The following is a 72,089-nucleotide window of genomic DNA, read 5'->3' on the forward strand; positions in this document are numbered from 1 at the left end:
CTCCAGCAAAGTTGCTCCTGGGAAACATCCCTCAGCCATTCCCTTACTGCAATGAGCTGGTCTCCTACTCCTCTGCAATGCTCTTCCTGGACAGGTGCATCCTCAGCAATGAGACGGTTCTGCTGAGGGCCACGGCTCTGAGGGAGCAGCCAGTCCTGCCCAATGGTTGTCCTCCGTCACCAGTCCTGCAGCTCCCACGGAGGCACTGGGAGCCTTGGACACTCTTGCCACAAGTAGCCCAAGCGTGGACATCTTCCTCATCCTGCTCCTCCACTGCTGACGTCAGGGAATTCCCTGGTGCTCCCAACATCTGCCTTTCCTGCTCGAGGATCGTGTCTGGCAGCTCTCTGAGCCTCTTTGCCTTTGGCAGCGCCACAGCATCCTAGGAGTCATATACTGGCAACTGGCACCTCCAGGACACTTGCTGCTCCTAGGATGCTTTCCTCTGGGAAAATCTTCTTGGACACGTCCTTGCTCCAGTTTTTACTCCTAGTCCTTTCGTGGCCATCTGCATTCTCAGCCACAAGCAGCTTCTGATGATCGACATGGCTCTGGGAGAGCAGGGACTCCTGTCTGTGGACAAAGAAAACAAAGACAACTTGTAAGAAGAAAACCTGGAGCTTCTAGTTAGAAAAAAAAGGACTATTCAATCAAGGCAGGGCCAAGGGAGGAAACTTTCTAAAATGGAACAAGCAGCAGAAGCACGGTAGTTTTGCAGAAGAAATTCCCCTCCCAGCACTTGGCTTAAGGAAAAAGCCTGATGTTTCTATGAGAGACTTGAGTTCATGTCTACTATTGGGTACCAGACATCTGAACATTTAGACTATTGGCTTTCCAGGCTCACGCTATTCAAACCGGAAAGTGAAACTACTCTAACAGTAGGGATGATTGCAAGAAATGTTTCTGTTTACACCACGACTGCCGACCATGCATCATTCTTACCTTGCACCTGTCCAAAGGCCTTCCTCCGTCTGCGCTCCGGCAACTCTCACCCAGGCAAGGGCAAGGATGGAGGCTCTTGCCACAAGTAGCCCAAGCGTGGACATCTTCCTCATCCTGCTCCGCCACTGCTGACATCAGGGAATTCCCTGGAGCTCCCAACATCTGCCTTTCCTGCTCGAGGATCGTGTCTGGCAGCTCTCTGAGCCTCTTCATCTTTGGCTGCGCCACAGCATCCTAGGAGTCATATACTGGCAACTGGCACCTCCAGGACACTTGCTGCTCCTAGGATGCTTTTCTCTGGGAAAATCTTCTTGCATACGACCTTGCTCCAGATTTTACTTCTAGGTCTTTCGTGGCCATGTGCATCCGCGGCCACGAGCAGCTTCTGATGATCAACAGGGCTCTGGGAGAGCAGGGACTCCTGTCTGTGGACAAAGAAAACAAAGACAACTTGTAAGAAGAAAACCTGGAGCTTCTAGATAGAAGACAAAGGACTATTCAATCAAGGCAGGGCCAAAGCAGGAAACTTTCTAAAATGGAACAAGCAGAAGAAGCAGAGCAGTTTTGCAGAAGAAATTCCCCTCCCAGCACTTGGCTTAATGAAAAAGCCTGATGTTGCTATGAGAGACTTGAGTTCATGTCTACTATTGGGGAGCAGACGTCTGAACATTTAGAGTATTGGCGCTCCAGGCTCACGCTATTCAAACCGGAAAGTGAAACTATTCTAACAGAAGGGATGATTGCAAGAAATGTTTCTGTTTACACCACAACTGCCGACCATCCATCATTCTTACCTTGCACCTGTCCAAAGGCCTTCCTCCATCTGCGCTCTGGCAACTCTCACCCAGGGTCGGGCAGGGATGGAGGCTCGTGCCACAAGTAGCCCAAGCGCGGACATCTTCCTCATCCTGATCTTCCACTGCTGACATCTAGGAATTCCCTGGAGCTGCAAACACTTGCCTTTGCTGCTCAAGGATCTTCTCTAGCACCATGCCAAATGCCTTCTCCTATGGCAGCGCTGCAGCATCCTGCGAGCCACGGACTGGAACTGGCACCTCCAGCAAAGTTGCTCCTGGGAAACATCCCTCAGCCATTCCCTTACTGCAATGAGCTGGACTCCTACTCCTCTGCAATGCTCTTCCTGGACAGGTGCATCCTCAGCAACGAGACGGTTCTGCTGAGAGCCGCGGCTCTGAGGGAGCAGCCAGTCCTGCCAAAAGGCCTTCCTCCGTCTCCAGTCCCGCAGCTCCCACGGAGGCACTGGGAGCCTTGGACACTCTTGCCACAAGTAGCCCAAGCGTGGACATCTTCCTCATCCTGCTCCTCCACTGCTGACGTCAGGGAATTCCCTGGTGCTCCCAACATCTGCCTTTCCTGCTCGAGGATCGTGTCTGGCAGCTCTCTGAGCCTCTTTGCCTTTGGCAGCGCCACAGCATCCTAGGAGTCATATACTGGCAACTGGCACCTCCAGGACACTTGCTGCTCCTAGGATGCTTTTCTCTGGGAAAATCTTCTTGCATACAACCTTGCTCCAGATTTTACTTCTAGGTCTTTCGTGGCCATGTGCATCCGCAGCCACAAGCAGCTTCTGATGATCGACATGGCTCTGGGAGAGCAGGGACTCCTGTCTGTGGACAAAGAAAACAAAGACAACTTGTAAGAAGAAAACCTGGAGCTTCTAGATAGAAGAGAAAGGACTATTCAATCAAGGCAGGGCCAAAGCAGGAAACTTTCTAAAATGGAACAAGCAGCAGAAGCACAGTAGTTTTGCAGAAGAAATTCCCCTCCCAGCACTTGGCTTAAGGAAAAAGTCTGATGTTTCTATGAGAGACTTGAGTTCATGTCTACTATTGGATAGCAGACATCTGAACATTTAGACTACTGGCTTTCCAGGCTCACGCAATTCAAACCGGAATGTCAAACTATTTCAAAAGCTAGAGATGCTTGGAAGAAATGTTTCTGTATTCACCACAACTGGGGACCATGCATCATTCTTACCTTGCACCTGTCCAAAGGCCTTCCTCCGTCTCCAGTCCTGCCGCTCTCACGGAGGCACTGGGAGCCTCGGACACTCTTGCCACAAGTAGCCCAAGCGTGGACATCTTCCTCATCCTGCTCCTCCACTTCTGACGTCAAGGAATTCCCTGGAGCTCCCAACATCTGCCTTTCCAGCTGGAGGATCATGTCTGGCAGCTCTCTGAGCCTCTTCAACTTTGGCAGCGCCACAGCATCCTAGGAGTCATATACTGGCAACTGGCACCTCCAGGACACTTGCTGCTCCTAGGATGCTTTTCTCTGGGAAAATCTTCTTGCATACAACCTTGCTCCAGTTTTTACTTCTAGGCCTTTCGTGGCCATCTGCATTCTCAGCCACAAGCAGGTTCTGATGATCAACAGGGCTCTGGGAGAGCAGGGACTCCTGTCTGTGGACAAAGAAAACAAAGACAACTTGTAAGAAGAAAACCTGGAGCTTCTAGATAGAAGACAAAGGACTATTCAATCAAGGCAGGGCCAAGGGAGGAAACTTTCTAAAATGGAACAAGCAGCAGAAGCACAGTACTTTTGCAGAAGAAATTCCCTTCCCAGCACTTGGCTTAAGGAAAAAACCTCATGTTTCTATGAGAGACTTGAGTTCATGTCTACTACTGGGTACCAGACATCTGAACATTTAGACTATTGGCTTTCCAGGCTCACGCTATTCAAACCTGAAAGTGAAACTACTCTAACAGTAAGGATGATTGCAAGAAATGTTTCTGTTTACACCACGACTGCCGACCATGCATCATTCTTACCTTGCACCTGTCCAAAGGCCTTCCTCCATCTGCGCTCCAGCAACTCTCACTCAGGCAAGGGCAGGGATGGAGGCTCTTGCCACAAGTAGCCCAAGCGTGGACATCTTCCTCATCCTGCTACTCCACTGCTGACGTCAGGGTATTCCCTGGAGCTGCAAACACCTGCCTTTGCTGCTCGAGGATCTTCTCTAGCACCATGCAAAACCCCTTCTCCTATGGCAGTGCTGCAGCATCCTGCGAGCCACGGACTGGAACTGGCACCTCCAGCAAAGTTGCTCCTGGGAAACATCCCTCAGCCATTCCCTTACTGCAATGAGCTGGACTCCTACTCCTCTGCAATGCTCTTTCTGGACAGGTGCATCCTCAGCAATGAGACAGTTCTGCTGAGAGCCACAGCTCTGAGGAAGCAGCCAGTCCTGCCCAATGGTTGTCCTCTGTCACCAGTCCTGCAGCTCCCACGGAGGCACTGGGAGCCTTGGACACTCTTGCCACAAGTAGCCCAAGCGTGGACATCTTCCTCATCCTGCTCCTCCACTGCTGACATCAGGGAATTCCCTGGAGCTCCCAACATCTGCCTTTCCTGCTCGAGGATCGTGTCTGGCAGCTCTCTGAGCCTCTTACACTTTGGAAGCGCAACAGCATCCTAGGAGTCATATACTGGCAACTGGCACCTCCAGGACACTTGCTGCTCCTAGGATGCTTTTCTCTGGGAAAATCTTCTTGCACACAACCTTGCTGCAGATTTTACTTCTAGGCCTTTTGTGGCCATCTGCATCCGCAGCCACAAGCAGCTTCTGATGATCGACATGGCTCTGGGAGAGCAGGGACTCCTGTCTGTGGACAAAGAAAACAAAGACAACTTGTAAGAAGAAAACCTGGAGCTTCTAGTTAGAAGAGAAAGGACTATTCAATCAAGGCAGAGCCAAGGGAGGAAACTTTCTAAAATGGAACAAGCAGCAGAAGCACAGCAGTATTGCAGAAGAAATTCCCCTCCCAGCACTTGGCTTAAGGAAAACGCCTGTGATGTTTCATGTTTCTGTGAGAGACATGAGTTCATGTCTACTATTGGGTACCAGACATCTGAACATTTAGACTATTGGCTTTCCAGGCTCACGCTATTCAAACCGGAAAGTGAAACTACTCTAACAGTAAGGATGATTGCAAGAAATGTTTCTGTTTACACCACGACTGCCGACCATGCATCATTCTTACCTTGCACCTGTCCAAAGGCCTTCCTCCGTCTGCGCTCCGGCAACTCTCACCCAGGCAAGGGCAGGGATAGAGGCTCTTGCCACAAGTAGCCCAAGCATGGACATCTTCCTCATCCTGCTACTCTACTGCTGACGTCAGGGTATTCCCTGGAGCTGCAAACACCTGCCTTTGCTGCTCGAGGACCTTCTCTAGCATCATGCCAAACCCCTTCTCCTATGGCAGTGCTGCAGCATCCTGCGAGCCATGGACTGGAACTGGCACCTTCAGCATAGTTGCTCCTGGGAAACATCATTCAGCCATTCCCTTACTGCAATGAGCTGGACTCCTACTCCTTTGCAAGGCTCTTCCTGGACAGGTGCATCCTCAGCAATGAGACGGTTCTGCTGAGAGCCATGGCTCTGAGGGAGGAGCCAGTCCTGTCCAAAGGCCTTCCTCTGACTCCACTCCTGCAGCTCTCACGGAGGCACTGGGAGCCTCGGACACTCTTGCCACAAGTAGCCCAAGCGTGGACATCTTCCTCATCCTGCTCCTCCACTGCTGACGTCAGGGAATTCCCTGGAGCTCCTAAAATCTGCCTTTCCTGCTCGAGGATCGTGTCTGGCAGCTCTCTGAGCCTCTTCGCCTTTGGCAGCGCCACAGCATCCTGAGAGTCATATACTGGAAACTGGCAGCTACATGACACTTGCCGCTCCTAGGATGCTTTTCTCTGGGAAAATCTTCTTGGACAAGACATTGCTCCAGTTTTTACTTCTAGGCCTTTCGTGGCCATCTGCATTCTCAGCCACAAGCAGGTTCTGATGATCGACATGGCTCTGGGAGAGCAGGGACTCCTGTCTGTGGACAAAGAAAACAAAGACAACTTGTAAGAAGAAAACCTGGAGCTTCTAGTTAGAAGACAAAGGACTATTCAAACAAGGCAGGGCCAAAGCAGGAAACTTTCTAAAATGGAACAAGCAGCAGAAGCACAGCAGTATTGCAGAAGAAATTCCCCTCCCAGCACTTGGCTTAAGGAAAACGCCTGATGTTTCTGTGAGAGACATGAGTTCATGTCTACTATTGGGTACCAGACATCTGAACATTTAGACTATTGGCTTTCCAGGCTCACGCTATTCAAACCGGAAAGTGAAACTATTCTAACAGAAGGGATGATTGCAAGAAATGTTTCTGTTTACACCACGACTGCCGACCATGCATCATTCTTACCTTGCACCTGTCCAAAGGCCTTCCTCCATCTGCGCTCCGGCAACTCTCACCCAGGCAAGGGCAGGGATGGAGGCTCTTGCCACAAGTAGCCCAAGCGTGGACATCTTCCTCATCCTGCTACTCCACTGCTGACGTCAGGGTATTCCCTGGAGCTGCAAACACCTGCCTTTGCTGCTCGAGGACCTTCTCTAGCACCATGCAAAACCCCTTCTCCTATGGCAGTGCTGCAGCATCCTGCGAGCCACGGACTGGAACTGGCACCTCCAGCAAAGTTGCTCCTGGGAAACATCCCTCAGCCATTCCCTTACTGCAATGAGCTGGACTCCTACTCCTCTGCAATGCTCTTCCTGGACAGGTGCATCCTCAGCAATGAGACGGTTCTGCTGAGGGCCACGGCTCTGAGGGAGCAGCCAGTCCTGCCCAATGGTTGTCCTCCGTCACCAGTCCTGCAGCTCCCACGGAGGCACTGGGAGCCTTGGACACTCTTGCCACAAGTAGCCCAAGCGTGGACATCTTCCTCATCCTGCTCCTCCACTGCTGACGTCAGGGAATTCCCTGGTGCTCCCAACATCTGCCTTTCCTGCTCGAGGATCGTGTCTGGCAGCTCTCTGAGCCTCTTTGCCTTTGGCAGCGCCACAGCATCCTAGGAGTCATATACTGGCAACTGGCACCTCCAGGACACTTGCTGCTCCTAGGATGCTTTCCTCTGGGAAAATCTTCTTGGACACGTCCTTGCTCCAGTTTTTACTCCTAGTCCTTTCGTGGCCATCTGCATTCTCAGCCACAAGCAGCTTCTGATGATCGACATGGCTCTGGGAGAGCAGGGACTCCTGTCTGTGGACAAAGAAAACAAAGACAACTTGTAAGAAGAAAACCTGGAGCTTCTAGTTAGAAAAAAAAGGACTATTCAATCAAGGCAGGGCCAAGGGAGGAAACTTTCTAAAATGGAACAAGCAGCAGAAGCACGGTAGTTTTGCAGAAGAAATTCCCCTCCCAGCACTTGGCTTAAGGAAAAAGCCTGATGTTTCTATGAGAGACTTGAGTTCATGTCTACTATTGGGTACCAGACATCTGAACATTTAGACTATTGGCTTTCCAGGCTCACGCTATTCAAACCGGAAAGTGAAACTACTCTAACAGTAGGGATGATTGCAAGAAATGTTTCTGTTTACACCACGACTGCCGACCATGCATCATTCTTACCTTGCACCTGTCCAAAGGCCTTCCTCCGTCTGCGCTCCGGCAACTCTCACCCAGGCAAGGGCAAGGATGGAGGCTCTTGCCACAAGTAGCCCAAGCGTGGACATCTTCCTCATCCTGCTCCGCCACTGCTGACATCAGGGAATTCCCTGGAGCTCCCAACATCTGCCTTTCCTGCTCGAGGATCGTGTCTGGCAGCTCTCTGAGCCTCTTCATCTTTGGCTGCGCCACAGCATCCTAGGAGTCATATACTGGCAACTGGCACCTCCAGGACACTTGCTGCTCCTAGGATGCTTTTCTCTGGGAAAATCTTCTTGCATACGACCTTGCTCCAGATTTTACTTCTAGGTCTTTCGTGGCCATGTGCATCCGCGGCCACGAGCAGCTTCTGATGATCAACAGGGCTCTGGGAGAGCAGGGACTCCTGTCTGTGGACAAAGAAAACAAAGACAACTTGTAAGAAGAAAACCTGGAGCTTCTAGATAGAAGACAAAGGACTATTCAATCAAGGCAGGGCCAAAGCAGGAAACTTTCTAAAATGGAACAAGCAGAAGAAGCAGAGCAGTTTTGCAGAAGAAATTCCCCTCCCAGCACTTGGCTTAATGAAAAAGCCTGATGTTGCTATGAGAGACTTGAGTTCATGTCTACTATTGGGGAGCAGACGTCTGAACATTTAGAGTATTGGCGCTCCAGGCTCACGCTATTCAAACCGGAAAGTGAAACTATTCTAACAGAAGGGATGATTGCAAGAAATGTTTCTGTTTACACCACAACTGCCGACCATCCATCATTCTTACCTTGCACCTGTCCAAAGGCCTTCCTCCATCTGCGCTCTGGCAACTCTCACCCAGGGTCGGGCAGGGATGGAGGCTCGTGCCACAAGTAGCCCAAGCGCGGACATCTTCCTCATCCTGATCTTCCACTGCTGACATCTAGGAATTCCCTGGAGCTGCAAACACTTGCCTTTGCTGCTCAAGGATCTTCTCTAGCACCATGCCAAATGCCTTCTCCTATGGCAGCGCTGCAGCATCCTGCGAGCCACGGACTGGAACTGGCACCTCCAGCAAAGTTGCTCCTGGGAAACATCCCTCAGCCATTCCCTTACTGCAATGAGCTGGACTCCTACTCCTCTGCAATGCTCTTCCTGGACAGGTGCATCCTCAGCAACGAGACGGTTCTGCTGAGAGCCGCGGCTCTGAGGGAGCAGCCAGTCCTGCCAAAAGGCCTTCCTCCGTCTCCAGTCCCGCAGCTCCCACGGAGGCACTGGGAGCCTTGGACACTCTTGCCACAAGTAGCCCAAGCGTGGACATCTTCCTCATCCTGCTCCTCCACTGCTGACGTCAGGGAATTCCCTGGTGCTCCCAACATCTGCCTTTCCTGCTCGAGGATCGTGTCTGGCAGCTCTCTGAGCCTCTTTGCCTTTGGCAGCGCCACAGCATCCTAGGAGTCATATACTGGCAACTGGCACCTCCAGGACACTTGCTGCTCCTAGGATGCTTTTCTCTGGGAAAATCTTCTTGCATACAACCTTGCTCCAGATTTTACTTCTAGGTCTTTCGTGGCCATGTGCATCCGCAGCCACAAGCAGCTTCTGATGATCGACATGGCTCTGGGAGAGCAGGGACTCCTGTCTGTGGACAAAGAAAACAAAGACAACTTGTAAGAAGAAAACCTGGAGCTTCTAGATAGAAGAGAAAGGACAATTCAATCAAGGCAGGGCCAAAGCAGGAAACTTTCTAAAATGGAACAAGCAGCAGAAGCACAGTAGTTTTGCAGAAGAAATTCCCCTCCCAGCACTTGGCTTAAGGAAAAAGTCTGATGTTTCTATGAGAGACTTGAGTTCATGTCTACTATTGGATAGCAGACATCTGAACATTTAGACTACTGGCTTTCCAGGCTCACGCAATTCAAACCGGAATGTCAAACTATTTCAAAAGCTAGAGATGCTTGGAAGAAATGTTTCTGTATTCACCACAACTGGGGACCATGCATCATTCTTACCTTGCACCTGTCCAAAGGCCTTCCTCCGTCTCCAGTCCTGCCGCTCTCACGGAGGCACTGGGAGCCTCGGACACTCTTGCCACAAGTAGCCCAAGCGTGGACATCTTCCTCATCCTGCTCCTCCACTGCTGACGTCAAGGAATTCCCTGGAGCTCCCAACATCTGCCTTTCCAGCTGGAGGATCATGTCTGGCAGCTCTCTGAGCCTCTTCAACTTTGGCAGCGCCACAGCATCCTAGGAGTCATATACTGGCAACTGGCACCTCCAGGACACTTGCTGCTCCTAGGATGCTTTTCTCTGGGAAAATCTTCTTGCATACAACCTTGCTCCAGTTTTTACTTCTAGGCCTTTCGTGGCCATCTGCATTCTCAGCCACAAGCAGGTTCTGATGATCAACAGGGCTCTGGGAGAGCAGGGACTCCTGTCTGTGGACAAAGAAAACAAAGACAACTTGTAAGAAGAAAACCTGGAGCTTCTAGATAGAAGACAAAGGACTATTCAATCAAGGCAGGGCCAAGGGAGGAAACTTTCTAAAATGGAACAAGCAGCAGAAGCACAGTACTTTTGCAGAAGAAATTCCCTTCCCAGCACTTGGCTTAAGGAAAAAACCTCATGTTTCTATGAGAGACTTGAGTTCATGTCTACTACTGGGTACCAGACATCTGAACATTTAGACTATTGGCTTTCCAGGCTCACGCTATTCAAACCTGAAAGTGAAACTACTCTAACAGTAAGGATGATTGCAAGAAATGTTTCTGTTTACACCACGACTGCCGACCATGCATCATTCTTACCTTGCACCTGTCCAAAGGCCTTCCTCCATCTGCGCTCCAGCAACTCTCACTCAGGCAAGGGCAGGGATGGAGGCTCTTGCCACAAGTAGCCCAAGCGTGGACATCTTCCTCATCCTGCTACTCCACTGCTGACGTCAGGGTATTCCCTGGAGCTGCAAACACCTGCCTTTGCTGCTCGAGGATCTTCTCTAGCACCATGCAAAACCCCTTCTCCTATGGCAGTGCTGCAGCATCCTGCGAGCCACGGACTGGAACTGGCACCTCCAGCAAAGTTGCTCCTGGGAAACATCCCTCAGCCATTCCCTTACTGCAATGAGCTGGACTCCTACTCCTCTGCAATGCTCTTTCTGGACAGGTGCATCCTCAGCAATGAGACAGTTCTGCTGAGAGCCACAGCTCTGAGGAAGCAGCCAGTCCTGCCCAATGGTTGTCCTCTGTCACCAGTCCTGCAGCTCCCACGGAGGCACTGGGAGCCTTGGACACTCTTGCCACAAGTAGCCCAAGCGTGGACATCTTCCTCATCCTGCTCCTCCACTGCTGACATCAGGGAATTCCCTGGAGCTCCCAACATCTGCCTTTCCTGCTCGAGGATCGTGTCTGGCAGCTCTCTGAGCCTCTTACACTTTGGAAGCGCAACAGCATCCTAGGAGTCATATACTGGCAACTGGCACCTCCAGGACACTTGCTGCTCCTAGGATGCTTTTCTCTGGGAAAATCTTCTTGCACACAACCTTGCTGCAGATTTTACTTCTAGGCCTTTTGTGGCCATCTGCATCCGCAGCCACAAGCAGCTTCTGATGATCGACATGGCTCTGGGAGAGCAGGGACTCCTGTCTGTGGACAAAGAAAACAAAGACAACTTGTAAGAAGAAAACCTGGAGCTTCTAGTTAGAAGAGAAAGGACTATTCAATCAAGGCAGAGCCAAGGGAGGAAACTTTCTAAAATGGAACAAGCAGCAGAAGCACAGCAGTATTGCAGAAGAAATTCCCCTCCCAGCACTTGGCTTAAGGAAAACGCCTGTGATGTTTCATGTTTCTGTGAGAGACATGAGTTCATGTCTACTATTGGGTACCAGACATCTGAACATTTAGACTATTGGCTTTCCAGGCTCACGCTATTCAAACCGGAAAGTGAAACTACTCTAACAGTAAGGATGATTGCAAGAAATGTTTCTGTTTACACCACGACTGCCGACCATGCATCATTCTTACCTTGCACCTGTCCAAAGGCCTTCCTCCGTCTGCGCTCCGGCAACTCTCACCCAGGCAAGGGCAGGGATAGAGGCTCTTGCCACAAGTAGCCCAAGCATGGACATCTTCCTCATCCTGCTACTCTACTGCTGACGTCAGGGTATTCCCTGGAGCTGCAAACACCTGCCTTTGCTGCTCGAGGACCTTCTCTAGCATCATGCCAAACCCCTTCTCCTATGGCAGTGCTGCAGCATCCTGCGAGCCATGGACTGGAACTGGCACCTTCAGCATAGTTGCTCCTGGGAAACATCATTCAGCCATTCCCTTACTGCAATGAGCTGGACTCCTACTCCTTTGCAAGGCTCTTCCTGGACAGGTGCATCCTCAGCAATGAGACGGTTCTGCTGAGAGCCATGGCTCTGAGGGAGGAGCCAGTCCTGTCCAAAGGCCTTCCTCTGACTCCACTCCTGCAGCTCTCACGGAGGCACTGGGAGCCTCGGACACTCTTGCCACAAGTAGCCCAAGCGTGGACATCTTCCTCATCCTGCTCCTCCACTGCTGACGTCAGGGAATTCCCTGGAGCTCCTAAAATCTGCCTTTCCTGCTCGAGGATCGTGTCTGGCAGCTCTCTGAGCCTCTTCGCCTTTGGCAGCGCCACAGCATCCTGAGAGTCATATACTGGAAACTGGCAGCTACATGACACTTGCCGCTCCTAGGATGCTTTTCTCTGGGAAAATCTTCTTGGACAAGACATTGCTCCAGTTTTTACTTCTAGGCCTTTCGTGGCCATCTGCATTCTCAGCCACAAGCAGGTTCTGATGATCGACATGGCTCTGGGAGAGCAGGGACTCCTGTCTGTGGACAAAGAAAACAAAGACAACTTGTAAGAAGAAAACCTGGAGCTTCTAGTTAGAAGACAAAGGACTATTCAAACAAGGCAGGGCCAAAGCAGGAAACTTTCTAAAATGGAACAAGCAGCAGAAGCACAGCAGTATTGCAGAAGAAATTCCCCTCCCAGCACTTGGCTTAAGGAAAACGCCTGATGTTTCTGTGAGAGACATGAGTTCATGTCTACTATTGGGTACCAGACATCTGAACATTTAGACTATTGGCTTTCCAGGCTCACGCTATTCAAACCGGAAAGTGAAACTATTCTAACAGAAGGGATGATTGCAAGAAATGTTTCTGTTTACACCACGACTGCCGACCATCCATCATTCTTACCTTGCACCTGTCCAAAGGCCTTCCTCCATCTGCGCTCCGGCAACTCTCACCCAGGCAAGGGCAGGGATGGAGGCTCTTGCCACAAGTAGCCCAAGCGTGGACATCTTCCTCATCCTGCTACTCCACTGCTGACGTCAGGGTATTCCCTGGAGCTGCAAACACCTGCCTTTGCTGCTCGAGGACCTTCTCTAGCACCATGCAAAACCCCTTCTCCTATGGCAGTGCTGCAGCATCCTGCGAGCCACGGACTGGAACTGGCACCTCCAGCAAAAATGCTCCTGGGAAACATCCCTCAGCCATTCCCTTACTGCAATGAGCTGGACTCCTACTCCTCTGCAATGCTCTTCCTGGACAGGTGCATCCTCAGCAATGAGACGGTTCTGCTGAGAGCCACGGCTCTGAGGGAGCAGCCAGTCCTGCCCAATGGTTGTCCTCCGTCACCAGTCCTGCAGCTCCCACGGAGGCACTGGGAGCCTTGGACACTCTTGCCACAAGTAGCCCAAGCGTGGACATCTTCCTCATCCTGCTCCTCCACTGCTGACGTCAGGGAATTCCCTGGTGCTCCCAACATCTGCCTTTCCTGCTCAAGGATCGTGTCTGGCAGCTCTCTGAGCCTCTTTGCCTTTGGCAGCGCCACAGCATCCTAGGAGTCATATACTGGCAACTGGCACCTCCAGGACACTTGCTGCTCCTAGGATGCTTTCCTCTGGGAAAATCTTCTTGGACACGTCCTTGCTCCAGTTTTTACTCCTAGTCCTTTCGTGGCCATCTGCATTCTCAGCCACAAGCAGCTTCTGATGATCGACATGGCTCTGGGAGAGCAGGGACTCCTGTCTGTGGACAAAGAAAACAAAGACAACTTGTAAGAAGAAAACCTGGAGCTTCTAGTTAGAAAAAAAAGGACTATTCAATCAAGGCAGGGCCAAGGGAGGAAACTTTCTAAAATGGAACAAGCAGCAGAAGCACAGTAGTTTTGCAGAAGAAATTCCCCTCCCAGCACTTGGCTTAAGGAAAAAGCCTGATGTTTCTATGAGAGACTTGAGTTCATGTCTACTATTGGGTACCAGACATCTGAACATTTAGACTATTGGCTTTCCAGGCTCACGCTATTCAAACCGGAAAGTGAAACTACTCTAACAGTAGGGATGATTGCAAGAAATGTTTCTGTTTACACCACGACTGCCGACCATGCATCATTCTTACCTTGCACCTGTCCAAAGGCCTTCCTCCGTCTGCGCTCCGGCAACTCTCACCCAGGCAAGGGCAAGGATGGAGGCTCTTGCCACAAGTAGCCCAAGCGTGGACATCTTCCTCATCCTGCTCCGCCACTGCTGACATCAGGGAATTCCCTGGAGCTCCCAACATCTGCCTTTCCTGCTCGAGGATCGTGTCTGGCAGCTCTCTGAGCCTCTTCATCTTTGGCTGCGCCACAGCATCCTAGGAGTCATATACTGGCAACTGGCACCTCCAGGACACTTGCTGCTCCTAGGATGCTTTTCTCTGGGAAAATCTTCTTGCATACGACCTTGCTCCAGATTTTACTTCTAGGTCTTTCGTGGCCATGTGCATCCGCGGCCACGAGCAGCTTCTGATGATCAACAGGGCTCTGGGAGAGCAGGGACTCCTGTCTGTGGACAAAGAAAACAAAGACAACTTGTAAGAAGAAAACCTGGAGCTTCTAGATAGAAGAGAAAGGACTATTCAATCAAGGCAGGGCCAAAGCAGGAAACTTTCTAAAATGGAACAAGCAGAAGAAGCAGAGCAGTTTTGCAGAAGAAATTCCCCTCCCAGCACTTGGCTTAATGAAAAAGCCTGATGTTGCTATGAGAGACTTGAGTTCATGTCTACTATTGGGGAGCAGACGTCTGAACATTTAGAGTATTGGCGCTCCAGGCTCACGCTATTCAAACCGGAAAGTGAAACTATTCTAACAGAAGGGATGATTGCAAGAAATGTTTCTGTTTACACCACAACTGCCGACCATCCATCATTCTTACCTTGCACCTGTCCAAAGGCCTTCCTCCATCTGCGCTCTGGCAACTCTCACCCAGGGTCGGGCAGGGATGGAGGCTCGTGCCACAAGTAGCCCAAGCGCGGACATCTTCCTCATCCTGATCTTCCACTGCTGACATCTAGGAATTCCCTGGAGCTGCAAACACTTGCCTTTGCTGCTCAAGGATCTTCTCTAGCACCATGCCAAATGCCTTCTCCTATGGCAGCGCTGCAGCATCCTGCGACTCACGGACTGGAACTGGCACCTCCAGCAAAGTTGCTCCTGGGAAACATCCCTCAGCCATTCCCTTACTGCAATGAGCTGGACTCCTACTCCTCTGCAATGCTCTTCCTGGACAGGTGCATCCTCAGCAACGAGACGGTTCTGCTGAGAGCCGCGGCTCTGAGGGAGCAGCCAGTCCTGCCAAAAGGCCTTCCTCCGTCTCCAGTCCCGCAGCTCCCACGGAGGCACTGGGAGCCTTGGACACTCTTGCCACAAGTAGCCCAAGCGTGGACATCTTCCTCATCCTGCTCCTCCACTGCTGACGTCAGGGAATTCCCTGGAGCTGCAAACACCTGCCTTTGCTGCTGGAGGATCATGTCTGGCAGCTCTCTGAGCCTCTTCATCTTTGGCTGCGCCACAGCATCCTAGGAGTCATATACTGGCAACTGGCACCTCCAGGACACTTGCTGCTCCTAGGATGCTTTTCTCTGGGAAAATCTTCTTGCATACGACCTTGCTCCAGATTTTACTTCTAGGTCTTTCGTGGCCATGTGCATCCGCAGCCACAAGCAGCTTCTGATGATCGACATGGCTCTGGGAGAGCAGGGACTCCTGTCTGTGGACAAAGAAAACAAAGACAACTTGTAAGAAGAAAACCTGGAGCTTCTAGTTAGAAGAGAAAGGACTATTCAATCAAGGCAGAGCCAAGGGAGGAAACTTTCTAAAATGGAACAAGCAGCAGAAGCACAGCAGTATTGCAGAAGAAATTCCCCTCCCAGCACTTGGCTTAAGGAAAACGCCTGATGTTTCTGTGAGAGACATGAGTTCATGTCTACTATTGGGTACCAGACATCTGAACATTTAGACTATTGGCTTTCCAGGCTCACGCTATTCAAACCGGAAAGTGAAACTACTCTAACAGTAAGGATGATTGCAAGAAATGTTTCTGTTTACACCACGACTGCCGACCATGCATCATTCTTACCTTGCACCTGTCCAAAGGCCTTCCTCCGTCTGCGCTCCGGCAACTCTCACCCAGGCAAGGGCAGGGATAGAGGCTCTTGCCACAAGTAGCCCAAGCATGGACATCTTCCTCATCCTGCTACTCTACTGCTGACGTCAGGGTATTCCCTGGAGCTGCAAACACCTGCCTTTGCTGCTCGAGGACCTTCTCTAGCATCATGCCAAACCCCTTCTCCTATGGCAGTGCTGCAGCATCCTGCGAGCCATGGACTGGAACTGGCACCTTCAGCATAGTTGCTCCTGGGAAACATCATTCAGCCATTCCCTTACTGCAATGAGCTGGACTCCTACTCCTTTGCAAGGCTCTTCCTGGACAGGTGCATCCTCAGCAATGAGACGGTTCTGCTGAGAGCCATGGCTCTGAGGGAGGAGCCAGTCCTGTCCAAAGGCCTTCCTCTGACTCCACTCCTGCAGCTCTCACGGAGGCACTGGGAGCCTCGGACACTCTTGCCACAAGTAGCCCAAGCGTGGACATCTTCCTCATCCTGCTCCTCCACTGCTGACGTCAGGGAATTCCCTGGAGCTCCTAAAATCTGCCTTTCCTGCTCGAGGATCGTGTCTGGCAGCTCTCTGAGCCTCTTCGCCTTTGGCAGCGCCACAGCATCCTGAGAGTCATATACTGGAAACTGGCAGCTACATGACACTTGCCGCTCCGAGGATGCTTTTCTCTGGGAAAATCTTCTTGGACACGACATTGCTCCAGTTTTTACTTCTAGGCCTTTCGTGGCCATCTGCATTCTCAGCCACAAGCAGGTTCTGATGATCGACATGGCTCTGGGAGAGCAGGGACTCCTGTCTGTGGACAAAGAAAACAAAGACAACTTGTAAGAAGAAAACCTGGAGCTTCTAGTTAGAAGAGAAAGGACTATTCAAACAAGGCAGGGCCAAAGCAGGAAACTTTCTAAAATGGAACAAGCAGCAGAAGCAGAGCAGATTTGCAGAAGAAATTCCCCTCCCAGCACTTGGCTTAAGGAAAACGCCTGATGTTTCTGTGAGAGACATGAGTTCATGTCTACTATTGGGTACCAGACATCTGAACATTTAGACTATTGGCTTTCCAGGCTCACGCTATTCAAACCGGAAAGTGAAACTATTCTAACAGAAGGGATGATTGCAAGAAATGTTTCTGTTTACACCACGACTGCCGACCATCCATCATTCTTACCTTGCACCTGTCCAAAGGCCTTCCTCCATCTGCGCTCCGGCAACTCTCACCCAGGCAAGGGCAGGGATGGAGGCTCTTGCCACAAGTAGCCCAAGCGTGGACATCTTCCTCATCCTGCTACTCCACTGCTGACGTCAGGGTATTCCCTGGAGCTGCAAACACCTGCCTTTGCTGCTCGAGGACCTTCTCTAGCACCATGCAAAACCCCTTCTCCTATGGCAGTGCTGCAGCATCCTGCGAGCCACGGACTGGAACTGGCACCTCCAGCAAAGTTGCTCCTGGGAAACATCCCTCAGCCATTCCCTTACTGCAATGAGCTGGACTCCTACTCCTCTGCAATGCTCTTCCTGGACAGGTGCATCCTCAGCAATGAGACGGTTCTGCTGAGAGCCACGGCTCTGAGGGAGCAGCCAGTCCTGCCCAATGGTTGTCCTCCGTCACCAGTCCTGCAGCTCCCACGGAGGCACTGGGAGCCTTGGACACTCTTGCCACAAGTAGCCCAAGCGTGGACATCTTCCTCATCCTGCTCCTCCACTGCTGACGTCAGGGAATTCCCTGGTGCTCCCAACATCTGCCTTTCCTGCTCGAGGATCGTGTCTGGCAGCTCTCTGAGCCTCTTTGCCTTTGGCAGCGCCACAGCATCCTAGGAGTCATATACTGGCAACTGGCACCTCCAGGACACTTGCTGCTCCTAGGATGCTTTCCTCTGGGAAAATCTTCTTGGACACGTCCTTGCTCCAGTTTTTACTCCTAGTCCTTTCGTGGCCATCTGCATTCTCAGCCACAAGCAGCTTCTGATGATCGACATGGCTCTGGGAGAGCAGGGACTCCTGTCTGTGGACAAAGAAAACAAAGACAACTTGTAAGAAGAAAACCTGGAGCTTCTAGTTAGAAAAAAAAGGACTATTCAATCAAGGCAGGGCCAAGGGAGGAAACTTTCTAAAATGGAACAAGCAGCAGAAGCACGGTAGTTTTGCAGAAGAAATTCCCCTCCCAGCACTTGGCTTAAGGAAAAAGCCTGATGTTTCTATGAGAGACTTGAGTTCATGTCTACTATTGGGTACCAGACATCTGAACATTTAGACTATTGGCTTTCCATGCTCACGCTATTCAAACCGGAAAGTGAAACTACTCTAACAGTAGGGATGATTGCAAGAAATGTTTCTGTTTACACCACGACTGCCGACCATGCATCATTCTTACCTTGCACCTGTCCAAAGGCCTTCCTCCGTCTGCGCTCCGGCAACTCTCACCCAGGCAAGGGCAAGGATGGAGGCTCTTGCCACAAGTAGCCCAAGCGTGGACATCTTCCTCATCCTGCTCCGCCACTGCTGACATCAGGGAATTCCCTGGAGCTCCCAACATCTGCCTTTCCTGCTCGAGGATCGTGTCTGGCAGCTCTCTGAGCCTCTTCATCTTTGGCTGCGCCACAGCATCCTAGGAGTCATATACTGGCAACTGGCACCTCCAGGACACTTGCTGCTCCTAGGATGCTTTTCTCTGGGAAAATCTTCTTGCATACGACCTTGCTCCAGATTTTACTTCTAGGTCTTTCGTGGCCATGTGCATCCGCGGCCACGAGCAGCTTCTGATGATCAACAGGGCTCTGGGAGAGCAGGGACTCCTGTCTGTGGACAAAGAAAACAAAGACAACTTGTAAGAAGAAAACCTGGAGCTTCTAGATAGAAGACAAAGGACTATTCAATCAAGGCAGGGCCAAAGCAGGAAACTTTCTAAAATGGAACAAGCAGAAGAAGCAGAGCAGTTTTGCAGAAGAAATTCCCCTCCCAGCACTTGGCTTAATGAAAAAGCCTGATGTTGCTATGAGAGACATGAGTTCATGTCTACTATTGGGGAGCAGACGTCTGAACATTTAGAGTATTGGCGCTCCAGGCTCACGCTATTCAAACCGGAAAGTGAAACTATTCTAACAGAAGGGATGATTGCAAGAAATGTTTCTGTTTACACCACAACTGCCGACCATCCATCATTCTTACCTTGCACCTGTCCAAAGGCCTTCCTCCATCTGCGCTCTGGCAACTCTCACCCAGGGTCAGGCAGGGATGGAGGCTCGTGCCACAAGTAGCCCAAGCGCGGACATCTTCCTCATCCTGATCTTCCACTGCTGACATCTAGGAATTCCCTGGAGCTGCAAACACTTGCCTTTGCTGCTCAAGGATCTTCTCTAGCACCATGCCAAATGCCTTCTCCTATGGCAGCGCTGCAGCATCCTGCGACTCACGGACTGGAACTGGCACCTCCAGCAAAGTTGCTCCTGGGAAACATCCCTCAGCCATTCCCTTACTGCAATGAGCTGGACTCCTACTCCTCTGCAATGCTCTTCCTGGACAGGTGCATCCTCAGCAACGAGACGGTTCTGCTGAGAGCCGCGGCTCTGAGGGAGCAGCCAGTCCTGCCAAAAGGCCTTCCTCCGTCTCCAGTCCCGCAGCTCCCACGGAGGCACTGGGAGCCTTGGACACTCTTGCCACAAGTAGCCCAAGCGTGGACATCTTCCTCATCCTGCTCCTCCACTGCTGACGTCAGGGAATTCCCTGGAGCTGCAAACACCTGCCTTTGCTGCTGGAGGATCATGTCTGGCAGCTCTCTGAGCCTCTTCATCTTTGGCTGCGCCACAGCATCCTAGGAGTCATATACTGGCAACTGGCACCTCCAGGACACTTGCTGCTCCTAGGATGCTTTTCTCTGGGAAAATCTTCTTGCATACGACCTTGCTCCAGATTTTACTTCTAGGTCTTTCGTGGCCATGTGCATCCACAGCCACAAGCAGCTTCTGATGATCGACATGGCTCTGGGAGAGCAGGGACTCCTGTCTGTGGACAAAGAAAACAAAGACAACTTGTAAGAAGAAAACCTGGAGCTTCTAGATAGAAGAGAAAGGACTATTCAATCAAGGCAGGGCCAAAGCAGGAAACTTTCTAAAATGGAACAAGCAGCAGAAGCACAGTAGTTTTGCAGAAGAAATTCCCCTCCCAGCACTTGGCTTAAGGAAAAAGTCTGATGTTTCTATGAGAGACTTGAGTTCATGTCTACTATTGGATAGCAGACATCTGAACATTTAGACTACTGGCTTTCCAGGCTCACGCAATTCAAACCGGAATGTCAAACTATTTCAAAAGCTAGAGATGCTTGGAAGAAATGTTTCTGTACTCACCACAACTGGGGACCATGCATCATTCTTACCTTGCACCTGTCCAAAGGCCTTCCTCCGTCTCCAGTCCTGCCGCTCTCACGGAGGCACTGGGAGCCTCGGACACTCTTGCCACAAGTAGCCCAAGCGGGGACATCTTCCTCATCCTGCTCCTCCACTGCTGACGTCAAGGAATTCCCTGGAGCTCCCAACATCTGCCTTTCCAGCTGGAGGATCATGTCTGGCAGCTCTCTGAGCCTCTTCAACTTTGGCAGCGCCACAGCATCCTAGGAGTCATATACTGGCAACTGGCACCTCCAGGACACTTGCTGCTCCTAGGATGCTTTTCTCTGGGAAAATCTTCTTGCATACAACCTTGCTCCAGTTTTTACTTCTAGGCCTTTCGTGGCCATCTGCATTCTCAGCCACAAGCAGGTTCTGATGATCAACAGGGCTCTGGGAGAGCAGGGACTCCTGTCTGTGGACAAAGAAAACAAAGACAACTTGTAAGAAGAAAACCTGGAGCTTCTAGATAGAAGACAAAGGACTATTCAATCAAGGCAGGGCCAAGGGAGGAAACTTTCTAAAATGGAACAAGCAGCAGAAGCACAGTACTTTTGCAGAAGAAATTCCCTTCCCAGCACTTGGCTTAAGGAAAAAACATCATGTTTCTATGAGAGACTTGAGTTCATGTCTACTACTGGGTACCAGACATCTGAACATTTAGACTATTGGCTTTCCAGGCTCACGCTATTCAAACCTGAAAGTGAAACTACTCTAACAGTAAGGATGATTGCAAGAAATGTTTCTGTTTACACCACGACTGCCGACCATGCATCATTCTTACCTTGCACCTGTCCAAAGGCCTTCCTCCATCTGCGCTCCAGCAACTCTCACTCAGGCAAGGGCAGGGATGGAGGCTCTTGCCACAAGTAGCCCAAGCGTGGACATCTTCCTCATCCTGCTACTCCACTGCTGACGTCAGGGTATTCCCTGGAGCTGCAAACACCTGCCTTTGCGGCTCGAGGACCTTCTCTAGCACCATGCCAAACCCCTTCTCCTATGGCAGTGCTGCAGCATCCTGCGAGCCATGGACTGGAACTGGCACCTTCAGCATAGTTGCTCCTGGGAAACATCCCTCAGCCATTCCCTTACTGCAATAAGCTGGACTCCTACTCCTCTGCAATGCTCTTCCTGGACAGGTGCATCCTCAGCAATGAGACAGTTCTGCTGAGAGCCACAGCTCTGAGGAAGCAGCCAGTCCTGCCCAATGGTTGTCCTCTGTCACCAGTCCTGCAGCTCCCACGGAGGCACTGGGAGCCTTGGACACTCTTGCCACAAGTAGCCCAAGCGTGGACATCTTCCTCATCCTGCTCCTCCACTGCTGACGTCAGGGAATTCCCTGGTGCTCCCAACATCTGCCTTTCCTGCTGGAGGATCGTGTCTGGCAGATCTCTGAGCCTCTTTGCCTTTGGCAGCGCCAGAGCATCCTAGGAGTCATATACTGGCAACTGGCACCTCCAGGACACTTGCTGCTCCTAGGATGCTTTCCTCTAGGAAAAACTTCTTGCACACGTCCTTGCTCCAGTTTTTACTCCTAGGCCATCTGCATTCTCAGCCACAAGAAGCTTCTGATGATCGACATGGCTCTGGGAGAGCAGGGACTCCTGTCTGTGGACAAAGAAAACAAAGACAACTTGTAAGATTAAAAGCTGGAGCTTCTAGTTAGAAGAGAAAGGACAATTCAATCAAGGCAGGGCCAAAGCAGGAAACTTTCTAAAATGGAACAAGCAGCAGAAGCACAGTAGTTTTGCAGAAGAAATTCCCCTCCCCGCACTTGGCTTAAGGAAAAAGCCTGATGTTTCTATGAGAGACTTGAGTTCATGTCTACTATTGGATAGCAGACATCTGAACATTTAGACTACTGGCTTTCCAGGCTCACGCAATTCAAACCGGAATGTCAAACTATTTCAAAAGCTAGAGATGCTTCGAAGAAATGTTTCTGTATTCACCACAACTGGGGACCATGCATCATTCTTACCTTGCACCTGTCCAAAGGCCTTCCTCCGTCTCCAGTCCTGCCGCTCTCACGGAGGCACTGGGAGCCTTGGACACTCTTGCCACAAGTAGCCCAAGCGTGGACATCTTCCTCATCCTGCTCCTCCACTGCTGACGTCAGGGAATTCCCTGGAGCTCCAAACATCTGCCTTTCCAGCTGGAGGATCATGTCTGGCAGCTCTCTGAGCCTCTTCACCTTTGGCAGCGCCACAGCATCCTAGGAGTCATATACTGGCAACTGGCACCTCCAGGACACTTGCTGCTCCTAGGATGCTTTTCTCTGGGAAAATCTTCTTGCACACGACATTGCTGCCGATTTTACTTCTAGGCCTTTCGTGGCCATCTGCATCCTCAGCCACAAGCAGGTTCTGATGATCAACAGGGCTCTGGGAGAGCAGGGACTCCTGTCTGTGGACAAAGAAAACAAAGACAACTTGTAAGAAGAAAACCTGGAGCTTCTAGTTAGAAGACAAAGGACTATTCAATCAAGGCAGGGCCAAAGCAGGAAACTTTCTAAAATGGAACAAGCAGCAGAAGCAGAGCAGTTTTGCAGAAGAAATTCCCCTCCCAGCACTTGGCTTAAGGAAAAAGCCTGATGTTTCTATGAGAGACTTGAGTTCATGTCTACTATTGGGTACCAGACATCTGAACATTTAGACTATTGGCTTTCCAGGCTCACACTATTCAAACCGGAAAGTGAAACTACTCTAAAAGCTAGAGGCGATTCCAAGAAATGTTTCTGCTCACACCACGACTGCCGACCATGCATCATTCTTACCTTGCACCTGTCCAAAGGCCTTCCTCCGTCTGCGCTCTGGCAACTCTCACCCAAGCTCGGGCAGGGATGGAGGTTCTTGCCACAAGTAGCCCAAGCCTGGAGATATTCCTCATCCTGATCTTCCACTGCTGACATCTAGGAATTCCCTGGAGCTGCAAACACTTGCCTTTGCTGCTCGAGGATCTTCTCTAGCACCATGCCAAATGCCTTCTCCTATGGCAGTGCTGCAGCATCCTGCGAGCCATGGACTGGAACTGGCACCTTCAGCATAGTTGCTCCTGGGAAACATCCTTCAGCCATTCCCTTACTGCAATGAGCTGGACTCCTACACCTTTGCAAGGCTCTTCCTGGATAGGTGCATCCTCAGCAATGAGACGGTTCTGCTGAGAGCCACGGCTCTGAGGGAGCAGCCAGTCCTGCCCAAAGGCCTTCCTCCGTCACCAGTCCTGCAGCTCCCACGGAGGCACTGGGAGCCCTGGACACTCTTGCCACAAGTAGCCCAAGCGTCGAGATCTTCCTCATCCTGCTCCTCCACTGCTGACATCAGGGAATTCCCTGGAGCTCCCAACATCTGCCTTTCCTGCTCGAGGATCGTGTCTGGCAGCTCTCTGAGCCTCTTACACTTTGGAAGCGCAACAGCATCCTAGGAGTCATATACTGGCAACTGGCACCTCCAGGACACTTGCTGCTCCTAGGATGCTTTTCTCTGGGAAAATCTTCTTGCACACAACCTTGCTGCAGATTTTACTTCTAGGCCTTTTGTGGCCATCTGCATCCGCAGCCACAAGCAGCTTCTGATGATCGACATGGCTCTGGGAGAGCAGGGACTCCTGTCTGTGGACAAAGAAAACAAAGACAACTTGTAAGAAGAAAACCTGGAGCTTCTAGTTAGAAGAGAAAGGACTATTCAATCAAGGCAGAGCCAAGGGAGGAAACTTTCTAAAATGGAACAAGCAGCAGAAGCACAGCAGTATTGCAGAAGAAATTCCCCTCCCAGCACTTGGCTTAAGGAAAACGCCTGATGTTTCTGTGAGAGACATGAGTTCATGTCTACTATTGGGTACCAGACATCTGAACATTTAGACTATTGGCTTTCCAGGCTCACGCTATTCAAACCGGAAAGTGAAACTACTCTAACAGTAAGGATGATTGCAAGAAATGTTTCTCTTTACACCACGACTGCCGACCATGCATCATTCTTACCTTGCACCTGTCCAAAGGCCTTCCTCCGTCTGCGCTCCGGCAACTCTCACCCAGGCAAGGGCAGGGATGGAGGCTCTTGCCACAAGTAGCCCAAGCATGGACATCTTCCTCATCCTGCTACTCTACTGCTGACGTCAGGGTATTCCCTGGAGCTGCAAACACCTGCCTTTGCTGCTCGAGGACCTTCTCTAGCATCATGCCAAACCCCTTCTCCTATGGCAGTGCTGCAGCATCCTGCGAGCCATGGACTGGAACTGGCACCTTCAGCATAGTTGCTCCTGGGAAACATCATTCAGCCATTCCCTTACTGCAATGAGCTGGACTCCTACTCCTTTGCAAGGCTCTTCCTGGAAAGGTGCATCCTCAGCAATGAGACGGTTCTGCTGAGAGCCACGGCTCTGAGGGAGCAGCCAGTCCTGCCCAATGGTTGTCCTCCGTCACCAGTCCTGCAGCTCCCACGGAGGCACTGGGAGCCTTGGACACTCTTGCCACAAGTAGCCCAAGCGTGGACATCTTCCTCATCCTGCTCCTCCACTGCTGACGTCAGGGAATTCCCTGGTGCTCCCAACATCTGCGTTTCCTGCTCGAGGATCGTGTCTGGCAGCTCTCTGAGCCTCTTTGCCTTTGGCAGCGCCACAGCATCCTGAGAGTCATATACTGGCAACTGGCACCTCCAGGACACTTGCTGCTCCTAGGATGCTTTCCTCTGGGAAAATCTTCTTGGACACGTCCTTGCTCCAGTTTTTACTCCTAGTCCTTTCGTGGCCATCTGCATTCTCAGCCACAAGCAGCTTCTGATGATCGACATGGCTCTGGGAGAGCAGGGACTCCTGTCTGTGGACAAAGAAAACAAAGACAACTTGTAAGAAGAAAACCTGGAGCTTCTAGTTAGAAAAAAAAGGACTATTCAATCAAGGCAGGGCCAAGGGAGGAAACTTTCTAAAATGGAACAAGCAGCAGAAGCACGGTAGTTTTGCAGAAGAAATTCCCCTCCCAGCACTTGGCTTAAGGAAAAAGCCTGATGTTTCTATGAGAGACTTGAGTTCATGTCTACTATTGGGTACCAGACATCTGAACATTTAGACTATTGGCTTTCCATGCTCACGCTATTCAAACCGGAAAGTGAAACTACTCTAACAGTAGGGATGATTGCAAGAAATGTTTCTGTTTACACCACGACTGCCGACCATGCATCATTCTTACCTTGCACCTGTCCAAAGGCCTTCCTCCGTCTCCGCTCCGGCAACTCTCACCCAGGCAAGGGCAAGGATGGAGGCTCTTGCCACAAGTAGCCCAAGCGTGGACATCTTCCTCATCCTGCTCCGCCACTGCTGACATCAGGGAATTCCCTGGAGCTCCCAACATCTGCCTTTCCTGCTCGAGGATCGTGTCTGGCAGCTCTCTGAGCCTCTTCATCTTTGGCTGCGCCACAGCATCCTAGGAGTCATATACTGGCAACTGGCACCTCCAGGACACTTGCTGCTCCTAGGATGCTTTTCTCTGGGAAAATCTTCTTGCATACGACCTTGCTCCAGATTTTACTTCTAGGTCTTTCGTGGCCATGTGCATCCGCGGCCACGAGCAGCTTCTGATGATCAACAGGGCTCTGGGAGAGCAGGGACTCCTGTCTGTGGACAAAGAAAACAAAGACAACTTGTAAGATTAAAAGCTGGAGCTTCTAGTTAGAAGAGAAAGGACAATTCAATCAAGGCAGGGCCAAAGCAGGAAACTTTCTAAAATGGAACAAGCAGCAGAAGCACAGTAGTTTTGCAGAAGAAATTCCCCTCCCCGCACTTGGCTTAAGGAAAAAGCCTGATGTTTCTATGAGAGACTTGAGTTCATGTCTACTATTGGATAGCAGACATCTGAACATTTAGACTACTGGCTTTCCAGGCTCACGCAATTCAAACCGGAATGTCAAACTATTTCAAAAGCTAGAGATGCTTCGAAGAAATGTTTCTGTATTCACCACAACTGGGGACCATGCATCATTCTTACCTTGCACCTGTCCAAAGGCCTTCCTCCGTCTCCAGTCCTGCCGCTCTCACGGAGGCACTGGGAGCCTTGGACACTCTTGCCACAAGTAGCCCAAGCGTGGACATCTTCCTCATCCTGCTCCTCCACTGCTGACGTCAGGGAATTCCCTGGAGCTCCAAACATCTGCCTTTCCAGCTGGAGGATCATGTCTGGCAGCTCTCTGAGCCTCTTCACCTTTGGCAGCGCCACAGCATCCTAGGAGTCATATACTGGCAACTGGCACCTCCAGGACACTTGCTGCTCCTAGGATGCTTTTCTCTGGGAAAATCTTCTTGCACACGACATTGCTGCCGATTTTACTTCTAGGCCTTTCGTGGCCATCTGCATCCTCAGCCACAAGCAGGTTCTGATGATCAACAGGGCTCTGGGAGAGCAGGGACTCCTGTCTGTGGACAAAGAAAACAAAGACAACTTGTAAGAAGAAAACCTGGAGCTTCTAGTTAGAAGACAAAGGACTATTCAATCAAGGCAGGGCCAAAGCAGGAAACTTTCTAAAATGGAACAAGCAGCAGAAGCAGAGCAGTTTTGCAGAAGAAATTCCCCTCCCAGCACTTGGCTTAAGGAAAAAGCCTGATGTTTCTATGAGAGACTTGAGTTCATGTCTACTATTGGGTACCAGACATCTGAACATTTAGACTATTGGCTTTCCAGGCTCACACTATTCAAACCGGAAAGTGAAACTACTCTAAAAGCTAGAGGCGATTCCAAGAAATGTTTCTGCTCACACCACGACTGCCGACCATGCATCATTCTTACCTTGCACCTGTCCAAAGGCCTTCCTCCGTCTGCGCTCTGGCAACTCTCACCCAAGCTCGGGCAGGGATGGAGGTTCTTGCCACAAGTAGCCCAAGCCTGGAGATATTCCTCATCCTGATCTTCCACTGCTGACATCTAGGAATTCCCTGGAGCTGCAAACACTTGCCTTTGCTGCTCGAGGATCTTCTCTAGCACCATGCCAAATGCCTTCTCCTATGGCAGTGCTGCAGCATCCTGCGAGCCATGGACTGGAACTGGCACCTTCAGCATAGTTGCTCCTGGGAAACATCCTTCAGCCATTCCCTTACTGCAATGAGCTGGACTCCTACACCTTTGCAAGGCTCTTCCTGGATAGGTGCATCCTCAGCAATGAGACGGTTCTGCTGAGAGCCACGGCTCTGAGGGAGCAGCCAGTCCTGCCCAAAGGCCTTCCTCCGTCACCAGTCCTGCAGCTCCCACGGAGGCACTGGGAGCCCTGGACACTCTTGCCACAAGTAGCCCAAGCGTCGAGATCTTCCTCATCCTGCTCCTCCACTGCTGACATCAGGGAATTCCCTGGAGCTCCCAACATCTGCCTTTCCTGCTCGAGGATCGTGTCTGGCAGCTCTCTGAGCCTCTTACACTTTGGAAGCGCAACAGCATCCTAGGAGTCATATACTGGCAACTGGCACCTCCAGGACACTTGCTGCTCCTAGGATGCTTTTCTCTGGGAAAATCTTCTTGCACACAACCTTGCTGCAGATTTTACTTCTAGGCCTTTTGTGGCCATCTGCATCCGCAGCCACAAGCAGCTTCTGATGATCGACATGGCTCTGGGAGAGCAGGGACTCCTGTCTGTGGACAAAGAAAACAAAGACAACTTGTAAGAAGAAAACCTGGAGCTTCTAGTTAGAAGAGAAAGGACTATTCAATCAAGGCAGAGCCAAGGGAGGAAACTTTCTAAAATGGAACAAGCAGCAGAAGCACAGCAGTATTGCAGAAGAAATTCCCCTCCCAGCACTTGGCTTAAGGAAAACGCCTGATGTTTCTGTGAGAGACATGAGTTCATGTCTACTATTGGGTACCAGACATCTGAACATTTAGACTATTGGCTTTCCAGGCTCACGCTATTCAAACCGGAAAGTGAAACTACTCTAACAGTAAGGATGATTGCAAGAAATGTTTCTCTTTACACCACGACTGCCGACCATGCATCATTCTTACCTTGCACCTGTCCAAAGGCCTTCCTCCGTCTGCGCTCCGGCAACTCTCACCCAGGCAAGGGCAGGGATGGAGGCTCTTGCCACAAGTAGCCCAAGCATGGACATCTTCCTCATCCTGCTACTCTACTGCTGACGTCAGGGTATTCCCTGGAGCTGCAAACACCTGCCTTTGCTGCTCGAGGACCTTCTCTAGCATCATGCCAAACCCCTTCTCCTATGGCAGTGCTGCAGCATCCTGCGAGCCATGGACTGGAACTGGCACCTTCAGCATAGTTGCTCCTGGGAAACATCATTCAGCCATTCCCTTACTGCAATGAGCTGGACTCCTACTCCTTTGCAAGGCTCTTCCTGGAAAGGTGCATCCTCAGCAATGAGACGGTTCTGCTGAGAGCCACGGCTCTGAGGGAGCAGCCAGTCCTGCCCAATGGTTGTCCTCCGTCACCAGTCCTGCAGCTCCCACGGAGGCACTGGGAGCCTTGGACACTCTTGCCACAAGTAGCCCAAGCGTGGACATCTTCCTCATCCTGCTCCTCCACTGCTGACGTCAGGGAATTCCCTGGTGCTCCCAACATCTGCGTTTCCTGCTCGAGGATCGTGTCTGGCAGCTCTCTGAGCCTCTTTGCCTTTGGCAGCGCCACAGCATCCTGAGAGTCATATACTGGCAACTGGCACCTCCAGGACACTTGCTGCTCCTAGGATGCTTTCCTCTGGGAAAATCTTCTTGGACACGTCCTTGCTCCAGTTTTTACTCCTAGTCCTTTCGTGGCCATCTGCATTCTCAGCCACAAGCAGCTTCTGATGATCGACATGGCTCTGGGAGAGCAGGGACTCCTGTCTGTGGACAAAGAAAACAAAGACAACTTGTAAGAAGAAAACCTGGAGCTTCTAGTTAGAAAAAAAAGGACTATTCAATCAAGGCAGGGCCAAGGGAGGAAACTTTCTAAAATGGAACAAGCAGCAGAAGCACGGTAGTTTTGCAGAAGAAATTCCCCTCCCAGCACTTGGCTTAAGGAAAAAGCCTGATGTTTCTATGAGAGACTTGAGTTCATGTCTACTATTGGGTACCAGACATCTGAACATTTAGACTATTGGCTTTCCATGCTCACGCTATTCAAACCGGAAAGTGAAACTACTCTAACAGTAGGGATGATTGCAAGAAATGTTTCTGTTTACACCACGACTGCCGACCATGCATCATTCTTACCTTGCACCTGTCCAAAGGCCTTCCTCCGTCTCCGCTCCGGCAACTCTCACCCAGGCAAGGGCAAGGATGGAGGCTCTTGCCACAAGTAGCCCAAGCGTGGACATCTTCCTCATCCTGCTCCGCCACTGCTGACATCAGGGAATTCCCTGGAGCTCCCAACATCTGCCTTTCCTGCTCGAGGATCGTGTCTGGCAGCTCTCTGAGCCTCTTCATCTTTGGCTGCGCCACAGCATCCTAGGAGTCATATACTGGCAACTGGCACCTCCAGGACACTTGCTGCTCCTAGGATGCTTTTCTCTGGGAAAATCTTCTTGCATACGACCTTGCTCCAGATTTTACTTCTAGGTCTTTCGTGGCCATGTGCATCCGCGGCCACGAGCAGCTTCTGATGATCAACAGGGCTCTGGGAGAGCAGGGACTCCTGTCTGTGGACAAAGAAAACAAAGACAACTTGTAAGAAGAAAACCTGGAGCTTCTAGATAGAAGAGAAAGGACTATTCAATCAAGGCAGGGCCAAAGCAGGAAACTTTCTAAAATGGAACAAGCAGAAGAAGCAGAGCAGTTTTGCAGAAGAAATTCCCCTCCCAGCACTTGGCTTAATGAAAAAGCCTGATGTTGCTATGAGAGACTTGAGTTCATGTCTACTATTGGGGAGCAGACGTCTGAACATTTAGAGTATTGGCGCTCCAGGCTCACGCTATTCAAACCGGAAAGTGAAACTATTCTAACAGAAGGGATGATTGCAAGAAATGTTTCTGTTTACACCACAACTGCCGACCATCCATCATTCTTACCTTGCACCTGTCCAAAGGCCTTCCTCCATCTGCGCTCTGGCAACTCTCACCCAGGGTCGGGCAAGGATGGAGGCTCTTGCCACAAGTAGCCCAAGCGCGGACATCTTCCTCATCCTGATCTTCCACTGCTGACATCTAGGAATTCCCTGGAGCTGCAAACACTTGCCTTTGCTGCTCAAGGATCTTCTCTAGCACCATGCCAAATGCCTTCTCCTATGGCAGCGCTGCAGCATCCTGCGACTCACGGACTGGAACTGGCACCTCCAGCAAAGTTGCTCCTGGGAAACATCCCTCAGCCATTCCCTTACTGCAATGAGCTGGACTCCTACTCCTCTGCAATGCTCTTCCTGGACAGGTGCATCCTCAGCAACGAGACGGTTCTGCTGAGAGCCGCGGCTCTGAGGGAGCAGCCAGTCCTGCCCAAAGGCCTTCCTCCGTCTCCAGTCCCGCAGCTCCCACGGAGGCACTGGGAGCCTTGGACACTCTTGCCACAAGTAGCCCAAGCGTGGACATCTTCCTCATCCTGCTCCTCCACTGCTGACGTCAGGGAATTCCCTGGAGCTGCAAACACCTGCCTTTGCTGCTGGAGGATCATGTCTGGCAGCTCTCTGAGCCTCTTCATCTTTGGCTGCGCCACAGCATCCTAGGAGTCATATACTGGCAACTGGCACCTCCAGGACACTTGCTGCTCCTAGGATGCTTTTCTCTGGGAAAATCTTCTTGCATACGACCTTGCTCCAGATTTTACTTCTAGGTCTTTCGTGGCCATGTGCATCCGCAGCCACAAGCAGCTTCTGATGATCGACATGGCTCTGGGAGAGCAGGGACTCCTGTCTGTGGACAAAGAAAACAAAGACAACTTGTAAGAAGAAAACCTGGAGCTTCTAGATAGAAGAGAAAGGACTATTCAATCAAGGCAGGGCCAAAGCAGGAAACTTTCTAAAATGGAACAAGCAGCAGAAGCACAGTAGTTTTGCAGAAGAAATTCCCCTCCCAGCACTTGGCTTAAGGAAAAAGTCTGATGTTTCTATGAGAGACTTGAGTTCATGTCTACTATTGGATAGCAGACATCTGAACATTTAGACTACTGGCTTTCCAGGCTCACGCAATTCAAACCGGAATGTCAAACTATTTCAAAAGCTAGAGATGCTTGGAAGAAATGTTTCTGTACTCACCACAACTGGGGACCATGCATCATTCTTACCTTGCACCTGTCCAAAGGCCTTCCTCCGTCTCCAGTCCTGCCGCTCTCACGGAGGCACTGGGAGCCTCGGACACTCTTGCCACAAGTAGCCCAAGCGGGGACATCTTCCTCATCCTGCTCCTCCACTGCTGACGTCAAGGAATTCCCTGGAGCTCCCAACATCTGCCTTTCCAGCTGGAGGATCATGTCTGGCAGCTCTCTGAGCCTCTTCAACTTTGGCAGCGCCACAGCATCCTAGGAGTCATATACTGGCAACTGGCACCTCCAGGACACTTGCTGCTCCTAGGATGCTTTTCTCTGGGAAAATCTTCTTGCATACAACCTTGCTCCAGTTTTTACTTCTAGGCCTTTCGTGGCCATCTGCATTCTCAGCCACAAGCAGGTTCTGATGATCAACAGGGCTCTGGGAGAGCAGGGACTCCTGTCTGTGGACAAAGAAAACAAAGACAACTTGTAAGAAGAAAACCTGGAGCTTCTAGATAGAAGACAAAGGACTATTCAATCAAGGCAGGGCCAAGGGAGGAAACTTTCTAAAATGGAACAAGCAGCAGAAGCACAGTACTTTTGCAGAAGAAATTCCCTTCCCAGCACTTGGCTTAAGGAAAAAACCTCATGTTTCTATGAGAGACTTGAGTTCATGTCTACTACTGGGTACCAGACATCTGAACATTTAGACTATTGGCTTTCCAGGCTCACGCTATTCAAACCTGAAAGTGAAACTACTCTAACAGTAAGGATGATTGCAAGAAATGTTTCTGTTTACACCACGACTGCCGACCATGCATCATTCTTACCTTGCACCTGTCCAAAGGCCTTCCTCCATCTGCGCTCCAGCAACTCTCACTCAGGCAAGGGCAGGGATGGAGGCTCTTGCCACAAGTAGCCCAAGCGTGGACATCTTCCTCATCCTGCTACTCCACTGCTGACGTCAGGGTATTCCCTGGAGCTGCAAACACCTGCCTTTGCTGCTCGAGGATCTTCTCTAGCACCATGCAAAACCCCTTCTCCTATGGCAGTGCTGCAGCATCCTGCGAGCCACGGACTGGAACTGGCACCTCCAGCAAAGTTGCTCCTGGGAAACATCCCTCAGCCATTCCCTTACTGCAATGAGCTGGACTCCTACTCCTCTGCAATGCTCTTCCTGGACAGGTGCATCCTCAGCAATGAGACAGTTCTGCTGAGAGCCACAGCTCTGAGGAAGCAGCCAGTCCTGCCCAATGGTTGTCCTCTGTCACCAGTCCTGCAGCTCCCACGGAGGCACTGGGAGCCTTGGACACTCTTGCCACAAGTAGCCCAAGCGTGGACATCTTCCTCATCCTGCTCCTCCACTGCTGACGTCAGGGAATTCCCTGGTGCTCCCAACATCTGCCTTTCCTGCTGGAGGATCGTGTCTGGCAGATCTCTGAGCCTCTTTGCCTTTGGCAGCGCCAGAGCATCCTAGGAGTCATATACTGGCAACTGGCACCTCCAGGACACTTGCTGCTCCTAGGATGCTTTCCTCTAGGAAAAACTTCTTGCACACGTCCTTGCTCCAGTTTTTACTCCTAGGCCATCTGCATTCTCAGCCACAAGAAGCTTCTGATGATCGACATGGCTCTGGGAGAGCAGGGACTCCTGTCTGTGGACAAAGAAAACAAAGACAACTTGTAAGAAGAAAACCTGGAGCTTCTAGTTAGAAGAGAAAGGACAATTCAATCAAGGCAGGGCCAAAGCAGGAAACTTTCTAAAATGGAACAAGCAGCAGAAGCACAGTAGTTTTGCAGAAGAAATTCCCCTCCCCGCACTTGGCTTAAGGAAAAAGCCTGATGTTTCTATGAGAGACTTGAGTTCATGTCTACTATTGGATAGCAGACATCTGAACATTTAGACTACTGGCTTTCCAGGCTCACGCAATTCAAACCGGAATGTCAAACTATTTCAAAAGCTAGAGATGCTTCGAAGAAATGTTTCTGTATTCACCACAACTGGGGACCATGCATCATTCTTACCTTGCACCTGTCCAAAGGCCTTCCTCCGTCTCCAGTCCTGCCGCTCTCACGGAGGCACTGGGAGCCTTGGACACTCTTGCCACAAGTAGCCCAAGCGTGGACATCTTCCTCATCCTGCTCCTCCACTGCTGACGTCAGGGAATTCCCTGGAGCTCCAAACATCTGCCTTTCCAGCTGGAGGATCATGTCTGGCAGCTCTCTGAGCCTCTTCACCTTTGGCAGCGCCACAGCATCCTAGGAGTCATATACTGGCAACTGGCACCTCCAGGACACTTGCTGCTCCTAGGATGCTTTTCTCTGGGAAAATCTTCTTGCACACGACATTGCTGCCGATTTTACTTCTAGGCCTTTCGTGGCCATCTGCATCCTCAGCCACAAGCAGGTTCTGATGATCAACAGGGCTCTGGGAGAGCAGGGACTCCTGTCTGTGGACAAAGAAAACAAAGACAACTTGTAAGAAGAAAACCTGGAGCTTCTAGTTAGAAGACAAAGGACTATTCAATCACGGCAGGGCCAAAGCAGGAAACTTTCTAAAATGGAACAAGCAGCAGAAGCAGAGCAGTTTTGCAGAAGAAATTCCCCTCCCAGCACTTGGCTTAAGGAAAAAGCCTGATGTTTCTATGAGAGACTTGAGTTCATGTCTACTATTGGGTACCAGACATCTGAACATTTAGACTATTGGCTTTCCAGGCTCACACTATTCAAACCGGAAAGTGAAACTACTCTAAAAGCTAGAGGCGATTGCAAGAAATGTTTCTGCTCGCACCACGACTGCCGACCATGCATCATTCTTACCTTGCACCTGTCCAAAGGCCTTCCTCCGTCTGCGCTCTGGCAACTCTCACCCAAGCTCGGGCAGGGATGGAGGCTCTTGCCACAAGTAGCCCAAGCCTGGAGATATTCCTCATCCTGATCTTCCACTGCTGACATCTAGGAATTCCCTGGAGCTGCAAACACCTGCCTTTGCTGCTCGAGGATCTTCTCTAGCACCATGCCAAATGCCTTCTCCTATGGCAGTGCTGCAGCATCCTGCGAGCCATGGACTGGAACTGGCACCTTCAGCATAGTTGCTCCTGGGAAACATCCTTCAGCCATTCCCTTGCTGCAATGAGCTGCACTCCTACTCCTTTGCAAGGCTCTTCCTGGATAGGTGCATCCTCAGCAATGAGACGGTTCTGCTGAGAGCCACGGCTCTGAGGGAGCAGCCAGTCCTGCCCAAAGGCCTTCCTCCGTCTCCACTCCTGCAGCTCCCACGGAGGCACTGGGAGCCTTGGACACGCTTGCCACAAGTAGCCCAAGCGTCGAGATCTTCCTCATCCTGCTCCTCCACTGCTGACATCAGGGAATTCCCTGGAGCTCCCAACATCTGCCTTTCCTGCTCGAGGATCGTGTCTGGCAGCTCTCTGAGCCTCTTACACTTTGGAAGCGCAACAGCATCCTAGGAGTCATATACTGGCAACTGGCACCTCCAGGACACTTGCTGCTCCTAGGATGCTTTTCTCTGGGAAAATCTTCTTGCACACAACCTTGCTGCAGATTTTACTTCTAGGCCTTTTGTGGCCATCTGCATCCGCAGCCACAAGCAGCTTCTGATGATCGACATGGCTCTGGGAGAGCAGGGACTCCTGTCTGTGGACAAAGAAAACAAAGACAACTTGTAAGAAGAAAACCTGGAGCTTCTAGTTAGAAGAGAAAGGACTATTCAATCAAGGCAGAGCCAAGGGAGGAAACTTTCTAAAATGGAACAAGCAGCAGAAGCACAGCAGTATTGCAGAAGAAATTCCCCTCCCAGCACTTGGCTTAAGGAAAACGCCTGATGTTTCTGTGAGAGACATGAGTTCATGTCTACTATTGGGTACCAGACATCTGAACATTTAGACTATTGGCTTTCCAGGCTCACGCTATTCAAACCGGAAAGTGAAACTACTCTAACAGTAAGGATGATTGCAAGAAATGTTTCTGTTTACACCACGACTGCCGACCATGCATCATTCTTACCTTGCACCTGTCCAAAGGCCTTCCTCCGTCTGCGCTCCGGCAACTCTCACCCAGGCAAGGGCAGGGATAGAGGCTCTTGCCACAAGTAGCCCAAGCATGGACATCTTCCTCATCCTGCTACTCTACTGCTGACGTCAGGGTATTCCCTGGAGCTGCAAACACCTGCCTTTGCTGCTCGAGGACCTTCTCTAGCATCATGCCAAACCCCTTCTCCTATGGCAGTGCTGCAGCATCCTGCGAGCCATGGACTGGAACTGGCACCTTCAGCATAGTTGCTCCTGGGAAACATCATTCAGCCATTCCCTTACTGCAATGAGCTGGACTCCTACTCCTTTGCAAGGCTCTTCCTGGACAGGTGCATCCTCAGCAATGAGACGGTTCTGCTGAGAGCCATGGCTCTGAGGGAGGAGCCAGTCCTGTCCAAAGGCCTTCCTCTGACTCCACTCCTGCAGCTCTCACGGAGGCACTGGGAGCCTTGGACACTCTTGCCACAAGTAGCCCAAGCGTGGACATCTTCCTCATCCTGCTCCTCCACTGCTGACGTCAGGGAATTCCCTGGAGCTCCTAAAATCTGCCTTTCCTGCTGGAGGATCGTGTCTGGCAGCTCTCTGATCCTCTTCGCCTTTGGCAGCGCCACAGCATCCTGAGAGTCATATACTGGAAACTGGCAGCTACATGACACTTGCCGCTCCTAGGATGCTTTTCTCTGGGAAAATCTTCTTGGACACGACATTGCTCCAGTTTTTACTTCTAGGCCTTTCGTGGCCATCTGCATTCTCAGCCACAAGCAGGTTCTGATGATCGACATGGCTCTGGGAGAGCAGGGACTCCTGTCTGTGGACAAAGAAAACAAAGACAACTTGTAAGAAGAAAACCTGGAGCTTCTAGTTAGAAGAGAAAGGACTATTCAAACAAGGCAGGGCCAAAGCAGGAAACTTTCTAAAATGGAACAAGCAGCAGAAGCACAGCAGTATTGCAGAAGAAATTCCCCTCCCAGCACTTGGCTTAAGGAAAACGCCTGATGTTTCTGTGAGAGACATGAGTTCATGTCTACTATTGGGTACCAGACATCTGAACATTTAGACTATTGGCTTTCCAGGCTCACGCTATTCAAACCGGAAAGTGAAACTATTCTAACAGAAGGGATGATTGCAAGAAATGTTTCTGTTTACACCACGACTGCCGACCATCCATCATTCTTACCTTGCACCTGTCCAAAGGCCTTCCTCCATCTGCGCTCCGGCAACTCTCACCCAGGCAAGGGCAGGGATGGAGGCTCTTGCCACAAGTAGCCCAAGCGTGGACATCTTCCTCATCCTGCTACTCCACTGCTGACGTCAGGGTATTCCCTGGAGCTGCAAACACCTGCCTTTGCTGCTCGAGGACCTTCTCTAGCACCATGCAAAACCCCTTCTCCTATGGCAGTGCTGCAGCATCCTGCGAGCCATGGACTGGAACTGGCACCTCCAGCAAAGTTGCTCCTGGGAAACATCCCTCAGCCATTCCCTTACTGCAATGAGCTGGACTCCTACTCCTCTGCAATGCTCTTCCTGGACAGGTGCATCCTCAGCAATGAGACGGTTCTGCTGAGAGCCACGGCTCTGAGGGAGCAGCCAGTCCTGCCCAATGGTTGTCCTCCGTCACCAGTCCTGCAGCTCCCACGGAGGCACTGGGAGCCTTGGACACTCTTGCCACAAGTAGCCCAAGCGTGGACATCTTCCTCATCCTGCTCCTCCACTGCTGACGTCAGGGAATTCCCTGGTGCTCCCAACATCTGCCTTTCCTGCTGGAGGATCGTGTCTGGCAGCTCTCTGAGCCTCTTTGCCTTTGGCAGCGCCACAGCATCCTAGGAGTCATATACTGGCAACTGGCACCTCCAGGACACTTGCTGCTCCTAGGATGCTTTCCTCTGGGAAAATCTTCTTGGACACGTCCTTGCTCCAGTTTTTACTCCTAGTCCTTTCGTGGCCATCTGCATTCTCAGCCACAAGCAGCTTCTGATGATCGACATGGCTCTGGGAGAGCAGGGACTCCTGTCTGTGGACAAAGAAAACAAAGACAACTTGTAAGAAGAAAACCTGGAGCTTCTAGTTAGAAAAAAAAGGACTATTCAATCAAGGCAGGGCCAAGGGAGGAAACTTTCTAAAATGGAACAAGCAGCAGAAGCACGGTAGTTTTGCAGAAGAAATTCCCCTCCCAGCACTTGGCTTAAGGAAAAAGCCTGATGTTTCTATGAGAGACTTGAGTTCATGTCTACTATTGGGTACCAGACATCTGCACATTTAGACTATTGGCTTTCCATGCTCACGCTATTCAAACCGGAAAGTGAAACTACTCTAACAGTAAGGATGATTGCAAGAAATGTTTCTGTTTACACCACGACTGCCGACCATGCATCATTCTTACCTTGCACCTGTCCAAAGGCCTTCCTCCGTCTGCGCTCCGGCAACTCTCACCCAGGCAAGGGCAAGGATGGAGGCTCTTGCCACAAGTAGCCCAAGCGTGGACATCTTCCTCATCCTGCTCCGCCACTGCTGACATCAGGGAATTCCCTGGAGCTCCCAACATCTGCCTTTCCTGCTCGAGGATCGTGTCTGGCAGCTCTCTGAGCCTCTTCATCTTTGGCTGCGCCACAGCATCCTAGGAGTCATATACTGGCAACTGGCACCTCCAGGACACTTGCTGCTCCTAGGATGCTTTTCTCTGGGAAAATCTTCTTGCATACGACCTTGCTCCAGATTTTACTTCTAGGTCTTTCGTGGCCATGTGCATCCGCGGCCACGAGCAGCTTCTGATGATCAACAGGGCTCTGGGAGAGCAGGGACTCCTGTCTGTGGACAAAGAAAACAAAGACAACTTGTAAGAAGAAAACCTGGAGCTTCTAGATAGAAGAGAAAGGACTATTCAATCAAGGCAGGGCCAAAGCAGGAAACTTTCTAAAATGGAACAAGCAGAAGAAGCAGAGCAGTTTTGCAGAAGAAATTCCCCTCCCAGCACTTGGCTTAATGAAAAAGCCTGATGTTGCTATGAGAGACTTGAGTTCATGTCTACTATTGGGGAGCAGACGTCTGAACATTTAGAGTATTGGCGCTCCAGGCTCACGCTATTCAAACCGGAAAGTGAAACTATTCTAACAGAAGGGATGATTGCAAGAAATGTTTCTGTTTACACCACGACTGCCGACCATCCATCATTCTTACCTTGCACCTGTCCAAAGGCCTTCCTCCATCTGCGCTCTGGCAACTCTCACCCAGGGTCGGGCAGGGATGGAGGCTCGTGCCACAAGTAGCCCAAGCGCGGACATCTTCCTCATCCTGATCTTCCACTGCTGACATCTAGGAATTCCCTGGAGCTGCAAACACTTGCCTTTGCTGCTCAAGGATCTTCTCTAGCACCATGCCAAATGCCTTCTCCTATGGCAGCGCTGCAGCATCCTGCGACTCACGGACTGGAACTGGCACCTCCAGCAAAGTTGCTCCTGGGAAACATCCCTCAGCCATTCCCTTACTGCAATGAGCTGGACTCCTACTCCTCTGCAATGCTCTTCCTGGACAGGTGCATCCTCAGCAACGAGACGGTTCTGCTGAGAGCCGCGGCTCTGAGGGAGCAGCCAGTCCTGCCAAAAGGCCTTCCTCCGTCTCCAGTCCCGCAGCTCCCACGGAGGCACTGGGAGCCTTGGACACTCTTGCCACAAGTAGCCCAAGCGTGGACATCTTCCTCATCCTGCTCCTCCACTGCTGACGTTAGGGAATTCCCTGGAGCTGCAAACACCTGCCTTTGCTGCTGGAGGATCATGTCTGGCAGCTCTCTGAGCCTCTTCATCTTTGGCTGCGCCACAGCATCCTAGGAGTCATATACTGGCAACTGGCACCTCCAGGACACTTGCTGCTCCTAGGATGCTTTTCTCTGGGAAAATCTTCTTGCATACGACCTTGCTCCAGATTTTACTTCTAGGTCTTTCGTGGCCATGTGCATCCGCAGCCACAAGCAGCTTCTGATGATCGACATGGCTCTGGGAGAGCAGGGACTCCTGTCTGTGGACAAAGAAAACAAAGACAACTTGTAAGAAGAAAACCTGGAGCTTCTAGATAGAAGAGAAAGGACTATTCAATCAAGGCAGGGCCAAAGCAGGAAACTTTCTAAAATGGAACAAGCAGCAGAAGCACAGTAGTTTTGCAGAAGAAATTCCCCTCCCAGCACTTGGCTTAAGGAAAAAGTCTGATGTTTCTATGAGAGACTTGAGTTCATGTCTACTATTGGATAGCAGACATCTGAACATTTAGACTACTGGCTTTCCAGGCTCACGCAATTCAAACCGGAATGTCAAACTATTTCAAAAGCTAGAGATGCTTGGAAGAAATGTTTCTGTACTCACCACAACTGGGGACCATGCATCATTCTTACCTTGCACCTGTCCAAAGGCCTTCCTCCGTCTCCAGTCCTGCCGCTCTCACGGAGGCACTGGGAGCCTCGGACACTCTTGCCACAAGTAGCCCAAGCGGGGACATCTTCCTCATCCTGCTCCTCCACTGCTGACGTCAAGGAATTCCCTGGAGCTCCCAACATCTGCCTTTCCAGCTGGAGGATCATGTCTGGCAGCTCTCTGAGCCTCTTCAACTTTGGCAGCGCCACAGCATCCTAGGAGTCATATACTGGCAACTGGCACCTCCAGGACACTTGCTGCTCCTAGGATGCTTTTCTCTGGGAAAATCTTCTTGCATACAACCTTGCTCCAGTTTTTACTTCTAGGCCTTTCGTGGCCATCTGCATTCTCAGCCACAAGCAGGTTCTGATGATCAACAGGGCTCTGGGAGAGCAGGGACTCCTGTCTGTGGACAAAGAAAACAAAGACAACTTGTAAGAAGAAAACCTGGAGCTTCTAGATAGAAGACAAAGGACTATTCAATCAAGGCAGGGCCAAGGGAGGAAACTTTCTAAAATGGAACAAGCAGCAGAAGCACAGTAGTTTTGCAGAAGAAATTCCCTTCCCAGCACTTGGCTTAAGGAAAAAACCTCATGTTTCTATGAGAGACTTGAGTTCATGTCTACTACTGGGTACCAGACATCTGAACATTTAGACTATTGGCTTTCCAGGCTCACGCTATTCAAACCTGAAAGTGAAACTACTCTAACAGTAAGGATGATTGCAAGAAATGTTTCTGTTTACACCACGACTGCCGACCATGCATCATTCTTACCTTGCACCTGTCCAAAGGCCTTCCTCCATCTGCGCTCCAGCAACTCTCACTCAGGCAAGGGCAGGGATGGAGGCTCTTGCCACAAGTAGCCCAAGCGTGGACATCTTCCTCATCCTGCTACTCCACTGCTGACGTCAGGGTATTCCCTGGAGCTGCAAACACCTGCCTTTGCTGCTCGAGGATCTTCTCTAGCACCATGCAAAACCCCTTCTCCTATGGCAGTGCTGCAGCATCCTGCGAGCCACGGACTGGAACTGGCACCTCCAGCAAAGTTGCTCCTGGGAAACATCCCTCAGCCATTCCCTTACTGCAATGAGCTGGACTCCTACTCCTCTGCAATGCTCTTCCTGGACAGGTGCATCCTCAGCAATGAGACAGTTCTGCTGAGAGCCACAGCTCTGAGGAAGCAGCCAGTCCTGCCCAATGGTTGTCCTCTGTCACCAGTCCTGCAGCTCCCACGGAGGCACTGGGAGCCTTGGACACTCTTGCCACAAGTAGCCCAAGCGTGGACATCTTCCTCATCCTGCTCCTCCACTGCTGACGTCAGGGAATTCCCTGGTGCTCCCAACATCTGCCTTTCCTGCTGGAGGATCGTGTCTGGCAGATCTCTGAGCCTCTTTGCCTTTGGCAGCGCCAGAGCATCCTAGGAGTCATATACTGGCAACTGGCACCTCCAGGACACTTGCTGCTCCTAGGATGCTTTCCTCTAGGAAAAACTTCTTGCACACGTCCTTGCTCCAGTTTTTACTCCTAGGCCATCTGCATTCTCAGCCACAAGAAGCTTCTGATGATCGACATGGCTCTGGGAGAGCAGGGACTCCTGTCTGTGGACAAAGAAAACAAAGACAACTTGTAAGAAGAAAACCTGGAGCTTCTAGTTAGAAGAGAAAGGACAATTCAATCAAGGCAGGGCCAAAGCAGGAAACTTTCTAAAATGGAACAAGCAGCAGAAGCACAGTAGTTTTGCAGAAGAAATTCCCCTCCCAGCACTTGGCTTAAGGAAAAAGCCTGATGTTTCTATGAGAGACTTGAGTTCATGTCTACTATTGGATAGCAGACATCTGAACATTTAGACTACTGGCTTTCCAGGCTCACGCAATTCAAACCGGAATGTCAAACTATTTCAAAAGCTAGAGATGCTTCGAAGAAATGTTTCTGTATTCACCACAACTGGGGACCATGCATCATTCTTACCTTGCACCTGTCCAAAGGCCTTCCTCCGTCTCCAGTCCTGCCGCTCTCACGGAGGCACTGGGAGCCTTGGACACTCTTGCCACAAGTAGCCCAAGCGTGGACATCTTCCTCATCCTGCTCCTCCACTGCTGACGTCAGGGAATTCCCTGGAGCTCCAAACATCTGCCTTTCCAGCTGGAGGATCATGTCTGGCAGCTCTCTGAGCCTCTTCACCTTTGGCAGCGCCACAGCATCCTAGGAGTCATATACTGGCAACTGGCACCTCCAGGACACTTGCTGCTCCTAGGATGCTTTTCTCTGGGAAAATCTTCTTGCACACGACATTGCTGCCGATTTTACTTCTAGGCCTTTCGTGGCCATCTGCATCCTCAGCCACAAGCAGGTTCTGATGATCAACAGGGCTCTGGGAGAGCAGGGACTCCTGTCTGTGGACAAAGAAAACAAAGACAACTTGTAAGAAGAAAACCTGGAGCTTCTAGTTAGAAGACAAAGGACTATTCAATCAAGGCAGGGCCAAAGCAGGAAACTTTCTAAAATGGAACAAGCAGCAGAAGCAGAGCAGTTTTGCAGAAGAAATTCCCCTCCCAGCACTTGGCTTAAGGAAAAAGCCTGATGTTTCTATGAGAGACTTGAGTTCATGTCTACTATTGGGTACCAGACATCTGAACATTTAGACTATTGGCTTTCCAGGCTCACACTATTCAAACCGGAAAGTGAAACTACTCTAAAAGCTAGAGGCGATTGCAAGAAATGTTTCTGCTCGCACCACGACTGCCGACCATGCATCATTCTTACCTTGCACCTGTCCAAAGGCCTTCCTCCGTCTGCGCTCTGGCAACTCTCACCCAAGCTCGGGCAGGGATGGAGGCTCTTGCCACAAGTAGCCCAAGCCTGGAGATATTCCTCATCCTGATCTTCCACTGCTGACATCTAGGAATTCCCTGGAGCTGCAAACACCTGCCTTTGCTGCTCGAGGATCTTCTCTAGCACCATGCCAAATGCCTTCTCCTATGGCAGTGCTGCAGCATCCTGCGAGCCATGGACTGGAACTGGCACCTTCAGCATAGTTGCTCCTGGGAAACATCCTTCAGCCATTCCCTTGCTGCAATGAGCTGGACTCCTACTCCTTTGCAAGGCTCTTCCTGGATAGGTGCATCCTCAGCAATGAGACGGTTCTGCTGAGAGCCACGGCTCTGAGGGAGCAGCCAGTCCTGCCCAAAGGCCTTCCTCCGTCTCCACTCCTGCAGCTCCCACGGAGGCACTGGGAGCCTTGGACACGCTTGCCACAAGTAGCCCAAGCGTCGAGATCTTCCTCATCCTGCTCCTCCACTGCTGACATCAGGGAATTCCCTGGAGCTCCCAACATCTGCCTTTCCTGCTCGAGGATCGTGTCTGGCAGCTCTCTGAGCCTCTTACACTTTGGAAGCGCAACAGCATCCTAGGAGTCATATACTGGCAACTGGCACCTCCAGGACACTTGCTGCTCCTAGGATGCTTTTCTCTGGGAAAATCTTCTTGCACACAACCTTGCTGCAGATTTTACTTCTAGGCCTTTTGTGGCCATCTGCATCCGCAGCCACAAGCAGCTTCTGATGATCGACATGGCTCTGGGAGAGCAGGGACTCCTGTCTGTGGACAAAGAAAACAAAGACAACTTGTAAGAAGAAAACCTGGAGCTTCTAGTTAGAAGAGAAAGGACTATTCAATCAAGGCAGAGCCAAGGGAGGAAACTTTCTAAAATGGAACAAGCAGCAGAAGCACAGCAGTATTGCAGAAGAAATTCCCCTCCCAGCACTTGGCTTAAGGAAAACGCCTGATGTTTCTGTGAGAGACATGAGTTCATGTCTACTATTGGGTACCAGACATCTGAACATTTAGACTATTGGCTTTCCAGGCTCACGCTATTCAAACCGGAAAGTGAAACTACTCTAACAGTAAGGATGATTGCAAGAAATGTTTCTGTTTACACCACGACTGCCGACCATGCATCATTCTTACCTTGCACCTGTCCAAAGGCCTTCCTCCGTCTGCGCTCCGGCAACTCTCACCCAGGCAAGGGCAGGGATAGAGGCTCTTGCCACAAGTAGCCCAAGCATGGACATCTTCCTCATCCTGCTACTCTACTGCTGACGTCAGGGTATTCCCTGGAGCTGCAAACACCTGCCTTTGCTGCTCGAGGACCTTCTCTAGCACCATGCCAAACCCCTTCTCCTATGGCAGTGCTGCAGCATCCTGCGAGCCATGGACTGGAACTGGCACCTTCAGCATAGTTGCTCCTGGGAAACATCATTCAGCCATTCCCTTACTGCAATGAGCTGGACTCCTACTCCTCTGCAAGGCTCTTCCTGGACAGGTGCATCCTCAGCAATGAGACGGTTCTGCTGAGAGCCATGGCTCTGAGGGAGGAGCCAGTCCTGTCCAAAGGCCTTCCTCTGACTCCACTCCTGCAGCTCTCACGGAGGCACTGGGAGCCTTGGACACTCTTGCCACAAGTAGCCCAAGCGTGGACATCTTCCTCATCCTGCTCCTCCACTGCTGACGTCAGGGAATTCCCTGGAGCTCCTAAAATCTGCCTTTCCTGCTCGAGGATCGTGTCTGGCAGCTCTCTGAGCCTCTTTGCCTTTGGCAGCGCCACAGCATCCTAGGAGTCATATACTGGCAACTGGCACCTCCAGGACACTTGCTGCTCCTAGGATGCTTTTCTCTGGGAAAATCTTCTTGGACACGACACTGCTCCAGTTTTTACTTCTAGGCCTTTCGTGGCCATCTGCATTCTCAGCCACAAGCAGGTTCTGATGATCAACATGGCACTGGGAGAGCAGGGACCCCTGTCTGTGGACAAAGAAAACAAAGACAACTTGTAAGAAGAAAACCTGGAGCTTCTAGTTAGAAGAGAACGGACTATTCAATCAAGGCAGGGCCAAGGGAGGAAACTTTCTAAAATGGAACAAGCAGCAGAAGCACAGTAGTTTTGCAGAAGAAATTCCCTTCCCAGCACTTGGCTTAAGGAAAAAACCTCATGTTTCTATGAGAGACTTGAGTTCATGTCTACTACTGGGTACCAGACATCTGAACATTTAGACTATTGCCTTTCCAGGCTCACGCTATTCAAACCGGAAAGTGAAACTACTCTAACAGTAAGGATGATTGCAAGAAATGTTTCTGCTCGCACCACGACTGCCGACCATGCATCATTCTTACCTTGCACCTGTCCAAAGGCCTTCCTCCGTCTGCGCTCCGGCAACTCTCACCCAGGCAAGGGCAACGATGGAGGCTCTTGCCACAAGTAGCCCAAGCGTGGACATCTTCCTCATCCTGCTACTCCACTGCTGACGTCAGGGTATTCCCTGGAGCTGCAAACACCTGCCTTTGCTGCTCGAGGACCTTCTCTAGCACCATGCCAAACCCCTTCTCCTATGGCAGTGCTGCAGCATCCTGCGAGCCATGGACTGGAACTGGCAGCTTCAGCATAGTTGCTCCTGGGAAACATCCTTCAGCCATTCCCTTACTGCAATGAGCTGGACTCCTACTCCTTTGCAAGGCTCTTCCTGGACAGGTGCATCCTCAGCAATGAGACGGTTCTGCTGAGAGCCATGGCTCTGAGGGAGCAGCGAGTCCTGTCCAAAGGCCTTCCTCTGACTCCACTCCTGCAGCTCCCACGGAGGCACTGGGAGCCTTGGACACTCTTGCCACAAGTAGCCCAAGCGTCGAGATCTTCCTCATCCTGCTCCTCCACTGCTGACATCAGGGAATTCCCTGGAGCTCCTAAAATCTGCCTTTCCTGCTGGAGGATCGTGTCTGGCAGCTCTCTGAGCCTCTTCGCCTTTGGCAGCGCCACAGCATCCTGAGAGTCATATACTGGAAACTGGCAGCTACAGGACACTTGCTGCTCCTAGGATGCTTTTCTCTGGGAAAATCTTCTTGGACACGACATTGCTCCAGTTTTTACTTCTAGGCCTTTCGTGGCCATCTGCATCCGCAGCCACAAGCAGCTTCTGATGATCGACATGGCTCTGGGAAAACAGGGACTCCTGTCTGTGGACAAAGAAAACAAAGACAACTTGTAAGAAGAAAACCTGGAGCTTCTAGATAGAAGACAAAGGACTATTCAATCAAGGCAGGGCCAAGGGAGGAAACTTTCTAAAATGGAACAAGCAGCAGAAGCACAGTAGTTTTGCAGAAGAAATTCCCTTCCCAGCACTTGGCTTAAGGAAAAAGCCTGATGTTTCTATGAGAGACTTGAGTTCATGTCTACTATTGGGTACCAGACATCTGCACATTTAGACTATTGGCTTTCCATGCTCACGCTATTCAAACCGGAAAGTGAAACTACTCTAACAGTAGGGATGATTGCAAGAAATGTTTCTGTTTACACCACGACTGCCGACCATGCATCATTCTTACCTTGCACCTGTCCAAAGGCCTTCCTCCGTCTGCGCTCCGGCAACTCTCACCCAGGCAAGGGCAAGGATGGAGGCTCTTGCCACAAGTAGCCCAAGCGTGGACATCTTCCTCATCCTGCTCCGCCACTGCTGACATCAGGGAATTCCCTGGAGCTCCCAACATCTGCCTTTCCTGCTCGAGGATCGTGTCTGGCAGCTCTCTGAGCCTCTTCATCTTTGGCTGCGCCACAGCATCCTAGGAGTCATATACTGGCAACTGGCACCTCCAGGACACTTGCTGCTCCTAGGATGCTTTTCTCTGGGAAAATCTTCTTGCATACGACCTTGCTCCAGATTTTACTTCTAGGTCTTTCGTGGCCATGTGCATCCGCGGCCACGAGCAGCTTCTGATGATCAACAGGGCTCTGGGAGAGCAGGGACTCCTGTCTGTGGACAAAGAAAACAAAGACAACTTGTAAGAAGAAAACCTGGAGCTTCTAGATAGAAGAGAAAGGACTATTCAATCAAGGCAGGGCCAAAGCAGAAAACTTTCTAAAATGGAACAAGCAGAAGAAGCAGAGCAGTTTTGCAGAAGAAATTCCCCTCCCAGCACTTGGCTTAATGAAAAAGCCTGATGTTGCTATGAGAGACTTGAGTTCATGTCTACTATTGGGGAGCAGACGTCTGAACATTTAGAGTATTGGCGCTCCAGGCTCACGCTATTCAAACCGGAAAGTGAAACTATTCTAACAGAAGGGATGATTGCAAGAAATGTTTCTGTTTACACCACAACTGCCGACCATCCATCATTCTTACCTTGCACCTGTCCAAAGGCCTTCCTCCATCTGCGCTCTGGCAACTCTCACCCAGGGTCGGGCAGGGATGGAGGCTCGTGCCACAAGTAGCCCAAGCGCGGACATCTTCCTCATCCTGATCTTCCACTGCTGACATCTAGGAATTCCCTGGAGCTGCAAACACTTGCCTTTGCTGCTCAAGGATCTTCTCTAGCACCATGCCAAATGCCTTCTCCTATGGCAGCGCTGCAGCATCCTGCGACTCACGGACTGGAACTGGCACCTCCAGCAAAGTTGCTCCTGGGAAACATCCCTCAGCCATTCCCTTACTGCAATGAGCTGGACTCCTACTCCTCTGCAATGCTCTTCCTGGACAGGTGCATCCTCAGCAACGAGACGGTTCTGCTGAGAGCCGCGGCTCTGAGGGAGCAGCCAGTCCTGCCAAAAGGCCTTCCTCCGTCTCCAGTCCCGCAGCTCCCACGGAGGCACTGGGAGCCTTGGACACTCTTGCCACAAGTAGCCCAAGCGTGGACATCTTCCTCATCCTGCTCCTCCACTGCTGACGTCAGGGAATTCCCTGGAGCTCCTAAAATCTGCCTTTCCTGCTCGAGGATCGTGTCTGGCAGCTCTCTGAGCCTCTTTGCCTTTGGCAGCGCCACAGCATCCTAGGAGTCATATACTGGCAACTGGCACCTCCAGGACACTTGCTGCTCCTAGGATGCTTTTCTCTGGGAAAATCTTCTTGCATACGACCTTGCTCCAGATTTTACTTCTAGGTCTTTCGTGGCCATGTGCATCCGCAGCCACAAGCAGCTTCTGATGATCGACATGGCTCTGGGAGAGCAGGGACTCCTGTCTGTGGACAAAGAAAACAAAGACAACTTGTAAGAAGAAAACCTGGAGCTTCTAGATAGAAGAGAAAGGACTATTCAATCAAGGCAGGGCCAAAGCAGGAAACTTTCTAAAATGGAACAAGCAGCAGAAGCACAGTAGTTTTGCAGAAGAAATTCCCCTCCCAGCACTTGGCTTAAGGAAAAAGTCTGATGTTTCTATGAGAGACTTGAGTTCATGTCTACTATTGGATAGCAGACATCTGAACATTTAGACTACTGGCTTTCCAGGCTCACGCAATTCAAACCGGAATGTCAAACTATTTCAAAAGCTAGAGATGCTTCGAAGAAATGTTTCTGTACTCACCACAACTGGGGACCATGCATCATTCTTACCTTGCACCTGTCCAAAGGCCTTCCTCCGTCTCCAGTCCTGCCGCTCTCACGGAGGCACTGGGAGCCTCGGACACTCTTGCCACAAGTAGCCCAAGCGGGGACATCTTCCTCATCCTGCTCCTCCACTGCTGACGTCAAGGAATTCCCTGGAGCTCCCAACATCTGCCTTTCCAGCTGGAGGATCATGTCTGGCAGCTCTCTGAGCCTCTTCAACTTTGGCAGCGCCACAGCATCCTAGGAGTCATATACTGGCAACTGGCACCTCCAGGACACTTGCTGCTCCTAGGATGCTTTTCTCTGGGAAAATCTTCTTGCATACAACCTTGCTCCAGTTTTTACTTCTAGGCCTTTCGTGGCCATCTGCATTCTCAGCCACAAGCAGGTTCTGATGATCAACAGGGCTCTGGGAGAGCAGGGACTCCTGTCTGTGGACAAAGAAAACAAAGACAACTTGTAAGAAGAAAACCTGGAGCTTCTAGATAGAAGACAAAGGACTATTCAATCAAGGCAGGGCCAAGGGAGGAAACTTTCTAAAATGGAACAAGCAGCAGAAGCACAGTACTTTTGCAGAAGAAATTCCCTTCCCAGCACTTGGCTTAAGGAAAAAACCTCATGTTTCTATGAGAGACTTGAGTTCATGTCTACTACTGGGTACCAGACATCTGAACATTTAGACTATTGGCTTTCCAGGCTCACGCTATTCAAACCTGAAAGTGAAACTACTCTAACAGTAAGGATGATTGCAAGAAATGTTTCTGTTTACACCACGACTGCCGACCATGCATCATTCTTACCTTGCACCTGTCCAAAGGCCTTCCTCCATCTGCGCTCCAGCAACTCTCACTCAGGCAAGGGCAGGGATGGAGGCTCTTGCCACAAGTAGCCCAAGCGTGGACATCTTCCTCATCCTGCTACTCCACTGCTGACGTCAGGGTATTCCCTGGAGCTGCAAACACCTGCCTTTGCTGCTCGAGGATCTTCTCTAGCACCATGCAAAACCCCTTCTCCTATGGCAGTGCTGCAGCATCCTGCGAGCCACGGACTGGAACTGGCACCTCCAGCAAAGTTGCTCCTGGGAAACATCCCTCAGCCATTCCCTTACTGCAATGAGCTGGACTCCTACTCCTCTGCAATGCTCTTCCTGGACAGGTGCATCCTCAGCAATGAGACAGTTCTGCTGAGAGCCACAGCTCTGAGGAAGCAGCCAGTCCTGCCCAATGGTTGTCCTCTGTCACCAGTCCTGCAGCTCCCACGGAGGCACTGGGAGCCTTGGACACTCTTGCCACAAGTAGCCCAAGCGTGGACATCTTCCTCATCCTGCTCCTCCACTGCTGACGTCAGGGAATTCCCTGGTGCTCCCAACATCTGCCTTTCCTGCTGGAGGATCGTGTCTGGCAGATCTCTGAGCCTCTTTGCCTTTGGCAGCGCCAGAGCATCCTAGGAGTCATATACTGGCAACTGGCACCTCCAGGACACTTGCTGCTCCTAGGATGCTTTCCTCTAGGAAAAACTTCTTGCACACGTCCTTGCTCCAGTTTTTACTCCTAGGCCATCTGCATTCTCAGCCACAAGAAGCTTCTGATGATCGACATGGCTCTGGGAGAGCAGGGACTCCTGTCTGTGGACAAAGAAAACAAAGACAACTTGTAAGATTAAAACCTGGAGCTTCTAGTTAGAAGAGAAAGGACAATTCAATCAAGGCAGGGCCAAAGCAGGAAACTTTCTAAAATGGAACAAGCAGCAGAAGCACAGTAGTTTTGCAGAAGAAATTCCCCTCCCCGCACTTGGCTTAAGGAAAAAGCCTGATGTTTCTATGAGAGACTTGAGTTCATGTCTACTATTGGATAGCAGACATCTGAACATTTAGACTACTGGCTTTCCAGGCTCACGCAATTCAAACCGGAATGTCAAACTATTTCAAAAGCTAGAGATGCTTCGAAGAAATGTTTCTGTATTCACCACAACTGGGGACCATGCATCATTCTTACCTTGCACCTGTCCAAAGGCCTTCCTCCGTCTCCAGTCCTGCCGCTCTCACGGAGGCACTGGGAGCCTTGGACACTCTTGCCACAAGTAGCCCAAGCGTGGACATCTTCCTCATCCTGCTCCTCCACTGCTGACATCAGGGAATTCCCTGGAGCTCCAAACATCTGCCTTTCCAGCTGGAGGATCATGTCTGGCAGCTCTCTGAGCCTCTTCACCTTTGGCAGCGCCACAGCATCCTAGGAGTCATATACTGGCAACTGGCACCTCCAGGACACTTGCTGCTCCTAGGATGCTTTTCTCTGGGAAAATCTTCTTGCACACGACATTGCTGCCGATTTTACTTCTAGGCCTTTCGTGGCCATCTGCATCCTCAGCCACAAGCAGGTTCTGATGATCAACAGGGCTCTGGGAGAGCAGGGACTCCTGTCTGTGGACAAAGAAAACAAAGACAACTTGTAAGAAGAAAACCTGGAGCTTCTAGTTAGAAGACAAAGGACTATTCAATCAAGGCAGGGCCAAAGCAGGAAACTTTCTAAAATGGAACAAGCAGCAGAAGCAGAGCAGTTTTGCAGAAGAAATTCCCCTCCCAGCACTTGGCTTAAGGAAAAAGCCTGATGTTTCTATGAGAGACTTGAGTTCATGTCTACTATTGGGTACCAGACATCTGAACATTTAGACTATTGGCTTTCCAGGCTCACACTATTCAAACCGGAAAGTGAAACTACTCTAAAAGCTAGAGGCGATTGCAAGAAATGTTTCTGCTCGCACCACGACTGCCGACCATGCATCATTCTTACCTTGCACCTGTCCAAAGGCCTTCCTCCGTCTGCGCTCTGGCAACTCTCACCCAAGCTCGGGCAGGGATGGAGGCTCTTGCCACAAGTAGCCCAAGCCTGGAGATATTCCTCATCCTGATCTTCCACTGCTGACATCTAGGAATTCCCTGGAGCTGCAAACACCTGCCTTTGCTGCTCGAGGATCTTCTCTAGCACCATGCCAAATGCCTTCTCCTATGGCAGTGCTGCAGCATCCTGCGAGCCATGGACTGGAACTGGCACCTTCAGCATAGTTGCTCCTGGGAAACATCCTTCAGCCATTCCCTTGCTGCAATGAGCTGGACTCCTACTCCTTTGCAAGGCTCTTCCTGGATAGGTGCATCCTCAGCAATGAGACGGTTCTGCTGAGAGCCACGGCTCTGAGGGAGCAGCCAGTCCTGCCCAAAGGCCTTCCTCCGTCTCCACTCCTGCAGCTCCCACGGAGGCACTGGGAGCCTTGGACACGCTTGCCACAAGTAGCCCAAGCGTCGAGATCTTCCTCATCCTGCTCCTCCACTGCTGACATCAGGGAATTCCCTGGAGCTCCCAACATCTGCCTTTCCTGCTCGAGGATCGTGTCTGGCAGCTCTCTGAGCCTCTTACACTTTGGAAGCGCAACAGCATCCTAGGAGTCATATACTGGCAACTGGCACCTCCAGGACACTTGCAGCTCCTAGGATGCTTTTCTCTGGGAAAATCTTCTTGCACACAACCTTGCTGCAGATTTTACTTCTAGGCCTTTTGTGGCCATCTGCATCCGCAGCCACAAGCAGCTTCTGATGATCGACATGGCTCTGGGAGAGCAGGGACTCCTGTCTGTGGACAAAGAAAACAAAGACAACTTGTAAGAAGAAAACCTGGAGCTTCTAGTTAGAAGAGAAAGGACTATTCAATCAAGGCAGAGCCAAGGGAGGAAACTTTCTAAAATGGAACAAGCAGCAGAAGCACAGCAGTATTGCAGAAGAAATTCCCCTCCCAGCACTTGGCTTAAGGAAAACGCCTGATGTTTCTGTGAGAGACATGAGTTCATGTCTACTATTGGGTACCAGACATCTGAACATTTAGACTATTGGCTTTCCAGGCTCACGCTATTCAAACCGGAAAGTGAAACTACTCTAACAGTAAGGATGATTGCAAGAAATGTTTCTGTTTACACCACGACTGCCGACCATCCATCATTCTTACCTTGCACCTGTCCAAAGGCCTTCCTCCGTCTGCGCTCCGGCAACTCTCACCCAGGCAAGGGCAGGGATAGAGGCTCTTGCCACAAGTAGCCCAAGCATGGACATCTTCCTCATCCTGCTACTCTACTGCTGACGTCAGGGTATTCCCTGGAGCTGCAAACACCTGCCTTTGCTGCTCGAGGACCTTCTCTAGCACCATGCCAAACCCCTTCTCCTATGGCAGTGCTGCAGCATCCTGCGAGCCATGGACTGGAACTGGCACCTTCAGCATAGTTGCTCCTGGGAAACATCATTCAGCCATTCCCTTACTGCAATGGGCTGGACTCCTACTCCTCTGCAAGGCTCTTCCTGGACAGGTGCATCCTCAGCAATGAGACGGTTCTGCTGAGAGCCATGGCTCTGAGGGTGGAGCCAGTCCTGTCCAAAGGCCTTCCTCTGACTCCACTCCTGCAGCTCTCACGGAGGCACTGGGAGCCTTGGACACTCTTGCCACAAGTAGCCCAAGCGTGGACATCTTCCTCATCCTGCTCCTCCACTGCTGACGTCAGGGAATTCCCTGGAGCTCCTAAAATCTGCCTTTCCTGCTCGAGGATCGTGTCTGGCAGCTCTCTGAGCCTCTTTGCCTTTGGCAGCGCCACAGCATCCTAGGAGTCATATACTGGCAACTGGCACCTCCAGGACACTTGCTGCTCCTAGGATGCTTTTCTCTGGGAAAATCTTCTTGGACACGACACTGCTCCAGTTTTTACTTCTAGGCCTTTCGTGGCCATCTGCATTCTCAGCCACAAGCAGGTTCTGATGATCAACATGGCACTGGGAGAGCAGGGACCCCTGTCTGTGGACAAAGAAAACAAAGACAACTTGTAAGAAGAAAACCTGGAGCTTCTAGTTAGAAGAGAACGGACTATTCAATCAAGGCAGGGCCAAGGGAGGAAACTTTCTAAAATGGAACAAGCAGCAGAAGCACAGTAGTTTTGCAGAAGAAATTCCCTTCCCAGCACTTGGCTTAAGGAAAAAACCTCATGTTTCTATGAGAGACTTGAGTTCATGTCTACTACTGGGTACCAGACATCTGAACATTTAGACTATTGCCTTTCCAGGCTCACGCTATTCAAACCGGAAAGTGAAACTACTCTAACAGTAAGGATGATTGCAAGAAATGTTTCTGCTCGCACCACGACTGCCGACCATGCATCATTCTTACCTTGCACCTGTCCAAAGGCCTTCCTCCGTCTGCGCTCCGGCAACTCTCACCCAGGCAAGGGCAAGGATGGAGGCTCTTGCCACAAGTAGCCCAAGCGTGGACATCTTCCTCATCCTGCTACTCCACTGCTGACGTCAGGGTATTCCCTGGAGCTGCAAACACCTGCCTTTGCTGCTCGAGGACCTTCTCTAGCACCATGCCAAACCCCTTCTCCTATGGCAGTGCTGCAGCATCCTGCGAGCCATGGACTGGAACTGGCAGCTTCAGCATAGTTGCTCCTGGGAAACATCCTTCAGCCATTCCCTTACTGCAATGAGCTGGACTCCTACTCCTTTGCAAGGCTCTTCCTGGACAGGTGCATCCTCAGCAATGAGACGGTTCTGCTGAGAGCCATGGCTCTGAGGGAGCAGCGAGTCCTGTCCAAAGGCCTTCCCCTGACTCCACTCCTGCAGCTCCCACGGAGGCACTGGGAGCCTTGGACACTCTTGCCACAAGTAGCCCAAGCGTCGAGATCTTCCTCATCCTGCTCCGCCACTGCTGACATCAGGGAATTCCCTGGAGCTCCTAAAATCTGCCTTTCCTGCTCGAGGATCGTGTCTGGCAGCTCTCTGAGCCTCTTCGCCTTTGGCAGCGCCACAGCATCCTGAGAGTCATATACTGGAAACTGGCAGCTACAGGACACTTGCTGCTCCTAGGATGCTTTTCTCTGGGAAAATCTTCTTGGACACGACATTGCTCCAGTTTTTACTTCCAGGCCTTTCGTGGCCATCTGCATCCGCAGCCACAAGCAGCTTCTGATGATCGACATGGCTCTGGGAAAACAGGGACTCCTGTCTGTGGACAAAGAAAACAAAGACAACTTGTAAGAAGAAAACCTGGAGCTTCTAGATAGAAGACAAAGGACTATTCAATCAAGGCAGGGCCAAGGGAGGAAACTTTCTAAAATGGAACAAGCAGCAGAAGCACAGTAGTTTTGCAGAAGAAATTCCCTTCCCAGCACTTGGCTTAAGGAAAAAACCTCATGTTTCTATGAGAGACTTGAGTTCATGTCTACTACTGGGTACCAGACATCTGAACATTTAGACTATTGGCTTTCCAGGCTCACGCTATTCAAACCTGAAAGTGAAACTACTCTAACAGTAAGGATGATTGCAAGAAATGTTTCTGTTTACACCACGACTGCCGACCATCCATCATTCTTACCTTGCACCTGTCCAAAGGCCTTCCTCCATCTGCGCTCCAGCAACTCTCACTCAGGCAAGGGCAGGGATGGAGGCTCTTGCCACAAGTAGCCCAAGCGTGGACATCTTCCTCATCCTGCTACTCCACTGCTGACGTCAGGGTATTCCCTGGAGCTGCAAACACCTGCCTTTGCTGCTCGAGGATCTTCTCTAGCACCATGCAAAACCCCTTCTCCTATGGCAGTGCTGCAGCATCCTGCGAGCCACGGACTGGAACTGGCACCTCCAGCAAAGTTGCTCCTGGGAAACATCCCTCAGCCATTCCCTTACTGCAATGAGCTGGACTCCTACTCCTCTGCAATGCTCTTCCTGGACAGGTGCATCCTCAGCAATGAGACAGTTCTGCTGAGAGCCACAGCTCTGAGGAAGCAGCCAGTCCTGCCCAATGGTTGTCCTCTGTCACCAGTCCTGCAGCTCCCACGGAGGCACTGGGAGCCTTGGACACTCTTGCCACAAGTAGCCCAAGCGTGGACATCTTCCTCATCCTGCTCCTCCACTGCTGACGTCAGGGAATTCCCTGGTGCTCCCAACATCTGCCTTTCCTGCTGGAGGATCGTGTCTGGCAGATCTCTGAGATTCTTTGCCTTTGGCAGCGCCAGAGCATCCTAGGAGTCATATACTGGCAACTGGCACCTCCAGGACACTTGCTGCTCCTAGGATGCTTTTCTCTGGGAAAATCTTCTTGCACACGACATTGCTGCCGATTTTACTTCTAGGCCTTTCGTGGCCATCTGCATCCTCAGCCACAAGCAGGTTCTGATGATCAACAGGGCTCTGGGAGAGCAGGGACTCCTGTCTGTGGACAAAGAAAACAAAGACAACTTGTAAGAAGAAAACCTGGAGCTTCTAGTTAGAAGACAAAGGACTATTCAATCAAGGCAGGGCCAAAGCAGGAAACTTTCTAAAATGGAACAAGCAGCAGAAGCAGAGCAGTTTTGCAGAAGAAATTCCCCTCCCAGCACTTGGCTTAAGGAAAAAGCCTGATGTTTCTATGAGAGACTTGAGTTCATGTCTACTATTGGGTACCAGACATCTGAACATTTAGACTATTGGCTTTCCAGGCTCACACTATTCAAACCGGAAAGTGAAACTACTCTAAAAGCTAGAGGCGATTGCAAGAAATGTTTCTGCTCACACCACGACTGCCGACCATGCATCATTCTTACCTTGCACCTGTCCAAAGGCCTTCCTCCGTCTGCGCTCTGGCAACTCTCACGCAAGCTCGGGCAGGGATGGAGGCTCTTGCCACAAGTAGCCCAAGCCTGGAGATATTCCTCATCCTGATCTTCCACTGCTGACATCTAGGAATTCCCTGGAGCTGCAAACACTTGCCTTTGCTGCTCGAGGATCTTCTCTAGCACCATGCCAAACCCCTTCTCCTATGGCAGTGCTGCAGCATCCTGCGAGCCATGGACTGGAACTGGCACCTTCAGCATAGTTGCTCCTGGGAAACATCCTTCAGCCATTCCCTTACTGCAATGAGCTGGACTCCTACACCTTTGCAAGGCTCTTCCTGGATAGGTGCATCCTCAGCAATGAGACGGTTCTGCTGAGAGCCACGGCTCTGAGGGAGCAGCCAGTCCTGCCCAAAGGCCTTCCTCCGTCACCAGTCCTGCAGCTCCCACGGAGGCACTGGGAGCCTTGGACACTCTTGCCACAAGTAGCCCAAGCGTCGAGATCTTCCTCATCCTGCTCCTCCACTGCTGACATCAGGGAATTCCCTGGAGCTCCCAACATCTGCCTTTCCTGCTCGAGGATCGTGTCTGGCAGCTCTCTGAGCCTCTTACACTTTGGAAGCGCAACAGCATCCTAGGAGTCATATACTGGCAACTGGCACCTCCAGGACACTTGCTGCTCCTAGGATGCTTTTCTCTGGGAAAATCTTCTTGCACACAACCTTGCTGCAGATTTTACTTCTAGGCCTTTTGTGGCCATCTGCATCCGCAGCCACAAGCAGCTTCTGATGATCGACATGGCTCTGGGAGAGCAGGGACTCCTGTCTGTGGACAAAGAAAACAAAGACAACTTGTAAGAAGAAAATCTGGAGCTTCTAGTTAGAAGAGAAAGGACTATTCAATCAAGGCAGAGCCAAGGGAGGAAACTTTCTAAAATGGAACAAGCAGCAGAAGCACAGCAGTATTGCAGAAGAAATTCCCCTCCCAGCACTTGGCTTAAGGAAAACGCCTGATGTTTCTGTGAGAGACATGAGTTCATGTCTACTATTGGGTACCAGACATCTGAACATTTAGACTATTGGCTTTCCAGGCTCACGCTATTCAAACCGGAAAGTGAAACTACTCTAACAGTAAGGATGATTGCAAGAAATGTTTCTGTTTACACCACGACTGCCGACCATGCATCATTCTTACCTTGCACCTGTCCAAAGGCCTTCCTCCGTCTGCGCTCCGGCAACTCTCACCCAGGCAAGGGCAGGGATAGAGGCTCTTGCCACAAGTAGCCCAAGCGTGGACATCTTCCTCATCCTGCTACTCTACTGCTGACGTCAGGGTATTCCCTGGAGCTGCAAACACCTGCCTTTGCTGCTCGAGGACCTTCTCTAGCATCATGCCAAACCCCTTCTCCTATGGCAGTGCTGCAGCATCCTGCGAGCCATGGACTGGAACTGGCACCTTCAGCATAGTTGCTCCTGGGAAACATCATTCAGCCATTCCCTTACTGCAATGAGCTGGACTCCTACTCCTTTGCAAGGCTCTTCCTGGACAGGTGCATCCTCAGCAATGAGACGGTTCTGCTGAGAGCCATGGCTCTGAGGGAGGAGCCAGACCTGTCCAAAGGCCTTCCTCTGACTCCACTCCTGCAGCTCTCACGGAGGCACTGGGAGCCTTGGACACTCTTGCCACAAGTAGCCCAAGCGTGGACATCTTCCTCATCCTGCTCCTCCACTGCTGACGTCAGGGAATTCCCTGGAGCTCCTAAAATCTGCCTTTCCTGCTGGAGGATCGTGTCTGGCAGCTCTCTGATCCTCTTCGCCTTTGGCAGCGCCACAGCATCCTGAGAGTCATATACTGGAAACTGGCAGCTACATGACACTTGCCGCTCCTAGGATGCTTTTCTCTGGGAAAATCTTCTTGGACACGACATTGCTCCAGTTTTTACTTCTAGGCCTTTCGTGGCCATCTGCATCCGCAGCCACAAGCAGCTTCTGATGATCGACATGGCTCTGGGAAAACAGGGACTCCTGTCTGTGGACAAAGAAAACAAAGACAACTTGTAAGAAGAAAACCTGGAGCTTCTAGATAGAAGACAAAGGACTATTCAATCAAGGCAGGGCCAAGGGAGGAAACTTTCTAAAATGGAACAAGCAGCAGAAGCACAGTAGTTTTGCAGAAGAAATTCCCTTCCCAGCACTTGGCTTAAGGAAAAAACCTCATGTTTCTATGAGAGACTTGAGTTCATGTCTACTACTGGGTACCAGACATCTGAACATTTAGACTATTGGCTTTCCAGGCTCACGCTATTCAAACCTGAAAGTGAAACTACTCTAACAGTAAGGATGATTGCAAGAAATGTTTCTGTTTACACCACGACTGCCGACCATGCATCATTCTTACCTTGCACCTGTCCAAAGGCCTTCCTCCATCTGCGCTCCAGCAACTCTCACTCAGGCAAGGGCAGGGATGGAGGCTCTTGCCACAAGTAGCCCAAGCGTGGACATCTTCCTCATCCTGCTACTCCACTGCTGACGTCAGGGTATTCCCTGGAGCTGCAAACACCTGCCTTTGCTGCTCGAGGATCTTCTCTAGCACCATGCAAAACCCCTTCTCCTATGGCAGTGCTGCAGCATCCTGCGAGCCACGGACTGGAACTGGCACCTCCAGCAAAGTTGCTCCTGGGAAACATCCCTCAGCCATTCCCTTACTGCAATGAGCTGGACTCCTACTCCTCTGCAATGCTCTTCCTGGACAGGTGCATCCTCAGCAATGAGACAGTTCTGCTGAGAGCCACAGCTCTGAGGAAGCAGCCAGTCCTGCCCAATGGTTGTCCTCTGTCACCAGTCCTGCAGCTCCCACGGAGGCACTGGGAGCCTTGGACACTCTTGCCACAAGTAGCCCAAGCGTGGACATCTTCCTCATCCTGCTCCTCCACTGCTGACGTCAGGGAATTCCCTGGTGCTCCCAACATCTGCCTTTCCTGCTGGAGGATCGTGTCTGGCAGATCTCTGAGCCTCTTTGCCTTTGGCAGCGCCAGAGCATCCTAGGAGTCATATACTGGCAACTGGCACCTCCAGGACACTTGCTGCTCCTAGGATGCTTTCCTCTAGGAAAAACTTCTTGCACACGTCCTTGCTCCAGTTTTTACTCCTAGGCCATCTGCATTCTCAGCCACAAGAAGCTTCTGATGATCGACATGGCTCTGGGAGAGCAGGGACTCCTGTCTGTGGACAAAGAAAACAAAGACAACTTGTAAGAAGAAAACCTGGAGCTTCTAGTTAGAAGAGAAAGGACAATTCAATCAAGGCAGGGCCAAAGCAGGAAACTTTCTAAAATGGAACAAGCAGCAGAAGCACAGTAGTTTTGCAGAAGAAATTCCCCTCCCCGCACTTGGCTTAAGGAAAAAGCCTGATGTTTCTATGAGAGACTTGAGTTCATGTCTACTATTGGATAGCAGACATCTGAACATTTAGACTACTGGCTTTCCAGGCTCACGCAATTCAAACCGGAATGTCAAACTATTTCAAAAGCTAGAGATGCTTCGAAGAAATGTTTCTGTATTCACCACAACTGGGGACCATGCATCATTCTTACCTTGCACCTGTCCAAAGGCCTTCCTCCGTCTCCAGTCCTGCCGCTCTCACGGAGGCACTGGGAGCCTTGGACACTCTTGCCACAAGTAGCCCAAGCGTGGACATCTTCCTCATCCTGCTCCTCCACTGCTGACGTCAGGGAATTCCCTGGAGCTCCAAACATCTGCCTTTCCAGCTGGAGGATCATGTCTGGCAGCTCTCTGAGCCTCTTCACCTTTGGCAGCGCCACAGCATCCTAGGAGTCATATACTGGCAACTGGCACCTCCAGGACACTTGCTGCTCCTAGGATGCTTTTCTCTGGGAAAATCTTCTTGCACACGACATTGCTGCCGATTTTACTTCTAGGCCTTTCGTGGCCATCTGCATCCTCAGCCACAAGCAGGTTCTGATGATCAACAGGGCTCTGGGAGAGCAGGGACTCCTGTCTGTGGACAAAGAAAACAAAGACAACTTGTAAGAAGAAAACCTGGAGCTTCTAGTTAGAAGACAAAGGACTATTCAATCAAGGCAGGGCCAAAGCAGGAAACTTTCTAAAATGGAACAAGCAGCAGAAGCAGAGCAGTTTTGCAGAAGAAATTCCCCTCCCAGCACTTGGCTTAAGGAAAAAGCCTGATGTTTCTATGAGAGACTTGAGTTCATGTCTACTATTGGGTACCAGACATCTGAACATTTAGACTATTGGCTTTCCAGGCTCACACTATTCAAACCGGAAAGTGAAACTACTCTAAAAGCTAGAGGCGATTGCAAGAAATGTTTCTGCTCGCACCACGACTGCCGACCATGCATCATTCTTACCTTGCACCTGTCCAAAGGCCTTCCTCCGTCTGCGCTCTGGCAACTCTCACCCAAGCTCGGGCAGGGATGGAGGCTCTTGCCACAAGTAGCCCAAGCCTGGAGATATTCCTCATCCTGATCTTCCACTGCTGACATCTAGGAATTCCCTGGAGCTGCAAACACCTGCCTTTGCTGCTCGAGGATCTTCTCTAGCACCATGCCAAATGCCTTCTCCTATGGCAGTGCTGCAGCATCCTGCGAGCCATGGACTGGAACTGGCACCTTCAGCATAGTTGCTCCTGGGAAACATCCTTCAGCCATTCCCTTGCTGCAATGAGCTGGACTCCTACTCCTTTGCAAGGCTCTTCCTGGATAGGTGCATCCTCAGCAATGAGACGGTTCTGCTGAGAGCCACGGCTCTGAGGGAGCAGCCAGTCCTGCCCAAAGGCCTTCCTCCGTCTCCACTCCTGCAGCTCCCACGGAGGCACTGGGAGCCTTGGACACGCTTGCCACAAGTAGCCCAAGCGTCGAGATCTTCCTCATCCTGCTCCTCCACTGCTGACATCAGGGAATTCCCTGGAGCTCCCAACATCTGCCTTTCCTGCTCGAGGATCGTGTCTGGCAGCTCTCTGAGCCTCTTACACTTTGGAAGCGCAACAGCATCCTAGGAGTCATATACTGGCAACTGGCACCTCCAGGACACTTGCTGCTCCTAGGATGCTTTTCTCTGGGAAAATCTTCTTGCACACAACCTTGCTGCAGATTTTACTTCTAGGCCTTTTGTGGCCATCTGCATCCGCAGCCACAAGCAGCTTCTGATGATCGACATGGCTCTGGGAGAGCAGGGACTCCTGTCTGTGGACAAAGAAAACAAAGACAACTTGTAAGAAGAAAACCTGGAGCTTCTAGTTAGAAAAAAAAGGACTATTCAATCAAGGCAGAGCCAAGGGAGGAAACTTTCTAAAATGGAACAAGCAGCAGAAGCACAGCAGTATTGCAGAAGAAATTCCCCTCCCAGCACTTGGCTTAAGGAAAACGCCTGATGTTTCTGTGAGAGACATGAGTTCATGTCTACTATTGGGTACCAGACATCTGAACATTTAGACTATTGGCTTTCCAGGCTCACGCTATTCAAACCGGAAAGTGAAACTACTCTAACAGTAAGGATGATTGCAAGAAATGTTTCTGTTTACACCACGACTGCCGACCATGCATCATTCTTACCTTGCACCTGTCCAAAGGCCTTCCTCCGTCTGCGCTCCGGCAACTCTCACCCAGGCAAGGGCAGGGATAGAGGCTCTTGCCACAAGTAGCCCAAGCATGGACATCTTCCTCATCCTGCTACTCTACTGCTGACGTCAGGGTATTCCCTGGAGCTGCAAACACCTGCCTTTGCTGCTCGAGGACCTTCTCTAGCATCATGCCAAACCCCTTCTCCTATGGCAGTGCTGCAGCATCCTGCGAGCCATGGACTGGAACTGGCACCTTCAGCATAGTTGCTCCTGGGAAACATCATTCAGCCATTCCCTTACTGCAATGAGCTGGACTCCTACTCCTTTGCAAGGCTCTTCCTGGACAGGTGCATCCTCAGCAATGAGACGGTTCTGCTGAGAGCCATGGCTCTGAGGGAGGAGCCAGTCCTGTCCAAAGGCCTTCCTCTGACTCCACTCCTGCAGCTCTCACGGAGGCACTGGGAGCCTTGGACACTCTTGCCACAAGTAGCCCAAGCGTGGACATCTTCCTCATCCTGCTCCTCCACTGCTGACGTCAGGGAATTCCCTGGAGCTCCTAAAATCTGCCTTTCCTGCTGGAGGATCGTGTCTGGCAGCTCTCTGATCCTCTTCGCCTTTGGCAGCGCCACAGCATCCTGAGAGTCATATACTGGAAACTGGCAGCTACATGACACTTGCCGCTCCTAGGATGCTTTTCTCTGGGAAAATCTTCTTGGACACGACATTGCTCCAGTTTTTACTTCTAGGCCTTTCGTGGCCATCTGCATTCTCAGCCACAAGCAGGTTCTGATGATCGACATGGCTCTGGGAGAGCAGGGACTCCTGTCTGTGGACAAAGAAAACAAAGACAACTTGTAAGAAGAAAACCTGGAGCTTCTAGTTAGAAGAGAAAGGACTATTCAAACAAGGCAGGGCCAAAGCAGGAAACTTTCTAAAATGGAACAAGCAGCAGAAGCACAGCAGTATTGCAGAAGAAATTCCCCTCCCAGCACTTGGCTTAAGGAAAACGCCTGATGTTTCTGTGAGAGACATGAGTTCATGTCTACTATTGGGTACCAGACATCTGAACATTTAGACTATTGGCTTTCCAGGCTCACGCTATTCAAACCGGAAAGTGAAACTATTCTAACAGAAGGGATGATTGCAAGAAATGTTTCTGTTTACACCACGACTGCCGACCATCCATCATTCTTACCTTGCACCTGTCCAAAGGCCTTCCTCCATCTGCGCTCCGGCAACTCTCACCCAGGCAAGGGCAGGGATGGAGGCTCTTGCCACAAGTAGCCCAAGCGTGGACATCTTCCTCATCCTGCTACTCCACTGCTGACGTCAGGGTATTCCCTGGAGCTGCAAACACCTGCCTTTGCTGCTCGAGGACCTTCTCTAGCACCATGCAAAACCCCTTCTCCTATGGCAGTGCTGCAGCATCCTGCGAGCCACGGACTGGAACTGGCACCTCCAGCAAAAATGCTCCTGGGAAACATCCCTCAGCCATTCCCTTACTGCAATGAGCTGGACTCCTACTCCTCTGCAATGCTCTTCCTGGACAGGTGCATCCTCAGCAATGAGACGGTTCTGCTGAGAGCCACGGCTCTGAGGGAGCAGCCAGTCCTGCCCAATGGTTGTCCTCCGTCACCAGTCCTGCAGCTCCCACGGAGGCACTGGGAGCCTTGGACACTCTTGCCACAAGTAGCCCAAGCGTGGACATCTTCCTCATCCTGCTCCTCCACTGCTGACGTCAGGGAATTCCCTGGTGCTCCCAACATCTGCCTTTCCTGCTGGAGGATCGTGTCTGGCAGCTCTCTGAGCCTCTTTGCCTTTGGCAGCGCCACAGCATCCTAGGAGTCATATACTGGCAACTGGCACCTCCAGGACACTTGCTGCTCCTAGGATGCTTTCCTCTGGGAAAATCTTCTTGGACACGTCCTTGCTCCAGTTTTTACTCCTAGTCCTTTCGTGGCCATCTGCATTCTCAGCCACAAGCAGCTTCTGATGATCGACATGGCTCTGGGAGAGCAGGGACTCCTGTCTGTGGACAAAGAAAACAAAGACAACTTGTAAGAAGAAAACCTGGAGCTTCTAGTTAGAAAAAAAAGGACTATTCAATCAAGGCAGGGCCAAGGGAGGAAACTTTCTAAAATGGAACAAGCAGCAGAAGCACGGTAGTTTTGCAGAAGAAATTCCCCTCCCAGCACTTGGCTTAAGGAAAAAGCCTGATGTTTCTATGAGAGACTTGAGTTCATGTCTACTATTGGGTACCAGACATCTGCACATTTAGACTATTGGCTTTCCATGCTCACGCTATTCCAACCGGAAAGTGAAACTACTCTAACAGTAAGGATGATTGCAAGAAATGTTTCTGTTTACACCACGACTGCCGACCATGCATCATTCTTACCTTGCACCTGTCCAAAGGCCTTCCTCCGTCTGCGCTCCGGCAACTCTCACCCAGGCAAGGGCAAGGATGGAGGCTCTTGCCACAAGTAGCCCAAGCGTGGACATCTTCCTCATCCTGCTCCGCCACTGCTGACATCAGGGAATTCCCTGGAGCTCCCAACATCTGCCTTTCCTGCTCGAGGATCGTGTCTGGCAGCTCTCTGAGCCTCTTCATCTTTGGCTGCGCCACAGCATCCTAGGAGTCATATACTGGCAACTGGCACCTCCAGGACACTTGCTGCTCCTAGGATGCTTTTCTCTGGGAAAATCTTCTTGCATACGACCTTGCTCCAGATTTTACTTCTAGGTCTTTCGTGGCCATGTGCATCCGCGGCCACGAGCAGCTTCTGATGATCAACAGGGCTCTGGGAGAGCAGGGACTCCTGTCTGTGGACAAAGAAAACAAAGACAACTTGTAAGAAGAAAACCTGGAGCTTCTAGATAGAAGAGAAAGGACTATTCAATCAAGGCAGGGCCAAAGCAGGAAACTTTCTAAAATGGAACAAGCAGAAGAAGCAGAGCAGTTTTGCAGAAGAAATTCCCCTCCCAGCACTTGGCTTAATGAAAAAGCCTGATGTTGCTATGAGAGACTTGAGTTCATGTCTACTATTGGGGAGCAGACGTCTGAACATTTAGAGTATTGGCGCTCCAGGCTCACGCTATTCAAACCGGAAAGTGAAACTATTCTAACAGAAGGGATGATTGCAAGAAATGTTTCTGTTTACACCACAACTGCCGACCATCCATCATTCTTACCTTGCACCTGTCCAAAGGCCTTCCTCCATCTGCGCTCTGGCAACTCTCACCCAGGGTCGGGCAGGGATGGAGGCTCGTGCCACAAGTAGCCCAAGCGCGGACATCTTCCTCATCCTGATCTTCCACTGCTGACATCTAGGAATTCCCTGGAGCTGCAAACACTTGCCTTTGCTGCTCAAGGATCTTCTCTAGCACCATGCCAAATGCCTTCTCCTATGGCAGCGCTGCAGCATCCTGCGACTCACGGACTGGAACTGGCACCTCCAGCAAAGTTGCTCCTGGGAAACATCCCTCAGCCATTCCCTTACTGCAATGAGCTGGACTCCTACTCCTCTGCAATGCTCTTCCTGGACAGGTGCATCCTCAGCAACGAGACGGTTCTGCTGAGAGCCGCGGCTCTGAGGGAGCAGCCAGTCCTGCCAAAAGGCCTTCCTCCGTCTCCAGTCCCGCAGCTCCCACGGAGGCACTGGGAGCCTTGGACACTCTTGCCACAAGTAGCCCAAGCGTGGACATCTTCCTCATCCTGCTCCTCCACTGCTGACGTTAGGGAATTCCCTGGAGCTGCAAACACCTGCCTTTGCTGCTGGAGGATCATGTCTGGCAGCTCTCTGAGCCTCTTCATCTTTGGCTGCGCCACAGCATCCTAGGAGTCATATACTGGCAACTGGCACCTCCAGGACACTTGCTGCTCCTAGGATGCTTTTCTCTGGGAAAATCTTCTTGCATACGACCTTGCTCCAGATTTTACTTCTAGGTCTTTCGTGGCCATGTGCATCCGCAGCCACAAGCAGCTTCTGATGATCGACATGGCTCTGGGAGAGCAGGGACTCCTGTCTGTGGACAAAGAAAACAAAGACAACTTGTAAGAAGAAAACCTGGAGCTTCTAGATAGAAGAGAAAGGACTATTCAATCAAGGCAGGGCCAAAGCAGGAAACTTTCTAAAATGGAACAAGCAGCAGAAGCACAGTAGTTTTGCAGAAGAAATTCCCCTCCCAGCACTTGGCTTAAGGAAAAAGTCTGATGTTTCTATGAGAGACTTGAGTTCATGTCTACTATTGGATAGCAGACATCTGAACATTTAGACTACTGGCTTTCCAGGCTCACGCAATTCAAACCGGAATGTCAAACTATTTCAAAAGCTAGAGATGCTTGGAAGAAATGTTTCTGTACTCACCACAACTGGGGACCATGCATCATTCTTACCTTGCACCTGTCCAAAGGCCTTCCTCCGTCTCCAGTCCTGCCGCTCTCACGGAGGCACTGGGAGCCTCGGACACTCTTGCCACAAGTAGCCCAAGCGGGGACATCTTCCTCATCCTGCTCCTCCACTGCTGACGTCAAGGAATTCCCTGGAGCTCCCAACATCTGCCTTTCCAGCTGGAGGATCATGTCTGGCAGCTCTCTGAGCCTCTTCAACTTTGGCAGCGCCACAGCATCCTAGGAGTCATATACTGGCAACTGGCACCTCCAGGACACTTGCTGCTCCTAGGATGCTTTTCTCTGGGAAAATCTTCTTGCATACAACCTTGCTCCAGTTTTTACTTCTAGGCCTTTCGTGGCCATCTGCATTCTCAGCCACAAGCAGGTTCTGATGATCAACAGGGCTCTGGGAGAGCAGGGACTCCTGTCTGTGGACAAAGAAAACAAAGACAACTTGTAAGAAGAAAACCTGGAGCTTCTAGATAGAAGACAAAGGACTATTCAATCAAGGCAGGGCCAAGGGAGGAAACTTTCTAAAATGGAACAAGCAGCAGAAGCACAGTAGTTTTGCAGAAGAAATTCCCTTCCCAGCACTTGGCTTAAGGAAAAAACCTCATGTTTCTATGAGAGACTTGAGTTCATGTCTACTACTGGGTACCAGACATCTGAACATTTAGACTATTGGCTTTCCAGGCTCACGCTATTCAAACCTGAAAGTGAAACTACTCTAACAGTAAGGATGATTGCAAGAAATGTTTCTGTTTACACCACGACTGCCGACCATGCATCATTCTTACCTTGCACCTGTCCAAAGGCCTTCCTCCATCTGCGCTCCAGCAACTCTCACTCAGGCAAGGGCAGGGATGGAGGCTCTTGCCACAAGTAGCCCAAGCGTGGACATCTTCCTCATCCTGCTACTCCACTGCTGACGTCAGGGTATTCCCTGGAGCTGCAAACACCTGCCTTTGCTGCTCGAGGATCTTCTCTAGCACCATGCAAAACCCCTTCTCCTATGGCAGTGCTGCAGCATCCTGCGAGCCACGGACTGGAACTGGCACCTCCAGCAAAGTTGCTCCTGGGAAACATCCCTCAGCCATTCCCTTACTGCAATGAGCTGGACTCCTACTCCTCTGCAATGCTCTTCCTGGACAGGTGCATCCTCAGCAATGAGACAGTTCTGCTGAGAGCCACAGCTCTGAGGAAGCAGCCAGTCCTGCCCAATGGTTGTCCTCTGTCACCAGTCCTGCAGCTCCCACGGAGGCACTGGGAGCCTTGGACACTCTTGCCACAAGTAGCCCAAGCGTGGACATCTTCCTCATCCTGCTCCTCCACTGCTGACGTCAGGGAATTCCCTGGTGCTCCCAACATCTGCCTTTCCTGCTGGAGGATCGTGTCTGGCAGATCTCTGAGCCTCTTTGCCTTTGGCAGCGCCAGAGCATCCTAGGAGTCATATACTGGCAACTGGCACCTCCAGGACACTTGCTGCTCCTAGGATGCTTTCCTCTAGGAAAAACTTCTTGCACACGTCCTTGCTCCAGTTTTTACTCCTAGGCCATCTGCATTCTCAGCCACAAGAAGCTTCTGATGATCGACATGGCTCTGGGAGAGCAGGGACTCCTGTCTGTGGACAAAGAAAACAAAGACAACTTGTAAGAAGAAAACCTGGAGCTTCTAGTTAGAAGAGAAAGGACAATTCAATCAAGGCAGGGCCAAAGCAGGAAACTTTCTAAAATGGAACAAGCAGCAGAAGCACAGTAGTTTTGCAGAAGAAATTCCCCTCCCCGCACTTGGCTTAAGGAAAAAGCCTGATGTTTCTATGAGAGACTTGAGTTCATGTCTACTATTGGATAGCAGACATCTGAACATTTAGACTACTGGCTTTCCAGGCTCACGCAATTCAAACCGGAATGTCAAACTATTTCAAAAGCTAGAGATGCTTCGAAGAAATGTTTCTGTATTCACCACAACTGGGGACCATGCATCATTCTTACCTTGCACCTGTCCAAAGGCCTTCCTCCGTCTCCAGTCCTGCCGCTCTCACGGAGGCACTGGGAGCCTTGGACACTCTTGCCACAAGTAGCCCAAGCGTGGACATCTTCCTCATCCTGCTCCTCCACTGCTGACGTCAGGGAATTCCCTGGAGCTCCAAACATCTGCCTTTCCAGCTGGAGGATCATGTCTGGCAGCTCTCTGAGCCTCTTCACCTTTGGCAGCGCCACAGCATCCTAGGAGTCATATACTGGCAACTGGCACCTCCAGGACACTTGCTGCTCCTAGGATGCTTTTCTCTGGGAAAATCTTCTTGCACACGACATTGCTGCCGATTTTACTTCTAGGCCTTTCGTGGCCATCTGCATCCTCAGCCACAAGCAGGTTCTGATGATCAACAGGGCTCTGGGAGAGCAGGGACTCCTGTCTGTGGACAAAGAAAACAAAGACAACTTGTAAGAAGAAAACCTGGAGCTTCTAGTTAGAAGACAAAGGACTATTCAATCAAGGCAGGGCCAAAGCAGGAAACTTTCTAAAATGGAACAAGCAGCAGAAGCAGAGCAGTTTTGCAGAAGAAATTCCCCTCCCAGCACTTGGCTTAAGGAAAAAGCCTGATGTTTCTATGAGAGACTTGAGTTCATGTCTACTATTGGGTACCAGACATCTGAACATTTAGACTATTGGCTTTCCAGGCTCACACTATTCAAACCGGAAAGTGAAACTACTCTAAAAGCTAGAGGCGATTGCAAGAAATGTTTCTGCTCGCACCACGACTGCCGACCATGCATCATTCTTACCTTGCACCTGTCCAAAGGCCTTCCTCCGTCTGCGCTCTGGCAACTCTCACCCAAGCTCGGGCAGGGATGGAGGCTCTTGCCACAAGTAGCCCAAGCCTGGAGATATTCCTCATCCTGATCTTCCACTGCTGACATCTAGGAATTCCCTGGAGCTGCAAACACCTGCCTTTGCTGCTCGAGGATCTTCTCTAGCACCATGCCAAATGCCTTCTCCTATGGCAGTGCTGCAGCATCCTGCGAGCCATGGACTGGAACTGGCACCTTCAGCATAGTTGCTCCTGGGAAACATCCTTCAGCCATTCCCTTGCTGCAATGAGCTGGACTCCTACTCCTTTGCAAGGCTCTTCCTGGATAGGTGCATCCTCAGCAATGAGACGGTTCTGCTGAGAGCCACGGCTCTGAGGGAGCAGCCAGTCCTGCCCAAAGGCCTTCCTCCGTCTCCACTCCTGCAGCTCCCACGGAGGCACTGGGAGCCTTGGACACGCTTGCCACAAGTAGCCCAAGCGTCGAGATCTTCCTCATCCTGCTCCTCCACTGCTGACATCAGGGAATTCCCTGGAGCTCCCAACATCTGCCTTTCCTGCTCGAGGATCGTGTCTGGCAGCTCTCTGAGCCTCTTACACTTTGGAAGCGCAACAGCATCCTAGGAGTCATATACTGGCAACTGGCACCTCCAGGACACTTGCAGCTCCTAGGATGCTTTTCTCTGGGAAAATCTTCTTGCACACAACCTTGCTGCAGATTTTACTTCTAGGCCTTTTGTGGCCATCTGCATCCGCAGCCACAAGCAGCTTCTGATGATCGACATGGCTCTGGGAGAGCAGGGACTCCTGTCTGTGGACAAAGAAAACAAAGACAACTTGTAAGAAGAAAACCTGGAGCTTCTAGTTAGAAGAGAAAGGACTATTCAATCAAGGCAGAGCCAAGGGAGGAAACTTTCTAAAATGGAACAAGCAGCAGAAGCACAGCAGTATTGCAGAAGAAATTCCCCTCCCAGCACTTGGCTTAAGGAAAACGCCTGATGTTTCTGTGAGAGACATGAGTTCATGTCTACTATTGGGTACCAGACATCTGAACATTTAGACTATTGGCTTTCCAGGCTCACGCTATTCAAACCGGAAAGTGAAACTACTCTAACAGTAAGGATGATTGCAAGAAATGTTTCTGTTTACACCACGACTGCCGACCATCCATCATTCTTACCTTGCACCTGTCCAAAGGCCTTCCTCCGTCTGCGCTCCGGCAACTCTCACCCAGGCAAGGGCAGGGATAGAGGCTCTTGCCACAAGTAGCCCAAGCATGGACATCTTCCTCATCCTGCTACTCTACTGCTGACGTCAGGGTATTCCCTGGAGCTGCAAACACCTGCCTTTGCTGCTCGAGGACCTTCTCTAGCACCATGCCAAACCCCTTCTCCTATGGCAGTGCTGCAGCATCCTGCGAGCCATGGACTGGAACTGGCACCTTCAGCATAGTTGCTCCTGGGAAACATCATTCAGCCATTCCCTTACTGCAATGGGCTGGACTCCTACTCCTCTGCAAGGCTCTTCCTGGACAGGTGCATCCTCAGCAATGAGACGGTTCTGCTGAGAGCCATGGCTCTGAGGGTGGAGCCAGTCCTGTCCAAAGGCCTTCCTCTGACTCCACTCCTGCAGCTCTCACGGAGGCACTGGGAGCCTTGGACACTCTTGCCACAAGTAGCCCAAGCGTGGACATCTTCCTCATCCTGCTCCTCCACTGCTGACGTCAGGGAATTCCCTGGAGCTCCTAAAATCTGCCTTTCCTGCTCGAGGATCGTGTCTGGCAGCTCTCTGAGCCTCTTTGCCTTTGGCAGCGCCACAGCATCCTAGGAGTCATATACTGGCAACTGGCACCTCCAGGACACTTGCTGCTCCTAGGATGCTTTTCTCTGGGAAAATCTTCTTGGACACGACACTGCTCCAGTTTTTACTTCTAGGCCTTTCGTGGCCATCTGCATTCTCAGCCACAAGCAGGTTCTGATGATCAACATGGCACTGGGAGAGCAGGGACCCCTGTCTGTGGACAAAGAAAACAAAGACAACTTGTAAGAAGAAAACCTGGAGCTTCTAGTTAGAAGAGAACGGACTATTCAATCAAGGCAGGGCCAAGGGAGGAAACTTTCTAAAATGGAACAAGCAGCAGAAGCACAGTAGTTTTGCAGAAGAAATTCCCTTCCCAGCACTTGGCTTAAGGAAAAAACCTCATGTTTCTATGAGAGACTTGAGTTCATGTCTACTACTGGGTACCAGACATCTGAACATTTAGACTATTGCCTTTCCAGGCTCACGCTATTCAAACCGGAAAGTGAAACTACTCTAACAGTAAGGATGATTGCAAGAAATGTTTCTGCTCGCACCACGACTGCCGACCATGCATCATTCTTACCTTGCACCTGTCCAAAGGCCTTCCTCCGTCTGCGCTCCGGCAACTCTCACCCAGGCAAGGGCAAGGATGGAGGCTCTTGCCACAAGTAGCCCAAGCGTGGACATCTTCCTCATCCTGCTACTCCACTGCTGACGTCAGGGTATTCCCTGGAGCTGCAAACACCTGCCTTTGCTGCTCGAGGACCTTCTCTAGCACCATGCCAAACCCCTTCTCCTATGGCAGTGCTGCAGCATCCTGCGAGCCATGGACTGGAACTGGCAGCTTCAGCATAGTTGCTCCTGGGAAACATCCTTCAGCCATTCCCTTACTGCAATGAGCTGGACTCCTACTCCTTTGCAAGGCTCTTCCTGGACAGGTGCATCCTCAGCAATGAGACGGTTCTGCTGAGAGCCATGGCTCTGAGGGAGCAGCGAGTCCTGTCCAAAGGCCTTCCCCTGACTCCACTCCTGCAGCTCCCACGGAGGCACTGGGAGCCTTGGACACTCTTGCCACAAGTAGCCCAAGCGTCGAGATCTTCCTCATCCTGCTCCGCCACTGCTGACATCAGGGAATTCCCTGGAGCTCCTAAAATCTGCCTTTCCTGCTCGAGGATCGTGTCTGGCAGCTCTCTGAGCCTCTTCGCCTTTGGCAGCGCCACAGCATCCTGAGAGTCATATACTGGAAACTGGCAGCTACAGGACACTTGCTGCTCCTAGGATGCTTTTCTCTGGGAAAATCTTCTTGGACACGACATTGCTCCAGTTTTTACTTCCAGGCCTTTCGTGGCCATCTGCATCCGCAGCCACAAGCAGCTTCTGATGATCGACATGGCTCTGGGAAAACAGGGACTCCTGTCTGTGGACAAAGAAAACAAAGACAACTTGTAAGAAGAAAACCTGGAGCTTCTAGATAGAAGACAAAGGACTATTCAATCAAGGCAGGGCCAAGGGAGGAAACTTTCTAAAATGGAACAAGCAGCAGAAGCACAGTAGTTTTGCAGAAGAAATTCCCTTCCCAGCACTTGGCTTAAGGAAAAAACCTCATGTTTCTATGAGAGACTTGAGTTCATGTCTACTACTGGGTACCAGACATCTGAACATTTAGACTATTGGCTTTCCAGGCTCACGCTATTCAAACCTGAAAGTGAAACTACTCTAACAGTAAGGATGATTGCAAGAAATGTTTCTGTTTACACCA

This window comes from Aphelocoma coerulescens, unplaced genomic scaffold (genome assembly GCF_041296385.1).
Source record: "Aphelocoma coerulescens isolate FSJ_1873_10779 unplaced genomic scaffold, UR_Acoe_1.0 HiC_scaffold_55, whole genome shotgun sequence".
In the NCBI taxonomy this organism is placed as follows: Eukaryota; Metazoa; Chordata; class Aves; order Passeriformes; family Corvidae; genus Aphelocoma; species Aphelocoma coerulescens.